General features: G+C 36.8%; 2 protein-coding genes across 2 annotated transcripts in view; one reads left to right on the top strand and one right to left on the bottom strand.

Moving 5' to 3' along the window:
- The window catches only part of LOC121417901 (outer dynein arm-docking complex subunit 2-like), a 15737-nt gene extending 9477 nt beyond the window's left edge, over positions 1 to 6260 (bottom strand). Inside the window, exons 1-7 of the mRNA XM_041611637.1 lie at positions 6126 to 6260; positions 3808 to 4058; positions 2739 to 2911; positions 2243 to 2447; positions 1676 to 1919; positions 611 to 868; positions 106 to 236 (exon numbers count right to left, since the gene is read on the bottom strand). Coding sequence (XP_041467571.1) covers positions 106 to 236; positions 611 to 868; positions 1676 to 1919; positions 2243 to 2447; positions 2739 to 2911; positions 3808 to 4034 — 1238 coding nt within the window. The 5' untranslated portion in view covers positions 4035 to 4058; positions 6126 to 6260. The remainder of the gene's footprint in view (positions 1 to 105; positions 237 to 610; positions 869 to 1675; positions 1920 to 2242; positions 2448 to 2738; positions 2912 to 3807; positions 4059 to 6125) is intronic.
- A 9181-nt stretch (positions 6261 to 15441) lies between these two features.
- LOC121417892 (nose resistant to fluoxetine protein 6-like) lies at positions 15442 to 70775 on the top strand. Its single transcript, XM_041611630.1, has 16 exons — positions 15442 to 16014; positions 39750 to 39968; positions 40503 to 40648; positions 41220 to 41301; positions 41848 to 41938; positions 47295 to 47467; positions 47924 to 48103; positions 59413 to 59509; positions 60721 to 60813; positions 62638 to 62809; positions 63507 to 63586; positions 64948 to 65058; positions 66551 to 66689; positions 68066 to 68267; positions 69255 to 69397; positions 70464 to 70775. Exons 1-16 carry the CDS (start codon positions 15963 to 15965, stop codon positions 70572 to 70574), a joined length of 2091 nt encoding a protein of 696 aa, XP_041467564.1. The 5' UTR covers positions 15442 to 15962; the 3' UTR covers positions 70575 to 70775.
- Positions 70776 to 72089: the final 1314 nt, after the last annotated feature.

The following is a 72089-nucleotide window of genomic DNA, read 5'->3' as shown; positions in this document are numbered from 1 at the left end:
TGCGATGGCTATCAGAAGGGGAGGGGATGGGGTGATCCCCAGCCCCCCTTGGTTTTCAATACTTCTAAAACAACCCAGTCATTTGGGGCTTAGATAGATAGTTACCTCGTCTGTCTTGAGATTTTCTCCTGTTTTTCCTTCTTTTCATCATCTTTCTCTTTGTTCAGATCGTTTTTCCAGTTTAGTGTGGCTTGTTTCGTGGTCTTGGCTGGTTTAGTTTTCTTTCTTGTTTTTCTCTGTCGGGAAATAAAAATGCATTGACATTAATATGTGAAATACCATTTTATAGTTGAATATGTGCACAAGCATTACATTTGTGTTTTTAACTACCACTAGTATTACATGGTAAATAAGAGAACGAATAATTGCCCATTATCATTATAATAAGTGCAATGTCAAACGATCATAAATAAAACATTAAGTAATCCAGAATATAGGCTTGATATATAACAAGGAAAGCTGAGAAACATTGATGGAGGTGATTACTGGCACTTAAACTCAAGTATCTTCAGGACATTGTTTTCTGACTCTGAGATAACCGATACAAAACCGATTGTAGTGAGGGGTGGGGAAGAAGGGGGCAGACAGGCATATAAAGAAAAACCTCTACCTCTTTCTTTTTCTTTTCCTCTTCCTTCTCTTCTTTCTTCTCTTCTCTTGCCGTTCTCTCCCCCGTACCATCCTCCTCGTCAAAGTCCTCTTCGTAGTTGCTGATTTGCTCGGGGTTATTATCGCCCTGCAGTTGAAATTCCTTACTGTCGATAACCTGCTTGAACTTGGCGCTCTTGGAAGAGAGCAGGGCGACCAGGCTGCGGTAGATATTACCAACTCTTTCGTAGTCCATCTCTTCACCTTCTTTTTGACAGCCCTTGAGATAGGAAAGAGCGCGGAAAATTTGTTTACTTTCTGTATCATTCTCCAGATTTTACAATTTAATACATCGAAAAGCATAGAATACATCAAAACCATGCAAAGAGACTATTCTTGCAAGTAGAAATGCGAATGACACAAAACCAATGTACAGGCCTTAATTCAATTTGAAGCTCTGGCCAAAATTTTAAGTATTTTAGCCTGTATTTTTTTAAGGTAAGACACAAAACCATCTTTGGTATCAAATTTCGTCATTTGTTAAGTATAGTGCTTAAATCTAAATCAGCCGCCTCTGTGACTTAAGTCTGGCTTGCAGGCAGTTTACAAATGTGCATATACATTCAACCATATTGCTCACAGGTGGATGTATTAATTTTGTTGCACAAGTATTTTGCAATGAAGTTGCTGAAACTCATGTAAGATAATGACTTCATGGACATAACAGGAGAGCTACATTAACATTTGTAATATGAAATGATGTCACGCTTGACAACTTTCCTGACGTTGTTGTTTGAGAAGCAGTGTCTGACTGTTACAATGTTAAAGCTAAGACAGGTGTATCAAGTCCAGAAAATAGCATACAGGGTGAATCTTTAAATAGTAGTGATCAAGCAACAAACATCGATCTTTTTAATATGAAAATATAATTTTGTGACAGATTTTTAACAAAATACATGTATCCAGAAAATAATTTCAAACTTCACCCTTTTCCTTTCAATGTTTATCTTTTCATCTTGTTGATTTTTTTTTCAAGAGCAAAGTTTAGATTTGATAGTGTTGAGTTTTTGGACAGGCCCACACGTACCTTGTTTTCATAAATTCCAGCAGTATTGGCGGTCACCGAGAGCTGGTCAGCATCATGAGGTTTTATGAGCAGATAGCCAATATCACCATGGACCTGTCTCCAGGGTGGGGCATGGCAACCATTGTCAAACTGGTAGTCAGAGGAGAAGCAGATTGACTCCAAGGCACAGTGACTGTCATCGCCACTGAACTTGTGAAGCAGTTCCACCTCATCGTTCACTTGCTGTGGAGTCAGACGAATATCCCTACAAAAAAACAGTAACACAGAAGGACCTTTAGAAATATACATAAGAAATAATCGCTCTGGGGACACAACACTTTATAATTATTTCACAAAAGTTTAAATGCTAATAATTAGAGTGAAAAGGAAGACCGTCATGGCATTATCCTTATCCTTCCTTTGAAATGGTTCATGTTGCTGATCTGATGCTAAATCATTGCCACACTGAAGGATGAAGGCAGATGATATTTCAACCTAAGAAAAGTAAAGCATAGTTTAAATTGCAGATTTGCCATCACAGGAATTCCCTCACTACTTGTAACAGTTTGTCCAAAAAATGGCACTTACTCTGAAACCTCTGAGAGATATTGGTTCATAAGCTGCATGTCAAAGTCTTTGATAAGAAGGAGAAGTTTGACCTTCAATCTCTTCTCTTGAGCCTCATCCGAGTCATCTTTCTGTGTTTCCTCTAACAGTCTAATTGCTGAGTTGTCCTCTCCTTCTACCGTAGCAAAGCCTTCGCCAAGGATCTTAGCTAGCGGATCTCTGTTGCCTGAAGGAAAACGAATGAATAAAAGAATATATATTAAAAAATCTTTATACAAAACGGTATCCAAATTATGAGAAGGTAAGGGATTTTCAGTTACTTTTCATTTTTGGCGAGCATATTTAAATCAGCCAAGCTATCAGGACATAAAATGAACAACTACTACTACTAAAAATCACTCTTTTTATATATATAGCTTCAAACAGGTAATATTCCACTGCATGTACATGTATGTAGTTGACAAGTTGGCATAAACTTTTTAATTTGTGAATTTGAAAAATATGACATGATTCTTACTTTCTAAGATTGCCCTCGTCTCTATCATCTTCTTCTCTCCAGCAACCCTGAGAACTGCTGCGAGCTGCTCCATAGATCGAACGGTAAGCTTGGAGTGTAGCTCACCAAGTTTCTGAAGTTGAAGTAGTGGCTGCTCGTCTTTATCAGTTGCATTGGAACATACACCATCATCACTGTCACAAGAATTACCAGAATGCACTTTTAAAATTCAATTTTAAAAAATTCTTTAAATAGTCAACATTTTCATGAAGAATTCTTTTACAGGTAGCCCTTGTTATAAACATACTCACCCAAATTAAAAAAGAGGGCTAAACTAAGAGGGTTAATTTGTAAATTGGTGTTGAGGGCAAATAGTTCCTGTGAAATGGTCACCAGTCATGTGATATAAGTCACCCGTAAGTTACGAAAAGATTTATGGAAAATCTACCAGGATAAGACCATATTTTCCCTTAAAGGTCAAGTCCACCCCAGAAAAATGTTGATTTGAATAAATAGAGAAAAATCAAAATAGCATAACACTGAAAGTTTCATCAAAATCGGATGTAAAGTAAGAAAGTTATGACATTTTAAAATTTTCGCTTAATTTTCACAAAACAGTGATATGGACATTTCAGTTGCATGCAAATCAGACAGTCGATGATGTCCCCCACTCACTATTGCCTTTTTATTATTGTTTGAAGTAGACAATATTTCATTTTTTTTAAAGATTTGACAATAAGGATCAACTTGACTGAACCATATAGTATCAAACAATTAATGCTAATTCCACATGCTCAGGGAGGAATTAACTGTTGTTTCACTCAACAATGAGGAGAAAATTAGAATATTTCATATAATAAAATACAAAAGAAATTGTGAGTGGATGATGTCATCAGGCACCTCATTCGCATACCGATCAGCATGTACATATAACTGTTTTATGAAATTAAGCAAAACTTTGAAATGTCATATCTTTCTTATTTTACATCCAATTTTGATAATGTTTTCAGTGTTAAATGTATGATTGTTGGATTTTTCTATTTTTATTCAAATTAGTTTTTGTTGGGTTGGTCTTGTCCTTTTAACTTACTTATGTTCATAGTCTCCAGAGAAAGCTGATGCTTCAAGATTGGTTTTCCATTGTAGAGGGTTTCTGAAGACAAGGCTGGCTTCGTTTGGATGCTTGGAGGGGAATGGCTCTACAAACTTGATGATGCTGTTAAGAAGACTCTCATTGACCGGTGTGAATTCTAGCTTTCCTTCACCACCCTCACTGGCTGATGTCCACTTCGCTGCTCTTGTCAGGGTCTGACCCATCTTGAATCAGCTAAATTCAGATTGCTACACAAAACACAAGTAGAACAAAATATCAAAGAGCTTGCTTGGAAAGATCAGGGACGTTAACTGCCACAGCTTACAAGGCTTCAAATCACCATTGAAAATCGTCGCACGCACCACGAACCTTCCTCTCTGCGCACTTCGATGCGAAAGTTATTTTGGCAGAAAACGCATTTAAAGAAAAGCTTTTTTAAAAACCAGCAATAAGTGCAACTACAAGGAACGTAAATTATTTACTGGTGTCTTTGTTGAAAAGTTCGGGTTCCAAAGTTTCATCCCGGATCTTTATATTTTCTTGTAGTGAATTATTTACGCTACAGTGGGCATCGTAACAGAGAGGGCGGTTCATGGTGAAATCGCAAGGCACAATAGCGCACTGTATCTATTCCACGAACCGTCCTCTCTGTTACGATGCCCACTGTGGCGTAAATATTTAACTTCAAGAAAATATAAAGATACAGGATGAAACTTTGGTACCTGAACATTTTAACGAAGACACCTGTAAATAATTTGCTTTCCTTGTAGTTGCACTTATTGCTGGTTTTAAAAAAGCTTTTCTTTTAATGCGTTTTCTGCCAAACTAATTTTTCGCATCGAAGTGCGCAGAGAAGATAGGTCTTGGTGCGACGAAATATACGATAGGGACGGGCGATTTCGCTCTCGTCTGCTCTGGGATCGCTCCTGTTCACGCCAAAACAGACCAATGGCCCGCACGTAGTCAACGCAGCTGCACTTTCCACTTCCATGCATCGTCGCTTTCTGATGTGTAACTTAGTGGACTTTTTAGAATCACAAGCGCGGCACTCCATAAAATTCTATATCGAGTTCTCTTAGGGTACTACATATATTTTACAAAACGATACTTGGCACCAGGTCTCGCCGTATATTGAAAGCATAAAAATTCTGGTTTATTTTTTTTATTTGTTATTTTAAAATAAAAGATATGATCCTGAATTTGCAAGACAAAAAAGTTTGCAAACAAAAACCACAGATTTTTTCATTTTCAATGCATTGTATATTTTATTTATAATCCATATTTTAGTTTAAATCATTACTATTACATGCAATGTAACAATAATAATGGTAATTATTTACAACTAAAATATAATTTTTTTATGAATAATTATTTGTTAAATAATAATTTTCTACAAATTGCTCTGCAATTGTACCTTATTACGTAGCTCATCTATGATACGTCATCACAAAGTCAAGGGTCAAGCCAACTGTACAGAGTACGGGAAGACTACAGTTAGTACTAGCAAGGCATCGGTCTGATTAAAAAGTAGAAGCCTCTTGTTTCATCTTTCTAAACTAATTTAAACTTCCATTCCTTTATACACATTAGGTGTATAGATGTAAAGGTATAAAAAACAGAATTCCCTGTTTTTTTCCAAAATAAATGTGGTAAACATGGTAAATATGGATTTTCGTACATGTAATTATTTACCATGTTTAGGCCTAGGCCTACTTCTATCTCATCAAACACCTCATTAAACTGTCTAATTTTTTCATCATCATCATCATCATCATCATGATACGAGGTGAGGTAATCCTGTTAACCTTGATCTCTTCGTCTGAAATTATCAGATCTTGATGAAAACAGTTCAAAATAGAAATCTACCGAATTTCATAGTAATCCATGAATCGGGTTTGAGTAATAATCAAATGAATGGCGACATTTTTGCTCTGAGACAAAGTGCAGCCACCCTCGCTCAGTCTGTGTGTTTATGGACATCCCATCATGATCATACGAGCCCCGTGGGGGCCCCTCTTCATATAAAGTGTTCCGCAACATTATAAAGAATAAATGCTGATAACAGTTAACATTGGCCAATACATATTTTTGTTTAATCAATAGACAAATGAGGAGGCCACCAAACACCGCACACGACCCGCGCATTCTCCAGCCACTCGGTCATGTTTTGCCCGAATCCACCCGCACAAATAAACCTCACACTCCGCTGTCTCCAGTCTATCACATACCGACAAGTTTTTCTCACATTACGATGCATGCCATTAATATTACTCTAAAGACGAGGGTGAAATAATTTTCCTGAATAATATTCTTACCAATAATTATTTTTGCAAACGACTCTTCTCTAAGTTTTCCTTGTTTTGGGGTTATGTTATGTAGAGTTTCCTTCGATTTCAGTCTGCAAGGAGGCTTATTTTGAGTCCCGTTGCTAAGCGCAAGCAATAAGCAGCAACGCATGCGCTGCGTATACGAGTACGGGAATGTCTGCCGCCATCTGCGACAAAAAGGAAAGGGTAAGATCCGGGCATTTCTCCCTGACAAAAAAATAACATATTAAAAAATAATAATATGCATAAGTATTGCAGAAGGTTTGAGAAAAATCCATCAAAGAATAAAAACGAATTATTGGAATTGTAATCATTTGCTTTTTACGTCATATGAGAGCAGCTTTCCTACATATCAAGTGGTAAAAAGTTAATGAAATGTCATTTTCTAAGAAAATTGAAAATGTTTTTTTTTTACTGTACAACATTTTACATTCAATATATCAATATATAGAGAAATCATGTCACATACGTTCTTGAAAATTAATTTGCAACGAACCATTAGAAAATTAAAATCTTTGCATTTTAAATGGGGCAGCTTCTCGTTTAATCAAAAAAGTTAATGATTCTATGTCATGAAACTTTACAATAAAATAGTTCATGGCCCCGAAGCTCCATAATGTTTGGACATGTAGTTCTGCATTGCGTCCCAGAAAAGGGAAACCGAAATTCAATACGGTAACAATTTTACGGCCATCATAATTATAAATAAGTTGAACAATACGTTTTCCCTTTTTTCATACGAGGCCCATCTCAACGTTCATGATGCACACATGGCTTAGAACAATAGAAAGTTGTGCTACCAATTTTTTTTAATAGTATTTTTGATGACTTTACTGCTATAATTATATTCTGAAAACAAGGTTCATTGCTTAAATATCAGTTCTTCTTTTATATTTATACTTTGTGAGGAAAATAATTAGGATTGACACATGGTCGAGAAAAGGTAACAAAACATTTATTTTCTAGGCCTACCTAGGCCTATCATTGAACCCCCCCCCCGGGGGGGGGGGAGCCACTTACATTGACGAGTGGATACCATGCGCGACCAAAAAACACGTAAAAAGAATGTCTTTTTCACGATAGGGCACGTTACGTACGTAACGTGATAAGGGTTTAAAAACACAAAAATAATGAAAAAAGGATATCTATTTCGCTAGGAAAATTACGTATTTAGAGTCAAATATGCGGGGTTGATAAAACAAAATTAAAATGTTGTTCTTTTAGCCCCAACACTTCGTGTTTAGAGTCCGATTTGCGCGAGGTGTAGAAGGTGGGGTCGTACTAAACCAAAATGAGGTAAAGCCGACGACCCGTATAACAGTAAAACATTCCTGTATTTGTTTAGGGGTTCATTTCAGGGAATATTTGCCATGAGTATCGTTTTGTTTCCAATACTTGTTAAGGGTGGGTTTCACACGCCAATACTTGTTAAGTGGTGCATTTTCAGAATATGGAAATTACGTGTTTAGGGTGCTTTTCGAGACCCCATGGTCGCTCATGGTATCCACTTGTCAATGGAAGTGCCCCCCCCCCCCGGGTGAAAAACAAGCATTTGGAATTCAGTCAGATATTATGGGCTAACGTGACGAATACGCGGTGAGTTACTGGCTCGATGTTTGATTCTTTTTAACTTGATTGTAAAAGAAAAAAAAATAAAAAATAAAAAACGCTCGAAATGACTAGACGAGGCAGGGCAGAGAATGTTTTGGATGCTGAGGGAATTTTGAATTGAATTGAATTTATTTCCGTTAAAAAAACAGATAACAATACACATAAAATTATACATATGGATTGGTAAATAGAAAACGGGAGGATGGCCCTACTCAGCAGCATCAATCATGGTGCTGCTGGTCTACCGAGGGGTCCTCATATAGCATAAAAGAAAATTACACAAATATAAATTATACACAATATATAAATAACATACCAAAACAACAAGAAATAAAACTAATCGGTCATAACATCTAGCCCCCCACCCCCCTACGCTAACACACCCTACATTTCAATGCATAGGAATTGAGCAACAGAGAATAATGTACAGTCAGACCCAATTTAAGATATGGTTATTAACTACGTTATTAAATGAGCTATAAGAAACAGAACATTTAGCATCACGTGGCAATTCATTAAAATATGTCGTACCCCTGTATGAAAACATTCTTCTACAGTATTCAGTCCGTGGTTTAGGGAGAGAAAGATTTTTATCAGAACGGAGAGAATATTTATGAGTAGAAAACTGAAATATATTATTCATGTAAGGCGCACTAAGACCAGTCAGACTCTTATACACCATTGAAAGAGTATGCTTTATACGCCTTGATTTTAATGACTCCCAATTTAAGAGTTGATGAACAGTATGGTTTGATATATATTTATACGGATTAATTTTTAGTATTATTCTGCAAGCTCTATTTTGTATTTTTTGCAATTGTTGGGTACATTTCAAATTTGATGAATCAAAGACTACATCAGCATAATCAAACAATGGCAAGATTACTGAACGGTAAATTAATTTCAGACTATCCTCAATTAAAAATGAACGAAGCCGACCAAGGAAATTTACTAATTTACTGTTTTTAGCACATAGTTTATCAATGTGGCAATTCCATTTTAACTCTGGATCAATAAAGACCCCCAAATATTTCACAAATTCTTTAGAATGAATATATTTTCCTGAAATTCTGACATTAAGAGACTTGTGCACAGACAACATGTGACGTGACCCAAATAACATACTTTCAGTTTTGTCGATATTAAGACTTAATTTACTTAAACACATCCATTCGTATATACGATTTAGGTCGGCATTTAAATTGCTTTCAATGAGATTTACGTCATTATCAGAAAAATACAAAACAGAATCATCAGCGTATAGATGGATTTGACAGTGCTTAACTTGTTTAACTATGTCATCTATATATATAGTAAATAAAATAGGGCCCAATATTGAGCCTTGTGGTACTCCATAACTTACAAGCAAAGGATCAGATAACGTAGAGCTAATGAATGTACTGATTTGACGATTACTCAGATAACTTTCGAACCATATGAGACTATCATTAGATATTCCAATTGATTTAAGTTTCTTCAACAAAGTATGATGTTCGACCGTGTCGAAAGCCTGTTTCATATCGATAAAAACGGCTCCAGTATATAAACCAGAGTCAGTGGCGCGTAGCCAATCATCCGTAACTCGAATAAGAGACGTTATGGTCGAATGTTTTTTCCTAAAACCAGACTGTTCCATTGAAAGTATATTATTAGTTCTTAGATATTTGGTTAACTGTTTTTGAACTACTTTCTCCATAATTTTGGAAACAGGAGAGAGTATAGCGATTGGACGATAATTTGAAGGGGATGATTTGTCACCCGATTTATGTAAGGGAATTAACTTAGCCTGTTTCCATCTTATTGGTACGACACCATCTGACAATGATTTGTTTATAAGGTAAGTAAGAGAACGGACAATGATGGGGGCAGACAATTTGAGCATTTTCATTGAGATACCATCGATTCCAACAGATTTCTTGTTTTTCAAGCCACATATGATATTGAATACCTCGTCTTCAGTTACAGTATGAAGCGAAAAAAAAGAATCGGTAGAATCACAATGAGAGGAATTATGGGGAACTGTTGGAGGTATATTAGCAGCAAGGTCAGCGCCAATGTTTGCAAAATAGCTATTAAATATATTAGCTCTGGGTTTATCTTTTTTGGTTGTATCAGTGGATTTCGATACGTCTTTGGGCATCACTGATTTAAGAATAGTCCACACATCATTTTTAGTATTTGTCGACGATATTTTATTCAAAAAGAAGGATCGTTTACGTTTTCTAATCTTACTTGTGACCAAGTTCCGCGATTTCTTATATCGGGTCCACAGTTCACCGTACTTCCTCTCCAAAAGTTTTCTTTGAGATTTCACTGTTTCCTTCAACAAATTATATTTAAGTTTCATAGCTTTTGCTTTACACCTGTCTCTCTCATTTATCAACTTTACAATATCAGGACACATCCAGGGAGAGGAATTGTTTTTAACACGTCTTTTACGGATTGGCATATGTTTGTTAATAACTTCAAAAACGAGATTCTCCCATACCTCCACAGCTTCGTCAATATCATCTTTATCAGAGACAAGTTGCCAGGGTTGTAATTTTAATTCCTCAATATATGCGTTAGGATCAAAGTTTTTCATTTTTCTATACGTTATGGTGAGAGGTGCATAATTAGTAATATGGTGCTTCCAAACCAGAAAACAAATAGAATGGTCAAAAATACCAGAGTGTATAATACCATGAGATGCAACCATATCAAAACAATTAGTCAACATATGATCAATAAGACTGCACGAGTCTTTTGATATCCTTGTATATTCTTCGGTGTTAATCTGGGATAAAGAATAAATATTATGAATTTGGTTTAAGTGTTTAGTCTCATTACTTAAATTCTGTTTCTTAATGTCACAATTTAGATCACCAACAATAACAATGTTTTTACCAAATGAATCAAGGAAAGAGAGTAATTCTTCATAATAATTAAAAATTCCGATGGAACTATTTGGAGGACGGTACCATGTTGTTAGAATAAAAGATCTCGAGTGGTTGGTACCCACCAACAATGGAATGGCTTCGATATGTTCCAAGCTACTGTGAGTCAACAGCTGAAATTGAAGGTTGTTTTTTACAAAAATTGTTACACCTCCACCATTTCTATTTCTATCTTTCCGTATTAATTGGTAGCCATCTACATGGACTTCATTATCTAAAACAGAGCCATCAAGCCAAGTTTCATTTAACGATAGAATATGCACATTATTTTCTATCAATAGAGTCTTGATTTCTGAAAAATTGCGGAGTAAACTGCGAACATTCAAATGTAGCACTATGAGACCTTTTTGGTGATTTAGTTCTTTAAATTTCAGATTTTTATCTCCCTGTTTATCAGGATGAGACTGAAAGAACGAAGATTGTGTGGATGCTACGTATGAGCAAGTCTTGTAATTATCTTCATCAGATACATAGTTAGGCAAGTATTGAAACAAACATTTGGGACATTTCCAGTCTAAAAATTCACATAATGGATCATCATAATCAACAATACCAATTCCAACACATGCGATGTGAACCCATTTATGACATATTGTACAGCGTATTCCCTTCTGGTTGTGTTTTACAGGTTTAGAACAACTAACACAAGAAAAAACCCTGACCATTGAAACGAGAAAAAAAATAAACAATTAAATAAATAAATCACTGAATGAAATTAAAATCAAAGTTCAAACAAGCAAGAGCTAAATTAGCAGGATACACCAAAGTTCCAAGAGTACAATGTTGCATACATAGCAAAGTACAACTGAGTTTATTTTCAAACTGATCAAATATTGTCCAAGTCTCTTTCATGCGTGATGAGACGTTTTATTGTTTTTCCGCCACTGGCTGGGAGCAACGCGAAAATCCTTCCGTCAACGGACCACGAAGCAAGAACCTTTTGACAGTTTTTCACTTTGTGTAGAAGCTGTGCGTTGGGCCTGGTTAGATCCTCCTCAATGCCCAACTTTGACCCCTTGAGGACACGCCTCTTCGAAAGGATCAGACTGCGCATGCGGTAAGAGAGGAACTTGACTATTATAGTTCGCGGTCGTTCCGATTGCTTGCTGTTTCGCGCCGCTTTTCCACCAGCAGTTGAATTGCTATCTTGTTTCTTTGATGAAAGACGATGAGACCTTTCAATGTCATCTTTTGACAAAGCAACTTTAAGCTTTTCATTTGCTAAACGGCAGATTAAGTCGTCAGTGTTCTCACCATCAGACTCGCCAATTCCGTAAAATCGCAAACAGTTTCGGCGCGAGTATTGTTCCTGGCCGTTTGCAGCTCGCTCAACTTTATCCATCGCTGTTTGTTGTTTCTTGATGGTTGTTTTTAATCCTTCGATCTCTTTATCCTGATTACAAAGTCGGCGCTCCAATTCGAAGATTTTTCCTTCATTCACTTCGATCCGACTTAAGATCTTATTAAGCTCATCCCGAACCACATCTCGTAACGCTTGGCGAACGGTTTCAAGAAATTGCTCTCCCTTTATGAAGCGCTTAATTGCCTCATCAGATATTTGCTCCACGGTATTCCGGGTAATAGATGGCGCCATGTTGAACAATATACAGACTCAAAATAATGTATTTGAAGAAGAGGGGCCAAGTACACACTCAGAAAACGTGAAGATACGAGCTTTTTCCAGTTAAGAGATGGTAAAATGAGAGATACTGATATAATCGCAGCTATGTGCGGCGGATGTAAAATTAATCAGCATCAGAATGTAGAGTTAATGATATGTTACGAGTAATCTGAACAAGTTATCAAAGTAAATTTAACAATATATGGATATGCGAACAATCTTTAGGGCCTCAGGACATACATATAGGAAAGTCAGCTGTAGACCAAAAATGTATGGTGCATCAAATTATACCAAAAACTTATTCAAAACATACTTCAAAAAGTTGAACTCGGCGCAAGTCATTATTCAATATGGCTTCTTCGTATGTTACGCGTGTTGCACTACAAGACGATGTAGTACATATTGTACGGTATTGGTATATCACGATCATATTATGTCAAACAGCTCTCGATCTTCAAAATACGGCTAAAATCAAGCAAAGTTAGCTCACCAAACAATCAGATGAACAAAATATGTAAACTTCGGAGTACATTCCAGTAGTTAGCCAGACAGATTTACGAAGATTTTAGTGAAAATAAAGTCAAATTCGGGAGAACGGACATAGCAGTTGTAGCGTCCATGCGAGCGCGAGGTTAATATTTCGAGAGGGGAGGGGGGTTGGGGTCCACTAAAAACATTTAAAAATAAAAGGAGCTTTCTCCTCTACACTTGTAAAAATGATCTAGATCTATTTTCCTTTTCTGCTTCGCACATTCCCCGGTGAATGTAGCGACGAATGAAACGACTGAGAGAAATTATGAAATAAAAATTATCATTTATTTTGCTATTGTAACATTAATTTCCAATAGTCATAGACTCAAACCGAGAAAATTCACGATATTAGTCTTTCATACTCGGCTCGAACAGCAATATGAATTTATGATTTCTAATAGGCTAAATAGAAAAAAAAGAAAAAAGTGGGAACTGTGGCATACCGTGGGTCACGGCATGAGGGGGGGGGATTTTTGCGCGCTCAATTGTCAGGTATATGACCTAATAGAAACATTTAAAGGATTGTGCCTTTGAACGGATATGTATCTCACTGATCAAATAATGCGAGTGCGAAGCGCGAGCTGAAAATGTGTTATATTCAGACCCCCCCAAAAAAAGCCCATTATAAGCAAATGTTTATAATCGTGAAAATGTACCTGTCTCACTAGACAAACTGTATATTTTAGCTCCAAACAGGGACATTTTAAGGACTATTTAAAAAAAAAGGTATTCATGAAAAGCATACATAATGCTAGCGCCACGTGCTTGCTAATTTTTTTAGAATTACATCTAGTGCTTCATGAGTTTATAAACACATGAAGCACTTTTTGTAGACATTATAGTCATGAACATGATAGTTTCTCACCAATCAAATATTGCGAGCGCGAAGCGCGAGCTGAAAAAATTTGAAATTAAGGCTGAAGAGGGGTAGGATGCACTTAAACCATACGTTTCTCACTAACCAAATGAGTGAGTGATTGAGTGATGGCACCAGCCCCATCATTTGCATACAGACAAGGATGTCCATACAACTATTATGTGAAATTACGCGAAACTTAAAGGGAAGTTCACCCTGAAGAAAACTTTGTTGTAAAAATAGCAAAAAAATAGTAAAAAATATTGGTGAAGGTTTGAGGAAAATCTGTTAAAGAGTAAGAAAGTTATTAGAGTTCAAAATTTGGGATTTGTGACGTCATAAACGAGCAGCTGCCCCATGTGTTATGTAATATAAAATGTATGAATTTCAAATTTTTTATGGTTCCTGATGACTTAATTTTGTTTTCTTTTCATGATCGGGTGTGAAATGATTTGTCTATTGATATACAAAAGTTGTAGTGAAAACCATTTACAATTTTCTGTGAAAATGACATTTCATTGATTTTTTACCATTCGCTATGTAGAAATGCTGCTCGCATATGACGTCACAAATCAAATAATTGAAATTCTAATAACTTTTTTATTATTTGATGAATTTTTCTCAAACCTTCGGCAATATTTTTTATTATTTTTTCTGCTATTTTTACAATAAACTTTTTGTCAGGGTGAACTTCCCCTTTAATGTCATAACTTTCTTATTCTACATCTGATTTTGATGACATTTTCAGTTTCACTTTCTCATTATTTGAGTTTTCTCAAACTTTCTTTGTTCTTCGATATTCTTTGATTTTTCTGTTCCATCACAAGCCTACGTGATCCAAAGGTTTCTTTCCCCTTTAAGTTTATGAAATCTGACAAGCCTATAACATTTTAGACAATATATTTCTTCCCGTTTTCTATTATTAATCCTGGCCTTGTTCTTTTTTTATTTTTTTTCTTCAATTTCCAATTCAGGACCACCGGCCATGCAAGTTTAGCTGAAAATTATGCTTTCATTTCCCGTTCTATTTGCCTCTTCATTTCCCTTTTCTGTCATACTCATTAATTCCTGTTCCATAAGTGCCACTTCGATCCTAATTTATTCCAATGTCTTTATAAATGAATTGAATAAACAAAGAATGAAAATCAAAAAATAATTCGGAATTTTCTTTCTCACATATTCTTCTTTCTTCCCTTTCCCCTCTTTCGTTCCGATACACCCTACAATTTCTTGTCTACTATACTTCATGTATTCTTTCCCTTCTTTTCCCCTTTTCGATATCCCTTTCCCTTTTCTTTTTTTTCATCATTTCCGTTTTTCTGCATTTTCTTCATTCCTTCCTTCTTTTTTCTTTTCTTCTTTATGTCTTACTTTCCCTCTGTCTCCCTTTTCCCACGCGGGGGGCAGACTGCATGCCCCCTCCCCCCCACCTAGTTGTTACGCCACTGTGCATAGTAAGTGTTTCACCACCGAGCTGTAGCTATCAATAGAGCTCTATTATTGTATGGTTTCACCGAAACAATGTAAGTGGTCTGAATTCGGACAAACACGCCCATTGAATTTAAAAAAACAGCTTCTTCTTCCATCCGGCTTCAAGGTGATGAGGAAATACCTTGGTCACTTTTGCTCTACGGCGGCCGTACGGCTAGTCTAAAACAGCCGTTTTAACATTATTTGTACCAACTACATATAGGTGGTTTGAATTAAAATTAATAAAACGGCTGTTTTCGACTCGCCGTACGGCCGCCGTGGAGCAAATGTGACCAAGGTGTAACCGCACTGGTCCAGTGTGCATTTGTGGAACTTTTCACATACTGTTATTTCATAATAAATTATATTTTCTACTCGTAGTAACTGTCATTGCCACAGATCCATATGCAGCTGCTTCAGATATCGCCTAGCCTACCACTGCACGAAGAAGCTGTAATATATAGGCCTATAAACAATTTCAGCTAAAAAAAGAGTGCATGGTTCCACTTCTTCCACTACGGGGCATCGAGGGGTGAGTCTGTTCGCCCATGTCCATCGGTTCGCCGTATTCAGCCAATGCACAGCCTTTGTTGTGGATCGGGAGAATCATGGCTCAAAAGGTCTCCACAAGAATAGTTCAATAGGATTGTTGTAAAAGTCTAACAACCGATATTGTCTGGTCACTATCAATGGCAGTACACACACTGGAACTGGAAGTGAAATAGGGCTGAGCGGCGGAATAGGCCTGTAATATCGTCCTGAGACGGAGAGCTATAGCACGACAAACAAATCACCACGACATGGCCATTTCTCCTACATGTTTATTTGTTCCTCAATCCAAGATATTTCTCGGTGAGTATGATCTGATTTTACTCAAAACAGAGAATCTAAAACGTCCTATATAGGCCTATAGCACACCTTGAGCTGCAACCCAGTGTGTACTGTGTAAATTGATATCGACATACATGTATATTATAATCGTCAGAGTATGAGTGGAAACATATTATATTACAGGCCTGCACGTAGTTGAGGTTTATATCCCGGGGTATATAGAATTGACGGGGGGGGGGGGGCATACCTGACGCCCATGGGGCTATGTTATGCTTTTATTTACATTGGCGTTACAACGGAGGGGGATTCACATGCAGAGAAACGTAGTGGGGAAGAAAAAGAAGAAATGATTTAGTATTGTATTATAATATGTTCAATCAGATCTATCATGTTAAATTGTAATATTATACTGTATGAAATATTTTTTTGAAACATGGTTTGCCTAGGACCTATGTGTTCATCAGTCCTGGACTCCTGGTGCTTGCACTGTCTGTTTATTGAGATAAATAATCATGTGCAAGGGGATCAAATGGTACTAACACATCTCGTTTTCAAGGCAATATTATTACACCAATTTGCTCGCACTTCGAGCTTTTATTAGTTTATGCATATGCATCTTTTATTTCATGACTACTTAAATTAAGTGATTACCCCCTTTTAAAGTCTGAATAAATAATATTTCAATCCGTGATTACATTCATGTTAGTGGATTGGTGAGATATGTATGCTCTCAATGAATTCCTATGAAAAAGTCCCTAAAATGTCGATCCCTTTTTTGGTCAATATTTATAAAAAAAATTCAACTCAGCTTCGCGCTCGCATTGTCCGTTCAGTAAGCTTCGTATCATGATTAGAAAAATTTGCTTATGTAATGTCCCTTAATTTTTAGATCTAAATTAAGAAAAAAATCAGCTTGTGCTTCGTGCTGTAATTTGGTCAGTGAGATAAATATATCCTTTTAATGAAAATGTCTAGTTCAGTATACTTGGCTATGCGCACAAAATAAGTAATTCGAAAGTTTTGCTGGTGCCCCCCATATGCCACGGTACGCAACTGTCTTATTATAATAATAATAATAATAATAGAGGATTTATTAAGCGCATAATAACTGGTCTAGTTCTCTATGCGCTTTACAAATTATGAATAAACAGAACATATATATATATATATATATATATATATATATATATATATTACGATATATATATATATATATATATATATATATATATATATATATATATATATATATACATATACAAGAATAAGTAAATGATTCACAATTACAATACATGTATATATATGTTTGCAATAATTCCGTCTAGCCGTGGGCTTACTTCGTGTCACCAAGGCTCTTCAGTCTTCAAACGAATGGCTTTCCTTATAGCCCAAGACATATGAATGAAATAGCGACCAGTAGACAAGAAGGAAGAAAAATGATGAAAATGAGGGGAGACATGGCAAATTTAAAAACGAGATATCTCCGAGTTAGTAAAAAAAAAATCAGCTCGCTCTTTGCGCTCGCATAAATTGTTCATTGATACACAACTTGATCTTTATTTCAAAACGTGTAGATATTTCAGATCGAAATATTGAAAATATTCAGCTCGCTAACACCTATTATTTAGGAAAATACCCATCATTTCATGATCGGAAAACTCTATTGAACGTCCTTCTTTTAGGTTTACACTATAACAAATATCAGCTGGCGCTTCACACTCAATCCCTTTTATTACTTATTGAGATACATGTCCGTTTGCTTATTGAAAATGTGCTCAATTGTCGAGTGTTCATGTCTGAAAATCAAACTTCTCGGATTGTGCTTTGCGCTCGCGTACTATCCTGTTCAATGTTTGCAAAAGTGCCTCGAAGGTCTGAATATAAAAAAAAAAATCAGCTCGTGCTATTAGTGAGATACTATCCTGTTTATGGTTACAAAGAGTGCACAAGTATTTCAAGTTTTTAGGTCGGAATATAAAACATGTTCAGCTCATGTTTAGGGGTCAATTTGGATTTGGATGTCAAAGAAACTTTAATGCCACCTCGGCTCCCGTCTTGGCGAATGACTTTAATGTATAACCGAAGTCATGCGTGTGAAGGCCAGTTGAACATGTGGCAATATGGTTCACCCAGCGGGTCATGCCATGGGCAGGGCCATGGTAGTCTGCTATGCAGACTCTGAATGGCTCGTGAGGTGGGATCTGCTACTGGTTTGCGAAGCAAACCAGCCTGAAAGGGTGAGCGAAGCGAGCCATTTCAGAGTCTGCTTCTTCTTTGGAAATCTTGTTCCCACGGTCAAAATAAGTCCCACCCACCCAAAATTTCAGAGAGCTTTCATTGGATAACTTCATCTGTCTATCAACCAAATTTTAGGACCCCTGAGGAGTATAGATAATCCCCTACTTTAACCACAGAGCCACGAGCAGGGTTATTATATAATACCCTGGCTCAGGCCATCAGAAAGTGTTTACATATGACATTCCACTGAGCAGCTGCATGTATGGCTCCATTGCCCAAATAGCTCTATTATGGTATTATCATTATCAAACACTTTTCATCATATCTAACTCATTCAATTCAATTCAATCTTTATTTCACAAATAGTATAAAAATACAAGGAAACATCAAATAATGCGATTAGATAATAAAAATAAATTCCGTGGCTTCCAATGAAGGTAATAAGAAACCTGTGAGGCTGGATCACCAAAACATAGTAAAAAACACAACATTAATACAAAACAAAATGTCATATCATTATAATAATTAGTGCAGGAAAAGGGAGGAAAAAACAACAACACATTACAAAGAACACGAGTTGAGGGGTCTATACAGTACAAGTATGCATCGATATCAACTGCGAGAATTAATAATCATTTCCTAGAAAATTTGTATACTGTTTTCTAAAGGGAGATAAAAATTGTGAATTAGTTATTATTTGGGGAATCTCATTCCATTGTTTGGGACCTACATAACCCAGCTTCGTGACTAGACCTGATAGACCATAAATGAAATTTATTGGAAGAACGGGCATTATGGTTATGAACTTGATTACTGTATTGAAAAAAAGATCTGAAAACTCTACATGGGTAGCAACCTCTGCTTGTACGTATACATAAATATTGTGAGTTCTATCTTATTAATATCATAAGGACAGTTTCTTATAAAGTTCAAGACCACCCAAGGAAAATGGGAAAATGCTGACTTGAATAAATACTGAAAAATCAAACTAGCATATAGTGCAAAAAATTTCATCAAAATCGAATGTAAAATAAGAAAGTTATGACATTTCAAAGTTTCGCTTATTTTTAACAAAATAGTTATATGAACGAGCCAGTTACATCCAAATGAGAGAGTCAATGATGTCACTCATTCGCTATTTCTTTTGTTTTTTATTGTTTGAATTATAGAATATTTCAATTTTTACGAATTTGACGATTATGACATCCTTGCCTGAAGCACAAAATGTTAAAATAATGGAATTCTACGTGTTCAGGGAGGAATGAAACTTCATTTCACATGAAAATGACAAGAAAATGAAAATATTTCGTATTTCATATAATAAAATACAAAAGAAATAGTGAGTGATGTCATCAGTTCCTCATTTTCATACCGACCGAAGAGATGTGCATATAACTGTTTTGTGAAATGAAGCGAAACTTTAAAATGCCATAACTTTCTTATTTTACATCCAAGTTTGATGAAATTTTCAGTGTTATGCTTGTTGAAATTTTCTCATTTTGTTCAAATCAAGTTTTTCTTGAGGTGGACTTGTCCTTTAAATAAATGCGCGGATGGTGCTAGGTAATGGAAATTGGTAATTATTCTTAAGTTTCTTTTGAATTTTGAATATTGAGTCCAAATTCATATGAGGTTACATTGGTATTGCAATATTTTAAATAAGAGCGAATCATGGAATGGTATAAAGTTATCAGATTTTTATGAAGCAAACTACGCTTAAGTTAGTAAATTAAACCAGTATTCCTTAAAACATGTATCATAATGGTACTTAAACTCGAAATATTATCCAACTCAAAAACACCATAGAGTTCAGAACTTGAATAATAGATAGTTTACAAAATGAAAATCTTAAATTTCAAGATTGTAAGTTTGTAAACTATCATACTTTAAATCAAACAGGATAGCTTTTATTATTTTGTTATTATTTATTTATTATTATTTTGTTCCTGTTTGGAATTAACTTCTAACCACAGTTTGTTGATTGGACCTGGGACCTTGTATGTATATTCACTTCTCCATGCATGCTACTGTATTCAACCTGTTTTACTGTTATGTTTACAGCTCGGTTTGATATTAATTAGCCTTAATCAGCATCATTTAAGTTGTCATGCCCAGCAACATTCGTTCACCTTTGTATTGAAAGTGCTTTTATGCCAGCCATAATACCAGTGGTAAAGACGTACAGTTATGTATGTGACAAATCTGGTACTTTCAATTCAAACCAATAAGTATGCTGAATGACAATGTTGGCATTTTTTTATATAAACTTAAATCGGATTTATTTGATTTAAATAAGATTTTTTAAATTTTAATATGATTTTTTCTAACAGATTTTTTTTAAAACAAAGCGCAAACACCCAAAATTTAACCCTTTACACTGACATCAATTTTAAGATCATACATTTCACCACTAAGAATATTCTTAACTATATTTCATAATCAAATCCAGTCAAAATATAATTTACAGAAAATATTAAAGCCATGAATAGGCTGACATTTTCTGCTGTGTCTAAAGTGAATGTCGAGAGCTTCTACTGATTGGTTCAAAGGAACTGTCTTGGTACAGCTAATGCTGCAAAGTTGGTGTTCATTTTAAAACTCTGAACATTTAATGAGAATCAGTTTATTTGGAAGAATTCCATGACTCAGAGATTCAAATTCTCCAAAGAGAAACATTTTTTAAATCTTATTATCAAGCCCATGATTGAAGATCATAATGTTAAAGAAAACTGCACTTATCTTTTGTTTGTTTCAACCCCAAGTTGTTCTTTGAGCCAAATTGGAACAACTGTTTCAAAGCATTGGCTTGCAAAACTTTGACCGACTGCATTCAAACTTAAAGAAATGGACCAGGCTGAAAATATTCACGTCTAGATAAATAGAGTAAAATGATGAAAATTTCACAAAAATTTGATGACAAATAACGAGGTTATTGTATTTTAAACTTTATCAGTATTTTGTGAAAAACAGTTATATTTACATCGTCATGAATATTCATTTGGTGGGTTAATGATGTCACATCCCATCTTTCCTTTTTCTTATAACACGAAATCATAATTATTTCATTTTTTCATACATGTGTAAATAATGTGTCTCCATTATGATGAAATAAGTTGCGGCAATAAATAACTAATGTACTTAATTAGTTCTCAAATCAATTTTTTTAGTTCTTGGTAAATTCTTTTCTTAATAAACCTAATATCATATAATTATGATAAAAAGAACAAGTGGAGATATGCCACCATCAGCCCAACTAATGGATATTCATGAAGACATGCCTAGTTTCACCGGAAAGATGGAAAAGAAATCTTTAAAGTTCAATAACTTTGTTCTTTGTTATGCGATTTTGATCACATTTTCAGCATTTTGAATTTTACTCTATCAATCAGTGAGATATAAATTTCTCCATCCTGGACAATTCCTTTAAGTTCTTCTTTGAGCCATAGTTGGAACTATTGGACTATTTCAAAGCATTTGCTTGCAAATTTTTGACAAACTTGCAAGTTGATTTAAATGATTTCTTTCACAATAAAACTTGAATACCTGCAGTATTTGGCAGTTGTTAGAAGTTTTGCAAAAAATAAGAAAACGGGTTCCCTTATACTACTGTGTCGGCCTATTTATTTGAATAAGACATATAAAAGAATAAAATGATAAACTATTTTTTTACATTCTTAAAAATTTAAATGTTGTATTATTCAAACAGTACAAATACAAAAGAAAAAGTGAGTGAGTGACATCATCGACTCTATGATTTCCATATCACTGAATTGTCCACGTACCTAAGGGCCTTTTCATAAAGCTGTTAATAAGTTAAGGGCGATTTTAAAGGACATATCCACCCCAACAAAAACTTGATTTGAATACAAAGAGAAAAATTCAACAATCATAACACTAAAAATTTCATCAAAATCGGATATAAAATAAGAAAATTCTGACATTTCAAAGTTTCGCTTATTTTTAACAAAACAGTTATATGAAAGAGCCAGTAACATCCAAATGAGAGATTCGATGATGTCACTCACTCCCTATTTCTTTTTATTGTTTGAAATATGAAATATTTTGATTTTCTCGTCATTGTCATGTGAAATGAAGTTTCATTCCTCCCTGAACACATGGAATTCCATTATTCTAACATTTTGTGCTTCAGGCAAGGAGGTCCTAATCATCAAATTCGTAAAAATTGAAATATTGTATAATTCAAACAATAAAAAACAAAAGAAATAGTGAGTGAGTGACATCATCGACTCTCTCATTTGGATGTAACACTGGCTCGTTCATGTAACTATTTTGTTAAAAATGCGCGAAACTTTGAAATGTAATAACTTTCTTATTTTACATCCGATTTTGATGAAATCTTTAGCATTGTGCTTGTCTGATTTTTCTCTGTTGATTCAAATCAACATTTTTCTGAGGTGGACTTGACCTTTAAGAACGACTAATGATCCTCTCTTACGCGATAAATCATCGCCAATATATATACTATTTACCACAAGAAAGGATCACCAATCGTTCTTAAAGTCGCTCTTATACGAACAGCTTTATTAAACACCCACCGGTTTGTGAAAAATAAGCGAAACTTTAAGATGTTTTATTACTATCCTATTTTACAGTCAATTTTGATGCAGTTTCCAGCGTTATTCTTTGATTTTCTCTATTTTTATTCAATTAAACTTTTTTTCTGGGGTGGATATGACCTTTAAAGCAATGATTTGAAAAAATAATCATCATAGTGATTTAAATCAGCCAATCCTGCTGAATGAACTGAATATGAAAACAATTAGCTTTGTCAACACATGCAATGTCGATGCCAAAGATGTGAAAGTTGCATATAGTTATGCCCGGGAGCTACATGTATATGCCTTGATGTTTTTTAATTACCTGTTTACTAGTGCAAATTGCTTACATGTATGTGCCCCATTGGTTTGAAGGATAATTATTTCGTTTCCAAATATTAATTTGTTGGATTTGAATTGTGGAAAGTAGGTCAGATTTTTGTTGTTTGTTAAATATGTGCTTACCGGTTATATTGGCTGTAGTGTATGCTATTTATATCATTTCATAGGCGGATCCAGGGTGGGCCCGAAGTGTCCGCCCCCCTTATATTGGCAGAACTAAAAGAAGGAAAAAGGCGGAAATAAAAAAGAAAAAGAAGGGAGAAGAGAGGAAGAAGATAAAAAAGAGAAGAAAGACAAGAGAATAAGATAAGGTCAGGGGAACTCCGGGAAAATAACAAAAATATGTAAAATTTTCGCTCCCGCTTCGCGCTGACATTGCCTGTTCGATGAGATACATATCTTATTTCAGTTCGGACATCGAGCTTTCATTATTTGTTTTACAAATGATATTTTTCTTCATAAGTGCTTTGTAAAATGTCCGTTTTATGGTGTGAATATCAACATTTTCAGCTTTCGCTGTGCGTTCGCATTATGTAATTTGTCAAGTACTGTACATATTGTCTTTGTGTATTACATTAAAGTTTCAAAATATCCCTTCTGAGGTGTTTGATTTTGAAAAAGTAGGCATATGAGCTAGCGCTCTGCGCTAGCATTTTTGATTGGTAGGTCCAGTATAGAAAACGGTTCTGTACATTAATCAATAATGTAGAAATGATAAAGATACATCATTTAAAAACAGGATATTTAAGGAAGGGAAGAAGAATGAGAGAGCAAGTGAAAGATAAAACGAAAATAAAAATAAGAAAGAAGGAAAGGAAAGAATGAAAGAGTAAAAGAGAGAGAAAGAGAAAAAAATTGAAAAATTTTAGAAAGAAAGAAAGAAAGAAAAAGAAAGTAAGGGGGTCACAGGAAAAGAAGAAGAGAAAAAAAGAAAGAAAACCGAAGAGAAGAAAGAAATAGGAAAAGAAAAAATCAAGAAGAATCAAAGGGAAAAAAAGGAAAACGAAAAAGAAAGGAAAAGAAAGAAAGGGCAATGTTTATTTTTATGTCGCTTATTAGGCCCAATTACATGACGGTGGTGATCTTCTACATATTCATATTCTGTATACACGTTCCTCTCTGCATGGAGTGTTATAGCAGATATTTCCAAGCAGATATCATCTCACTCCTTGATATTTCAAAGTATAACACATATGTATCTACCCATGTATGTTATGTATAACCATAGAGCTATTAACAGAAGGAGATCTGACTCTCTCAAACGCTTTGCCCCATGCGTGGCACCGCTAATCCCCTCTCAGCAGGGTCCCTCACGGCGCACTACAGAGGCCGCTCGTAAATCAGATAAGCACAGAGATACGATCTTACGTATACGTAAGCTCCCGAAGGGAGCTAGAGAGGCAACTCTTTTCGCGCGTTTTTGATTTTCCATAGGTTTTGTACATAACAAACATGGCTGCCATTTGTCCAATTTGAAGGTTGATTTTGGAAGGTCAATGTTTAATTCATGAGTAATGACGTCAAAATACGCACAATGCACTTGTATGATTGGATAAAACGCTAATGTTTTATTCATGTACTCATGCATTAAACATTTTTTTCCGTCCCACAATTCCCTACGATATCTGTGCGAAGTGTCGTTCTTTTTGATTCTGCGAAATTCAACTTTTTGAAATACAATAGCAAGTCTAATTATCTGTTTTTAGAATTGATGTTTGAAATCATGATTTCTGAGTGAACTTCAAAGGAGCAGAAAATCTTGGAGGAGACATTAATATCAATCTAATGACATTCCATAGGAATAAAAGTAAGTTAAGTTCAATTCCTTACTTTGATCTTAGTTGATATTGTAATGTGTTTGCTGGGGTTCGGCGTCGCATGCATGGCTTTATGTGCAGTTTACAACGCAAACCACAATTTCCATACTTCCATTTCTTTTTCCTGTCTGATCCTAAATAAGTCTGAAATCTGACTGACATATTTTCTCAGAAAATAACATAGTTTTTCGTAGAACTAAGTTGGTTAATTGGGATGCTTCATGTCCGCCCTTATTAAATCTGTATTTCAGTTCTTATTGTCAAATATCAGGGGTAGATGTGGACTTGTTTACGGCAAAGCTGCATCCAAATTAAGCCAAATACCGTATATAGCCAGAGCGGGATGCGGACTTTGATATCGCCGGTGCCAGCCGGCTGCGAAATTGCCGATGTAGGCTAGGTCATTAGGTGTTGTAAATTAATTGTCAAACAAGCTTGAGTTGAAATTTGAAGTTATAGGCCATGGGCCTAGTACTGATTTTTCGACACCGCTATTTCAATATAATTATCTGCATTTAAAATGAAATGAAATGAAATCTAAATGAACTGAATCTGTTTGGAATGATATTGGTAGATTTTGCCATGGCATGGAATGATTTGAGACAGATGTTAACGTTTTTCTTTTTTAAAATAAAAGTAAGGCCCTAGGATAGGTCTAACTTAGATATAGATTTCTAAAAATAAAATTCTAGACCTGTCTGGTTCCACTTTTTCTACAAAGATTTAAGTTAACTTTATTTTAATTCCTGGCTGGACCATTGGACTAAAATATAATTAGCCTAGCAACGTAGTTTAATGATTTTTTTTTCGGGGGGGGGGGGGGGGGGTAACATTTCTTTGTCAGGGTTCAAACTGCTCAATTGTTTTTTGGAAGGGTTGAGAAAATTTATAGTGCCCTATTTTGAATTGTTTAAGTATAAGGCTAAGCAAAGAGAGCAGCTGATCCAATTGATTTATCTTTATTGTCCTCACTTGGTGTTATTTGTGGTGAAAGGCAAAGGGTCATTTAAACCTGCCAGCAAGTGAGCTAACCCTATTTTTAAATAAAAATCAAACTTAAGAGGAACTCACTTAACGTAGAGATTCAAATCAGACATGTTTATAGACTAGTGCAAAAAATTTAATGATTGTATCGCACTGATGAATGAGCGAGAGCCATATCACAAAAATGATAATTATCCTACATCTGTCAAAGCTGGCTTGGTGTATATATATATTGAAGATTGACAAAAGACCTCACTATAGTAGGCCATGTATGCTTGAACCATTTAGTTTTTGGTCAAGACCTGCTTTTTTCTAGTTGGGAATTGTGAAAGCTGGAAACTCTGAAAAAATTGTTTTAAGAGAGGAATTTTGTTTTTCACTTTTGAAATTTTTAACTGTAAAGTATTGTATGTATATTGAATTGCAGATCCAATGGGATCCAGTTCTTAGCAGTCCCAGCCTAGTCAGAAGTACAAAGTCAAATACCATTTGCACATCACCAAGAGGTACAATCTGATGAGTAACAGGATATCTGATCTAAAAGCTTGCCAGGTATGCTTGTTTTCATAAAAATATAAAAAACCTATTTTTTCTGAATCATGTTATCCCATAAAGTAAAGCTCCATGATGAGATAATATTCTTTTGGATTCAAATTCACCAGTATTTCCATCATTATCAATGCATACTTATTGTCCATTTCTTTTAGCTATATTAATCATACATAAAATCACTTTAAAACTCAGTTTCTCTGAAGACAGAATTAAAAAAGGACAAAATATTGAGATTAATCTTTCGATATATATTTGAATGGGTTTTCACACTTAATAAAAAAAGTTATATGAATAATGATCTATAATAGTGATCTATGATTTTTATCTGGCAACATAAGTTACTACATGTGCATTTTCTAAATAATATTGCATGGAAGAGTAGGGGCTCATAAAAAGTTTAAAACTTCTAAATAAACTGGACTAGATGAGTAAGAATAATTTATATCAGCAGTTCATTTGGTTCCTTTCTCTTTTTGTTTACTATGCAGGTTTCACAAGCTGTTTGAGTATCACCAGGGCAGATCAAGACGAAATATGAAGGCCAGGTTCATAAAAAGCAGTTTCTTCATTGCAATTACAGATTTAAAAACTTGAATGAATTTAAATAAATGTGTCAATACATATTGAATGCTGCTTAAACTACACATCTGTTGAAAAAAAGATTAATTGGAGTATAGATATTTAGGTCCATAGGTTTCACACAAGATTAAAATATTTTTCCAAAGGGCACACTTACCCCCCCCCCCCTTATTAATGTTCTAATCATCTACATGTAGTACTTATAGTAGTGAAAGCACTTTGAATAATATTAGTAGTTTGAAAGGGATAGGTTGTATTCTGGTTATCTAAACAATGCAGAATGGACCTTTACTGAGGTCTGGGCTATGTAACATACATGCCTACAGACATATAAAGGTGATAAGAAATATTGGATTTTCATTGAAAAAATGTGCATAATAAAAACAATGTGACAGAACAAAGGGCGAAGAAATCACTCTCAGTCCAGGACCCCAATTCATTAAAGGGGAAGTTCACCCTAAACAAAACTTTGTTGTAAAAATAGCAGAAAAATTAGTAAAAAAACATTGGTGAAGGTTTCAGGAAAATCCGTTAAAAAGTAAGAAAGTTATTAGAGTTCAAAGTTTTGGATTTGTGACGTCATAGTAGACGAGCAGCTGCCCCATGTGTTATGTAATATAAAATGCATGAATTTCAAATTTTGTATGGTTCCTGATGACCTAATTTTGTTTTCTATTCAAGAATCAGTTTCAATTTTCTGAGAAAATGACATTTATTTGATTTTTTACCATTCGCTATGTATGAATGCTGCTCGCATATGACGTCACAAATCAAATAATTGAAATTCTAATATCTTTTAATTATTTGATAAATTTTTCTCAAACCTTTGGCAATATTTTTTATTATTTTTTCTACTATTTTTACAATAAACTTTTGTCAGGGTAAACCTCCCCTTTAAGACTAACTACTATTCTAACTTTGAAATTCTGGTAATTACTATGGAAACATTAAAGCAACAGATCAAAATTGGGGTTCCCATGCTAGTTGCTAGTTACATTTGGGGCCAATTTACCATAATTGAAGTCTTTATGAAACAAGAACCTCTATGTATTGCTGGACATTAAGCTGTTGAATTCATTTTCTGGGGGAAGTGAAAAGTTGTACTATTTTTTTTTTTCGTTTTTAATCTCTTTGTTTTTGTAACACTGTATTGTCGATGTCCCATATAATGAACTAGATTAGCTCTGAAAATAAAAGAATTTGTTGGAAATAGAACACAGCTCTAGCAGCACTTCACAACAATAGACAATAAGCAACTTTGTTACTGATTTTCTAATGTGCAGATTTGGGAAGGCACTCTTTAGAGAAATGTGGCAATGTGCTCCTTTTTTTATGAAGTGTCCCCGATTAGATTAGCAGGCTATTTCTTGTCAGCAAATGCTAAAATAATGATTTGATATTTGAGTAACTGACTTTGAGAGGTATATCGATAATCTTTTTATTAATGGCATCCTTGATGCCCCCCTTATATTGACTATGTAAGGCTTATCAATAACTATGTAAGTGAATATACATACTTATTTTTTTTCTATTTTTTTTCTCTAGATTTTACCAAAAAAATACATCCCGTCTCTTGTAATATCTTTGCAATTTCTTTTGCACTCATTATAGGCATTTTGCTGATGTAATTTGATGCTTTGGTGAGAAAAAAGAGAAAAAATATTTTTATCATGTATTCAAAAATTTATTAATTAATAAACATTTTAATTTGAAATATTACTTTCTAATCTTGATATTCGTGATTTAATTAATCCACCAATTTATATTCCGTGAAAGATATGTGATGATGATGTTATTGCTACCAAACTGTGTTGTGATGAAATAGCACTGAAGATTACTTCTATATGACTGGAATATGATGGTGCTACTGATTGATTGATTCTGTATGTCGGGTATCCATGGGTATAATACTAGTACAACAGGTATTTAGTATCAAAATAACATGCGTGGCAAGATAGCCCATGAAAGCCATTGCAACATGGCATACTGTGACATTCAGGTGCAGCCGAATTAAAGACATGAGGGCCGTCACCAGCTTTTTTCTAGGGGGGGTGCTTTTTATGAAAAAAAACACAAAAACACAAAAAACAACGTATTAACTCAATTTCATGCAGTTATATAGCCCGCCGGCCAGATCTTTTTCAAAAGAGCCCTCAAGTATCCCTACCCCCCCCCTCCGGTATTTTTTTTTTTTTTTTTTTTTGTTCTGAAGGGGGGTGCGTTCGCACCCTCCGCACCCCCCCTGGCGACGGCCCTGGACATGAATGAGTTTGATTTAAAAGTGGGATAGGAATTAAAATGAAATGAGAATAATTGTTTGCTCACATGATTATGTGGAATGTGTGTGTGTGGAAGAGAGAGAGAGAGAGGGGGGGGGGGTGGAATCGATAGAGAAATATAGGGGGTGGGCAGGTACAAAATTTTTATTTTATTTGGAAGTGACCTTTAAGATAGCCTTGATGAGAGCAAATACATGGGGGGGGGGTACTGGGCTCTCTTTTGCTCCCATCCCAAACTCAGACTTTAAAAAAAAAAATCTTCATAAGATTTGCACCAGATTGTTCATTTCAATTTCAAAATAAAGACAAAATGACCTGATTGCTCTCTTGCTCAGATTTTTCTCATCATTTTAAGTATTTACCCCACCCCCCAAAAAAATAATAATAATAACCAAATATTTGTGGCTATTCATGATGTGTAATGAAAATAATGGGCAGTGATGAACACCAATAGAGCAAGCAGATCCCTAAGTTCAATCCTACTAATGAATCTCTTGTAAGCTTCCAAAATGTCTTCCAGGGAAATATCTAGCAAATAAATAAGGGAATTAATTGATGTAGTAATAATCGCGAAAAAATAAAAAATATGTAAACAAGAAAAGATGAATAAACAACTGAATACCTTGAGGGGGTGAACGGGGGATCGATCAATGACATGAATTTACCAAAGACGCAGCTCTATGAATACATTTCATATTCAATCACGTCGCGTATTATGCTAATTTGTGACAATTTGCTTATTTGCATATTTTTACGCTGTGCGCGCAGGCCAATTTATGACCACGCCTCTGTTTCGCTGGTGTGCCATGAAGTTGCGGTGTCCATAGCCTTGTACGCGAAAAATGGGAGCAGTGTGCACTTTTGACCTTCCAAAATTTCCCCATGTCTGACCGGATGCAGAAGCGGAGTTTCCACCCCCTGCAGATAAGGAAAGTTGATCGACGCGATCAACAGCTCGGGTTTGCGCTTGCGCAGTAGTGTTTTCACCCATAATGCATTTCACATCGGCTTCACGAATTTTATGCAAACATGGCGGCTCACGATTTCGAACGTCGTGATTTCGAAGACGAAAATCTGATTTTGGAACCAGCTGAAAGCAGGACTGACCAGATTTCACAAAAAGAAATACGGGACAATCGACAAAGTACGCTGCATGAGCGGTCGACCGAGCCAGGTCTTAAAAAAGATCAACAAAGGAGGCTACACGGTGTTCGACTTGGGGAAAAATGTACAGAATTGGAAGGTGGGGGGGGGGGGGGGGGGTGAACGAAAGAATGAAGGAGGGAATGAAAAGGTGTAAGAAAAGAGTTGAATTGAGAACGGATAAAAAGAAAAAAATGAAGGGGAAAATGAAGGAAAAAATAAAGAAAAAAAGGAATGTTAGAATAAAATGATGAAAGATAGAATAAAAGAAAAAAATGTTTCCGTCATTATTTGAAATGAATTTAGAAGGAAAGAAAAAGAAAAGAAGGGAAGATGTGTGAAAGAAAACATAAGGGAGAGAAATAAAAGAAGCAAGAAAAAAGGATGAGGAAAGAAAGAACGAATAAAAGAAAAAATGCTTCCTTTATTCTTTGAAAGAAAGACGGGACAATCAACAAAAAAGATCAAAAAGATACACAATGTTAGACATGTGAAAAATATAAAGAATTGAAAGGGAGGGTAAATGAAGGAGAGAAAGAAAAGACAAAAGAAAAGGAAAGGAAAAATGAACTGAAGGGGAAAATGAAAAGAAAAACATTAAAGAAAATTAGAATAAAAGAAGGATGAAAGAAAGAATAAAAGAGAGAAAAAAGGTTTCCGTCATTCTTTGAATATAGAAAGACAAAAAAAGAAAGGAAGGGAAGATGAATAGATGTGTGAAAGACAAAATAAAGAAGAGAAAGGAAAAAAGAAAGTGAGAAAAAGGGGAGGAAAGAAAGAATGAAGGAAAGAAATATTTTCCTTCATTCTTTGGAAGAAAGAAACAAAGAAGAAAATAGGAAGGGAGGAAGGAAGGGAAAGAAATAATAAGGGAAAAGAATTGGAGGGAAAAATAAAATAAAGAATGAAAGAAAGGAGAAAAGAGAGGGAGGAAAGAATGAAGAGATGAGAGAATGACAAAAAGAGAAAATAATGGAAGGAGAGAACGAAAAAGGGGAGAGGAAGTGAGAAGGAAGCAAAGAAAAGTTTAAGGAAAGAAAGAATGAATGAATTCAGGAAATAAGGAATGGAAATTTGATAAAGAAAAGTAACAGAAAGAAGGAAAGAAAGACAAATGAACAGAGAGAGAAAGGTTCAGGAAAAAAAGATCGGAAATAAAGATAGATGGAACAAAAAAGGGCAAGCAGGAAGGATATAAGGATGAACAAAGAATGATACAAAAGAAAAAGGAAAAAAGTTCAAACTTCAAGCAAACAAAAAAATCAAGTCATCTAACAAAAATCATAATGAAGTTTGGTGTTTTTTAATATATTTTCAGAATTTTGAAAAACTAACATTATTTAGAAATGAGTAAAATTTTAAAGTGAAACATTGTCAAACTTAAAAATTAGATGAAACAGCGGCATCATACACAACAAGACTCAAAACGAAAGCTGAAACAACAAGATCTAGTTATGAAAACTAAATAATTGTTCCACCGATTATATCTCCAAATTAGTTTCATTGTTATCTCTGCTTCGTCATCTGTTGGTTATTTGATGAAAAAAATCACTACATTCTGTTCAATATTCTTAAATACGGGACAAAAAGGCGTCCCGGGAAGGGTTTGTCGGGACGCCGGGACAAAGGAGCAAAATACGGGACAATCCCGGGAAATACGGGACGTCTGGTCACCCTGGAAGGGAGGGAGGGAAATAAAGAAAAAAGGACACAAATTAGAAGGAAAAATAGAATAAAGAATGAAAGAAAGGATGAAAGAGAGGGAGGAAAAATTAAGGAGAGAATTTAAAAAAGAGAAGGATCGAGAAAGAATGAAAAGAAAAGGGAGAGGAAGCAAAGAAAAGTGGAAAGAAAAAATGAAGGAAAAAAGGAAATTTAAAATAGGACGGAGAGTAAGACAAACAAGGAAAGAAAGAAAAATGAACAGAGAGAGAAGATCAGGAAAGAAAGATAGGATGGAATAAAAAAAGGGGCAAAGAGGAAGGATAGAATGATGCCAGGAAAAGGATATGAAAGAAAGAAAGAAAAAAAGTACAATCTTAAACAAACAAAAAATCTCCTAATCTAACAAAAATCATGATATTCAATGTTTCTTAATATATCTAGAACAGAAAGAGAATGTTTTAGAAATGAGGGGGGGGGGGGTCAGGCGTCCGGACACTTTATATTTTGGAAGCCTTTTTTTTTAGATAAATTCTAGATAAATTTATTTAGCTTTATTTGACATCCGACAACTACCCCCCTTCCCTTTCCATTCTCTTCATCGCAATTCATCCTTTTATATTCAGCAAACGCTTTGTCAAAGCGACCGCCCCATCCGCCCCCCTCCCCTCTCTCTCTCTCTCTCTGACTTTCTCTTCAGTCTCATCCCGCCCCTTCCTCCTCTCCTTAAAAAACCCCAAGCAAATAGACCATAAACGTGGACAGTGAAATCCCACTGCACATTTTAAAAGGCTGTTATGAGCAAAACACTGCAAATAATAAGATTTCCATGAAAAGGAGATTATCATAGGAAAGATATCTTGGAATTTACACAACACTGTGAGGGCCAAAAAGCTTTGTGATTTCCTAAATACCTATACTTATTACGGAGAAAATTCAATGAGTACCCCTTGTGAAGTCCTTGAGAAAGAATCGACGAACACATCCCACTTCATCACAGAAGACAGTTTTAGCCCTACATAAGCGCCGGAGGCGCGGGAGGGGGGGGGGGAGTGGGGGCACTTGTCCCACCCCCTCATGAATTATAATCGGGGAAAACGAGTTTGCCTGACAAAGTTCTAACAAAGAATGGGCGCATTTTGACTTTTGTTCTAATATGGATTATGGTAACATATACATCTTTTTTCATATATCGACTTGGCGAAATAACGTGTCTCGGTCGCCATGTTAACATGATCATAAACGTTACCATGTTTATGGGGTTATCATGCCTACTTAAAAATTATCTTGCCATCTCTACAAGTCGATGGCAAGACTTCTTTAGGCCTATACATGTTTGGGATAGTTGAAATACCATCAAAACTTTGAAAGAATATGGATATACACTCGGCAAAAAAAGTTCTTGGACACTTATAAAAGTTAAAATATTCCATAGAGATATAATGAAAGGCAAATTATTGTATGTCAACATGACCAGACAATATTCCTCTTCCAGTATGACATGACATTTTCATGTGAACAGCAATGCATGGGTGGTTAAATGCATTAAAAAGTAGCAATGTCAGTAAAAGAAGATTGCAAGAAATGGCTAATGATCATGGCCATCCTTTAGGCATACATTCAACAATTTCAACAGGTGGTTATCATTTGAATTGAATGCTTAGGGATGCATCATGAGATGCATGATGAGATGGATCATTTGGACACCCACTTTCAAGATGAAGCTTTCCAACCAAGAGCGTGCAAGTGCAATAGGAATGTTGCAGTCTGAGCAGTCATTTAGACAAGTGGCTCGATATTTCCAAGTTTCACCAACAACAATTTCAAATTTGAACCATTGGTATTGGGTCGCATTTCATAAGTTGGGTATGCAAAAAGGGTGGCGTATGAACAATTTTCCACACGGTGCCATGGATAAATTGTTGCTACATCACAGCATCTTGACCAAATTTATTGAGTAAGATCTCATTTTAAAGCTAGAACTATAGGCTAAATATATTACTATGAATTAGATCAATACAATATCAGGAACAAAAACTATAGCACATTAAGTTTGAAGTAACAGGGGTGCAGCAATGAAATACATGTGTATGTCAGCTCTGATCTGCAACCTAATCAATTAGTAAACTGGAGAAATTTGGTTAATTATCTAATTTGTAATCCTAATTTTTAGTGTAAATGTTGTGTATCATTGCAACAAACATTTCTACCCATGATGTTGTCATTTTGCCAAGCATATAAACACAGTGACACGTATTTTTGGGGCAAAAATGTGAAATTAAATACGGTTAATTAATTAGTATAATTAATATGCTTACAATAATAGATAATTATTCAATATTTGGTACAGGTTTAATTATTGATGTTTCAAGATTATAACTGCAAAATACTATAGGGTGATCCAATGTTGCATTAACTTTTGACACCATTTTATGTGCAGCAGGTCCAATTTGAGAAAAACGCATTTCAAAATTCACATTTACATTGACGTCTATGTAATAATTAGCTGTTAATTAGTCATTTTAAGGAAAAATAAAGGTATTTGAGACTTAAAAGTTTTTCATTATTTCGAGAATGGTAATAGCTTTAACATATCAAAAAATAAAAATGTTGACAATTTTTACCCTGTTCGCGAAATTGGACCACCTTATGACATGCGACCATTTGGCTACTGATGAAGACCGCCCTAGCAGTGGTCGACCTAGGGCCACCACCCCTGCAGAAGATAAGAGGATAAGGATAATTTTCTTTTGCTTATGCCAAGATACTGAAATTTGACATTTTTTTCATCGACTAACTTTGACTTAAAATTCCATTGGAATAGTGATGCATCCAAGGTGGATAAATTTCTCTTCACTTTTAGAGTGGTATTTGACTTCAAGTTTGATTTTATCGTTTAAGTGATATTTATGCCACACAAACTTTCACAACTGAAAGAATGACCGTTCTCTTGCAATTTTCTTTTTACTGACATTGCTATTGTTTGCCTGTACGTAACCAGCCGTGCACTGACTGATTCATTTCTTGCAATTTTCTTTTACTGACATTGCTATTGTTTAAAGCATTTAACCATCTATGCATGACTGTTCTCATGAAAATGTCATGTCGTAATAGAAGAGGAATATTGTCTGGTCATGTTGACATACAATGATATGGAATATTTTATCTTTTATAAGTGTCCAAGAACTTATTTTGCTGATTGTATATATATATATATATTTTAGTAATGAATGTGGACATGGGGTAATCAAGTATCACTGATCGTCTTTCACGAATCTTACATGTAGATCACATGATCAAGGTCAAAGGTCATTTTGGGTCAATGATTCTAGCATTTTATTATCATATGAATTGCTTTGTTTTCTTGTCTTTATGAAATTCATCTTTGTCGTTTTCAAAGTCGGACTCTGTCGCTACATAATTATATTCATGATATTGAATCGCGTAACGTAGGCGAGACTGCAAGAAGCATTGTACTTGTTTTTAGAACGAACTTCTATTGTTTCTTCTATAATGATTATTTATTCTTTCATTTGTTTATCTATTCAACATTTATGCTGGATAAAAAATATAAAAAATCGAATGAGCAAAGCTGTTTTCATTGATTTCCTGTTAACATACAGATACAAAATACAATTCCCATTGTATTGTGCTAGATATATCCAAAATGATGGACCCAATACTCTGTTAGAAGAGTAGGGCACGATTGGCTTTGTGTTTAGGAATGGTGGCAAAAGACTGTCACGCTCAGTGATTTGCAAGAAAGAAAAACATCCTCCGTTTTATCTAGATACTGAATGGCATTGCCTTTTGTGAGCGAATGAGCAAGTTTTAGTTGTTGTTGTTTTTTAGATACGTCAATGATAACATTTGCAATATCTTTCTGGTTTACAAATTCAATGTTTCCGCATTGAATGCAATTTATCACGTTTGACTGATTCGACTCTGCTATCAGAGTTCGTAAGAGTTTCCAAATTTATGAAGGTCTACCTTTATTTTTCAATAGAGTTTCAGTAACATAGTCTCATATTTGCGAATAACAGTTGTTACATGGTTTCGAGATGCTTTATACGTATTTTAACCACTATGAAGTCTAGTTACTCCAGCTTTTGCTTTAAGTTTGTCCCTTTCTCCCATGATCATTTCCTATTCCACTATTTATCGAAGGACTATAAGAGCACCTCTCTTCCTAACGCGCCTATATATACCCTTTACTTAGGGAGCGTGGTTATCGAGAATTTTCCTAAAAGCAGTGTACCATTTACTGAAAGAATTAGAAACATCATTCGTACTTGGTGTTTGACACCAAGATTCAGCATATAAATCATTAAATAAACTGTTGAGATTGAGATTAATGCTTTCCGGGTTTCAAGATTCTATGTACCTATATATGGTTTGAGTTTGGTGGTTTACAATTACCAACTGCAGCTACAAGCATGTAGTGGTCGCTAAGTCTGATTGGTGCTATTTGATGACAAATCAATGATAGTACTAGTTTCAGATGTTGCTCTCGTTGGTTTAGAAATGAATTGCCGTAGTTTCTTAATATGACTTGCTGCATGGCCCTCTTTTCTAAAGGCATGGTCACACCGCCCGAGCGTTGTTGGAGCGGTCGTGGAGTGGAGAGAAAAAAATCATCACCGCTTGCTACCTTTCACCATTTCACCCATGCCTTTACATCACAATTTTGGTCACCATGAATTAATAATCGTTTGATTTCGATTCTAGATACTCTTACTGAACAACTCGTTGAGGTATATCGGGTGGTCGATACCAAATCACAATATAATTTACTTTTGCAGAGTAACCAAGGTTATCATTCAGTTCATTGATAAAGGAGCATGGTTTTTTGCCATTTTAAAAGATTCTACAAAGTTACTAAGTTCTGTCAGCACTTAGTAACTTTGTAAAATCTTTTAAAATGGCACTGCACATACTCCACAACAGACCATCCAAATGTAGTACGACAATACACCAGTCGATGGACTGTACTTTATCAGAAGAAGAAGGAGAAGAAAAAAGAAGAAGAAAAAGTAGAAAAAGAAGGATAGTTGAAAATTCGATTTGATTCCATGTGTGTAATATGATACCACCTCCTTGTCTATATCTACATGGAGCGTGTAATTGTCATCCAGACTGGTTTCACATTAAGTGAATGCATCGACACTCTTAAAGGGAGCAAACATTTAGACAGATCTGTAAGCCACGATGCATACTTAGGTGTTTAAATATTAATTCACAACCGTCACGATGAAATTTATTGTAAGCAGGTTCCTTTCTATCGTCATTCACATTCTGTTCAAGTAAATTATGAAACGGTAACATAACAAGTGGTACAAAAAGGACAGTATTATGGTTGTTTTTGCAGGCTTAGAACAATCAAGACATGGGTATACCTTATTGGCACGTAAAAACGTCAGATATTGCTGAGTCATATTGCGAAATGTTCCTTATAAGTTTTATAGGTCGCGTCCAGCCAAGATTTTTACTCTCCTGTTATCCATTGTCAGAGCAGAGATATTGCCGTCGTTTTACGAGGCTTTTCGCACATTCACGTGGTCGCGAACCTGGTTATTATTATTATTATTTATTTGACCAATATAAAAAAGTACATACACATTACATTAGAAAATTTACAGTACATTAACATGCAAAGAATGCGGGAACGGCATGTGGGTCAGGGGGCACAAAAGCGAAATTCATCACTGTTGCCCGAAGGCATGAGCCCCCACACATGCCGCTCCCAAGACATAAATAAAAATATATAAATACTATTACACAAAATATTGCACGTTTAAAAAGGGAATACTGAAAAGGGTGCCAAAATAATTAATTAGATAGTATTGAGATGCATAAAAAAAATACCACTGCAAAATTGGAAAAAATATAACATAGTAAAAAATAACACCTCGGTGCTGAACAGTAATGAAAGGGGTATTTTTAAATAAACTTGCAATTGGAACCTCACGTGGTCGCAATTGAAGAGAGCTTGACGATTTCTGGTGAGATGCTCATTGATGAAAATATTGCTTCCTTGCAGCTTCATGCGAGCGCGATACACATCATTCCTTGCATTGTACCTGGCATTCTGCTGGCAAACTTGACAAGTAGAGGCTTGATTCCATGTGACCTTCATGATATCTTGGATATAGAGCCCATGTTACCTGTTACCTATCCTCCAGATGCCTAGTGGCACATAGGGCCTCCAGCGAACGTTTCCATCTTTGCCTATCTGACATGTCAGAGGCCACAGATCTGGCTTCTGCCCACGTCCTCCATCCAGCCAGGGTCATTTCTTTTTCTACTATTCGCCGCCAAGTTCTTTTGGGCCTGCCCCTTTTCATTTTACCTTCTGTTGCCCAGATCAATGCTGTGTTACAATAAATTTCCATCTTCTCCTCATTATTTTCGTTCTCAGTTTCTCCACTTTGGTCTTGTCTTAGAGCTCTGCATTACTTATAGAGCCTATGAGACCTATCGATATCTCTCGGTATAGCAGTTGGATCCCAAGCTTGTCACCGATTAGCTTCAAGGTCACATCATAGGTCTTCTCATTTGCAGATTCTGGCAAGTCATAGATTCGCAGGCAACTTTGGGGAATTCTTCAATTCATACAGCTCTTCAATTTCGGAAGTTGATTTCTTCATCTTTTGATGCAAATCTTGAATTTCTTCTAACTTTTGAATCATTGACATCTTTGATTGATTGTCATGGTCGATCGATTGATTGATACGCTGTGTTACAGTGTCCATAATTGATTCCGAGGTCGCCTTCGAGATCGCTTCAAAAACTTTCGGCCAAAAAAGCGTTCCCAGGTTCTTATTGAACTCGTCCAGGTTAACAGTTCCCGTGGCCGGTAAAATGCTTGATTAACCAGCTAAGTGAGACGAGTGGTCATCTCCAACAGGCTGCAGGCCGGCTGTAGCCCCGGCATAATCGGTAATGGCTTCGTTACGTTGGCGTTCACCGACGTCTATTTCCAGCGTCTAGTTCCACTCCTGGTAAACACTTTCGTGGTGTCAAAGTTACCAGAGCTGGTTTAATAACGATTCGAGTTAAAATCTCGAAAAAGGTCACAAAATTCTTCAAAAAGAGCTCACAATAATAAAAAGACATTGTTATTGCCCCTGAACAAAATGTTTCAGTAAAAACTTTATTAACACGGATTATAATTTTGGTCCCCTTAATATTCATTCTGGCCCACTGTGAGGCGGCGCTTGGCGCCAGCTTTTCGCGTTACAAATTTGTCGGGGGAAAGGGGGGGGGGGCTATATCATCCCACCCAGTCTTGTTATGGTTATATCTTGTTACGTTTAAACTCCAGGGACTTTTGAGTAATAATGGTAATAATATCTTTACGTTTTCTATAGGATACAACAATGACAACAGTACAAAACACATATATTATTTCCCGGCTTAACCACGAGTTGAGTGCATCATAATGTGGCTAAATATCTTGCTGAAGGAAAATGCGCCATGGCTGTGATTCGCACCCATGCCCCATGTTGTGAAAGATGAGAGACAGGCCCTCTGGACCTTGAAGAATGATGCTAGATAGGTATCCCGCATTATTATTTTTTTGTGTATGTTTGTTATCTACCTAGGTATATTATTCTTCCTATCGGGTGTATGTTGTTTCTCTCCTGTCCGAGCTGGGCTTGAGAGGAATGACTTACCAGGCGAGAAGATGATGACATTTTGGAATGACTGGATTGAAGAGAACATTCTTTCATCTCTCAGGGTTGGTGAGGATTCTTATAAATCAAAATGTTTCACTGAGATTGAGCAGATCTTCGCAGAAGGAGGAGAGAAGCGGAATACAAGTAAGTTGAATCCTTGTCCGTGTCTCTAATACCATCATCGGAAATTTAAATTCATGTTTGACAGTCCATGTCAATACCAGTATAGCACCATAGGAATTAGTTTTATTCTCGAATAGCATATCTACATAAGTATTACATATTGTGGTTAAGCATGATAGTGTTGAAACCCGATGAATTCGAAACACTTCTTTTCGTTTTAATTATTTGATTCAGTGATTTTGATATTTCAATTGGAGTATATATTAAGGGTAAAAATAAACAGTTCCTGAAAATGTGTGAATCCTTGGACACATTTTAGTTATTATAGTTGTGTACAGGTTTAAAAGAGAAAGAATGGGCCTACACTTTTAAAGAAAATCAAGTCAAGCCGTTGAAAACAGGGAATGCTTAACCACGGGAGGGGGATAAGAATGGTGTACTTGTGCATGGTCAGCCCCCCATCAACTTTTAAACCCCTTGGTAATATTTAATGAATGGTTGCAAAATAAGCTACAAAGTTCTTTAATATCAAGTTAATTTGCTTTTTCGTTTCAGTCATAGATGCAACGGGCAAGCCATCCTCGGGGATCTTACAGGGTAATCTCGCCTGGTTAGGAGATTTCAGGCAGTGTATGGACGCTACAGATCTTCATTACTGTCTCCTCAAGTTACCAATACACGTAGAGGCATTCAGCACGAGGGTAATACAGTAGTTGAATCAAGGGATGATTGGGGGGGGGGGGGTTATCTGCCACGCCCTTACTCTCTGGTAAAACTTTATAATATATTGTTATTATGTATAGGGGGGGGGGGTGATCTGCCATGCCTTTACTCTCTGGTAAAACTTTACAATGTATTTTATTATTATGTATAAGGGGGGGGGGGAATCAAGGGATAATCGGGGGGGGGGGGGTGATCTGCCACGCCCTTAATCTCTTGTAAAACTTTATAATGTATTTTGTTATTATGTGTAAGCTAGAGGAGAGTATATCAGCCACGCCCACCAAGGGGCGGAGAATGCACCTGACATAATTTAGAGGAATCTTTTTCTTTAATGTCAGAAATATTTTATCGGGAAAGTCCTTCTAGAAATGTCAGGCTGACCAACGATCTCTTCTTCTTCCATTTTTTTGTTCTAAGAAAATATCTGCTCACCTGACAAGGTTTCAAAGCATGCACGCCATTGACCACGCCCATATAACTTGGGCTCTGAGTTATTAGACTTTTCTCCCAATTGCTAATATGATAAGTACACCTCTGTGCATTTTTTAGGTGAGTGGTTCATTGTCACTTGGCCTCTGCGTTCCTGAAGTATGTTCAGGAAAGGATATCAATGATGCCATTAAATTAATTGGTGAGTATGAATTATATATATATTGTTCATGAACAGGCCTATGTATGATTAGAAATATTTATTTTTACACAGATTTGTTTGTATTTATCGTTAAAGCTCGTAGTTTACGGTAGAGTCGTAGTGGTGGTAGTTGGAATACGACTAATAGCAACAGCAGTAGTTTTTATAGTTGCCATGGCTAAACCTCTTGAATATTGGGATTTTTACCTCCGTACAGAGGTTTGGTTAATTTTTGGTTTGATTTTGATTTGATTTGAATTTAGTTCCGTTAAAATCAAGTAACAATGCAAATTAAAAAAATACTAAAATATAATAAATTATAATAATCTTCATAATCATCATCATCATCGCCACCACTACCACCATCATCATCATTACCATCAACCACCACCACCACTACCATTACCACCATCATTATTACCATTACCAGCACCATCATCATCACCACCACCACCCTCCCCAGATAAATCGATAACATTGCTGTATCGCTTTCAAGTACGAACATTTCTAAATTGACCTCTTTATGCCACTCTTTTCTCATTGCAGAGATTTTATTATTTAACGGTACTAAGGATCAGATGATCAACTGCAGTGATAGACTAAATCCATCAAGCGATTCTGGGTTCATATGCACCATGTATGTATTGATAGTTTGCAATTATTATGTTTTTAATCCTTTTATACTACTTCTACCTTCATTAATGATAAATTTCATGCAAACTTATGTTAAGAACCAAATTTCAAATGGTTTACATAGTCCCGCATTCTGAATTCAGGTTTAACTTAGACCATGGTCTAACTCTGTGCTAAAATTATTGTTTTTTTTGTTTGTTTGCATTTATTTCTGCGTTCAAAAACACAATACAAAATTATTTATAATTACAATATACAAAATAATTCACAATATAAACAATGTGGTCATATTACATAATAAATACAAATAAGGATGTGAGTATAAATTAATCTTTTATAAATGTAAACATATATATATATATATATATAATGTAATAAATGAACGCAGGAGACCGCCATCGTGAGCGGGTAGGCTTGAATTGATGGCGGCCTCATAAAAGAAGACGAAATTATGGGAAGCCAAACATGTCAAAATTTTTCATTAAGTTGAATGTTTCTTATGTTTATTGTGCTCTTTTTGATTCATCAATGGTGAAGACAATCATTTATTTATACTTCTTAAAACAATCATGATTTGATAGCCAAATGAGCTGACATAATGATATCTCTACCGTTAGTGATTTATGTAACAATTGACTATCCATACTTTAAACCTGAGTTTAAGTTAAACCCGACTTCAGAATACGGGCCATAGGGTCTATGCCCGTTGTTAAGAAAATCAATGGCTGTCGGATTGCATAGTTTTTAACCCCCTTGCTACTTTAAAAGCGTGTCAATTTTCTCGGTAATTACCTTTTTTTATATGCATACTCGTCCATTCAATAATGATAATATAGTCTTAACCTCTTATAGAAACAAAATGATTGTTATAGGCTGGAAAGGATGTGCAATACTCATCAAAATGATTTCAACACGGATTCAAATTCATCAAAATTTGCAATTTGCCATTAACTTTTTTTTTGTGAAACGGACTCCAGAGTTCTGGTACTAGTTAAAATAACCCATGCACGCAGCCGATAACTTGAACTATTTCAGTAGCTTTTAAATGTTACAAAAACTGTTTTATAAACCATTGACATTATTAGTGTAATACCTTGGTCACATTTACTCTACGGCGGCCGTACGGCGAGTCGAAATCAGCCGTTTTAACATTTGTTTGTACCAGCTACATATTGGTGGTTTTAGTAAAATGAATAAAACGGCTGTTTTCGACTCGCCGTACGGCCGCCGTAGAGCAAATGTGACCATGGTATTACCAAGGAGCTTCAAACTGTTTGAAGCTCCTTGGTGTTACAGAATGTGCAACGAAAAAATCAAATGAGAGGAATTATGGTCAAAGGTGGATCATAATGATAATAATACTTCTGCACCTTGAGGGGATAATGAAAAGGAACGAGAACGTTGGAGCAATTATAAACAAATGCCATGGTTACAGGGCTCACAAGGGCGGATCCAGGATTTTGAAATAGGGGGGGCGCCAGCGGCGAGGGAGCGAAGCGACCGAGCGGGGGGAGGACTTTTTCAAAAAATCATGTCCAAAAGTCGTATTTTGAGAGCACCTTTAGAAGAAAAATGCACACTTAAATCACTGTAACTTCATGAATTAAAAGACACATACTGACTCAGTGGCGTACCGTGAGTCATGGCATTGGGGGGGCACCAGCAAAAATCTTGAGTCACTAAGTGAGCGCGCGAAGCGCGCCCAGTTGCTGGGTATACTGACCTATTAGAGCCATTTTAAGGACAGTGCCATCAAACGGAAATGTCTCTCACTGGTCAAATAACGCAAGCGCGTAGCGCGAGCTTAAAGTTTTTTATATTCAGACCTAAAAAAGGACATTGTAATCAATCTTTTGTAATCATGAATAATCAAGAAATCCGTACTTGTCTCGCTAAATAATGCGAGCGCGAAGCGCGAGCTGATTTTTTGTAAATATTGACCCCCAAATAGGAAGATTTTAAGGACTATATTTCAGAAATCCATTAAGATTATACACATCTCACAGTAGTAATCTAATGCGAGTGCCAATAAGCGCTTGCTTATTTTGTTAGGATTGCATCTAAACATGCACATAAAGCACTTGTCATCATGATTAACATACCCATCTCACTAATCAACTCTTGCGAGCGCGAAGCGCGAGCTGAAAATGTAGGAAATTCAGAACTGAAGAGGGACATTTCAAGGCTTGTTTTTAGGAATCCACGAAGACCATACATAGTCTATACTAACCAAATGATGCGAGCGCAAAGCGCGAGCTGAAAATTTTTGATATTCAGATTAGAAAAAGGGACATTTTAAGGACTGATTCTAGGAACTCATATTTCACCAATCCACTACTGCGAACGTGAGCACGGACAGGAAATGTTTTATATTAAGACCTTAAAATGGGGCAATCACTATAAGTAGTCATGAAAAAGAAGCATACTATTGTACATAAAACAATAATATTAAACTCGAAGTGCGAGGAAATATATTTGGCAGTTTGGTGTATGTTGACTTGCAAACGGGAGGTTTTAGTATAGCATGATTATATTTCTCGGTAACAGACAATGCGAGCACCAGGAGCAATGAAGACATAGGCCCTGAGCAAATTATGTCTCATAAAGTTATGAAAAAATGTTTCTTATGTAATATAACATAACATAATTATGATATAATATAACATCATAATGAACAATAATGTCTTCTTTCCCACTACGTTTCTCTTCCTTTCTCCCTCTTTTTCTCCTTTTCCCCGTTTTTTTTTTTGGTCAGCCGATTGGGGGGGGGGGGGGACACGTGCCCCCCCATGCCCCCCCCCCCGTAGTTACGCCACTGCTGTACTGACTCATTTAGGAGCTGGTTTCCAGTCACACACCGTATAAGCGGTCATTCAAAACATACATTTGGCAAAGGCTCTTCACTTGCTTGCATCGTGTGATTGAAACGTCACATTTAAATGATACGAAACTGAGACTTGTAAGTTCCGAATAATCCATTCTGTTTATTGTCATTTGTGTATATACATTGTGTGTTTCAAACGAGAATTGTTTAGTCGTATGGCAACATGCATAAAATTTGGTTCTTTTTTCCCAAAATGCACAGTAAATTGTTACAAACTACAGAAAAAACGACATCATCTTCTAGTAATCAACCTTTTCCCTCGTATTATTTTCAAATCATCTTCAATAATCCAGTCATTCTGCACAACCTCAAAGTAATATAATGCTTCATAAGGGGATTCTCATCGTTTTTATTGTTTACGTTTTCGATTTTGCTGGCAATTTTTTTTTTTAAGATATATTGTAATCAGCAAACCTATAGATTATCAAACATTAAAATGGGGTAAGGGGGGGGGGGGGGGTTAATGTCACAATTTCTTCTTTTTAACAATACACAATGTGTCCTCGGGACGTTTTTCCCCAGCACGAAAGTATTTTTATTCTCCCCAACCCACCCCCCCCCCCCCCGTCACATAAAATCTTCGCTCCTTACACTGACATATTATAATAGCTGCCTATACACAGCAAACGCGGAGTGGGGTCGACTGGTGATTGAGAATATACAATTTTGCTCCTTAATTGATAATTCGTTGGAATGATTGCTTCGGCGAAACTTAGTTGGGGCGCCCTGGATAATATGCCTCTGAATCTACCAGAAAGTGTAAAAGTTAGTTTACATTAAATACAAATATGTCTGACCTATACATTTCAGTGAAAACGTACATGACCAAGGCAGAATGATAATGCTGCGCACGTGGCGCCCGATATAGGGCTTCATCTTTGAGTGAAGAATAATCTCGGGGATAGACATTATCATTCGCATCGTTGACACTTTCTCTCGCGATCTGTTACTTACAATTTACATGTATTTGCCATAAAAACGGACAAACGCATGTTACAAAAAACACAAAATTTCGGGAAAAAATGATATCCAATCCAACATCTTCACACTGGTCACTGCACTGCAACTCCCGATTACAAGTGGTGCAACTTTCCAACCAATCGACTTGCGCGCCCTGGAATTCCGGAATTTACATATTGCAATACAGTATGACAGAGGTGCATTTGTGCGAACACAAAGGCCATGAGTGTAAGTTAAAATATAGTTTTGACTAGATCTAGCCCTTGAAATTGACTACATTGTACCAATCCAGTAAATATAACCATCCAAAAAAAAAAAAAAAAAATCCGGCGAAAATAGGGGGGGGGGGGCGCGCGCCCGGGGCGCCCCCCTCTGGATCCGCCACTGGCTCAAGCATCCAATCACAATCAAGATTTGAATGGAGGCCCTAATAATGACAAAGTTACAATAGTTGTAAGTCTTTATACAGTGCGTATCAAAAAAAAAAGTTTACACTTTGAAAAAGCCCTGGGAATTTAAAAATATACAACATGTGGGTAATTTTTTCACATATAATCTTGGGTTTGGGTCTCATCTATCCAATGAAAGTAAAAGTTTTGACAGAATGTTACACTTGAGTGAGCACTGTCAATTTTTGTAAAGGTCGCAGAAATCTGTTTGCGCAGAAATGCTCGTTTTCACTCTGTGTCAAGGGGACAGGGCAAATTCAAACTTACCCTGTGAAACATTTCTCATACATTCCCTTGCACTTTTAGTCAATGGAAATAAAATGGATACATTCAAGCATTTTAGAACAATTTTGCCACCCAAATTGAAATGTCAACACTTAGTAAGCACAACCTTTACCCTTTTTCTGCCAGCTGGATCTGAGGACATAACTGAATCTGAACAAAAGTTCATGTCAGACATCTCCAGCATTTTTCACTAAGTTTTTATCATTTAAAGAAGGTTTACATTTCATTTTTCATTTAATACTTGTTTCTCAACAATGATTAACAAAATGAAAATCAAGCCTAAGCCGTTTCATGTAAATCACAGCTCAGTGTAATGCAAATATTGTTACGATGGCATCGGTGTGTGGGGGAGTGGGGTGGGGCGCAATGCACTCTTAAAAGTGTTTTGGGCAAGGAAACAAATTAAAAAAGGTAAAAGATATCTTCAAATCAATTTTTCCTAGCCCAATTCCATGTGTTCTTCATGATTAAGGTCTACTTTTATTCCCACAACTATTTCAGTTCTGCGCAAATCATTTTTCACTAACTATTCAAAAGTAAGATGGTGCTCACTCAAGCGGAAACATTTTTCGACAGTTATATCGTCATTTGCTTAAATGGATCTGTACCAATGTTAAAATGTGGAAAAATCTTCAGGATATTACAAATGTATAATTTTACAGGATTTTTTTATACGCACTGTATAACGGACTTCTGGTCTTTTTGATCTTCTGTTGTACATGTTATTTATTAACGATATAAACCAATACTGATATGAAATCCGTTTTCTCCTTTGCTGGTAGAGTTTTTATTTCACTGCTGTTTGCACTCTGTCTGGGCGCAACAGCTTATGAGAGTTATCGCCATCACTATACCAGCATCTCGGATGAAGAAAGTATACCCATACTTCAACAGCAGTCTTCTTGCAATAGCAATGAACATAGTCACAGAAAGACTGAAAGAGATTATTCTAAAGGTAATTGATTCTGACTCTCGTTTTACTCCTAAAAATATATAAATCATTGACAATTAGGTGGCTGTGTTCGTGTCTAATATGAAATTATATTGTTAATATTTTGGTAGACCTATCTAATCATGTCATTTATTGATTTATTTAATTTCACTAAACATTCAGATTAATTATAAAGACAATAACAAAACACAAAATGTGAAAGGAAAAACATATTCGTCTCAAATTCATTTGTGATTTACGTTCATATTCTGTTACAACACAGCAAAAGTGCTGCTAAGAAACTAAATATTTAATGGTTTCTTGACAGGTATTTCAGAATAAATTTGCATATGTTTTATCAAGATATTTGTTTCCTTGTTTCAAAGTTATTGCTGGGTTTTCATTACCTGATCAGTTCATTACATTAATACTAAGCTTTTAAAGAAGAAATAAATAATATCAATTTTTCTTGTACTGCAGATCTGTCGACGTGGCGGCGGTGTTTTCTCTGTTTCTCTCTGACTCGTTCTGTAAATCAAATCACTAGTACGATATCAGCGAAAGATGACATTGTGTGTCTTCACGGAATGAGAGTTATTAGTATGTTCTGGATAATACTGGGACATTCATTCAGTTTCCAACAAAAATCGCAAGCACTTGGTAAGAACATAGAGCATAGAACATGAATTAAAGTATCAGCATGAGATAGAACGAACTATGCACATGCAACAAAATAAGTTTATTGTATATCTTGATGAATCGAGGCACATCGAGCTTATTTAAATTATGTATTGTGTATATGTATGATATTGAATTCGATGTATCACATACATTTTGCATTTGTTTATATGCGTTGTGGAGAAATATTAAATAAAGACTTTCTTTGAAAAAAAAGAACATAGAGCTATAACAGCTCCATGGTAAGAATATTACCTTGACGGGAAATCGCCCCCCACGTCACAAGGAGGTCATCACTGACAGAACTCTGATGACTTTTTGTTGCATGGTATTTTTAACGGCTACTTCTTGGTATATCAAGTATCTTTTGACCTTTAAAAATTTTGTTTAGATGTAAAAAAGGGTGTTTTTCCCTCCAGACGACGGTTTTCAAGTAGCAGCCATACTGCTTTTAAAGTCCATGTTTCTTCTTCGTATGTTTGGTTTTATCAAGCCAACGCATTTACATACCGCTGTTTCATTGAACTTTTTTTTCATAGGAAGATTTTATTCAAAATCAAACACGAGAGCAATTCAATTTCCAGAAAAATCATGAAGCGAACATGTTTACAACAACTGAACATGCGTACTATTATCTGAATGATGAAACAAAATTTATGATGTGTTTGACTGAGAACCCTTTCAATTTCACAATAGCGTTTTAATACATTCTTAAAAGAGCCAAAACACAACCGATCACCCTTATAAAGTGTCGAAAAAAACTCAAAATATCTAGTGTGAAGAATATATCGGTTAACGGTGGAAGCGTCGTGGTGTAGCGGTTCTGACTCTCGCCTTGTAATCAGAGGGTCGTGTGTTCGAATCCCACCATGGCCTAGCGTCCTTTGGCAAGGCGTTAATCCACACTTTGCCACTCTCCACCCAGGTGTGAAATGGGTACCCGGTAGGATGTGAAAGCCTATATGTAGTATACCTAGCAATTGAGTCTTGGAATTCTTGTTGGAATGCTCGCCAGGGAGTGGAGAAGGTACATACATTGTATGCGGGCATGCAAGGATCCGATGACCGGGGTAATAATATGTCTGTAAAGCGCTTAGAGACGTCGTTCCGATGTATTAAGCGCTATATAAATGTAGACAATTATTATTTACAGTTGAGTATTGAGTGTCAGGGCAACCAAACAAAATTAATTCGTATTCAAATAAAGGTCATTGTTCAAAAAAGAGGTTTGGAAGTTCTGAATAATTTGTTGAGTACAGGGCAGTTCCAAAACAGATTCGAAATACTTTAAATAGAATAAGAAAATGTACATGAATTAGATTCAGACAAGCCCATATCGTAAAGATGTTTGTTCACCCCAATTATTCGATTGAAAAATTTGCGTTGAAAGTAAAGTAGTTATGTTGAAAGACAACATTTAAAGGGAATCATATACAGTCTATTCCAAGTATTAAAAGGTTCATGTAGAATGTGGGATGCCCATTTTGTTTGCGAAGTCGGGGACTGTTTCATTGAACACGCCCAAAGCCCTTTGTAACATAACATATAATATCACGGCAAATTCTACTCTCCAAGTGCTTGAAATATATATTAAGGGAATATTTAGGAGAAAATAATCAAATTTCGTTTTGGGCTAAAATGTAAATCAAATTACCATTTTGTCTTATTTCCAGTCAAGATATTCCCATTCTGTCAAATGCACTTTTTTTGTTCTATTTATTTATTGATATTGTCACGAAATGGGTTTTATTTCGTGTTAGGAAATTATTTTTGGTTGATTTATAATGATTTTGTCGTAGCTGGCGATATTACATGCATGTTTCTACAGTAATAACGACGTAGATAAGACATTGAAAGTTATGCATGTTTTGAACCGTTTTTGTGGAATAACAATTTCCTGGAGATGTTTAACTGATTATTATGGTTATCACTAGCTTGATCTAAATAAATGCTTTAATTTGATATGTCATTCATGCATATCCGGTTTCGGAGACCAAAGTTATAGCTGTTTTAAGATTGTAACAGAGGTTAACTATAACAGATATTGTATAATTAATGCATAAGTACAGTAAGTTGGTGTACTCGTGAGGCTTTGCCGATGATCTGTTGAAATACGGCGCCCACGGGGTGCATTGCACGTAAAGTATGCAGATCGATTTGGATTCGCTATCCAATAAATAAAGTTGGTGGATGCGATCGAAATGATGTATATGATCGTTCGCATGTCTTTCCACGGGGAAACCTAGAATCCTAGGCGACGACTGTGGTTAGATTTCCTTGTATGTTGGGTCTTTTGCACGCCAGCAAGAGACTATACCAGGGCTTGCTCTTTTGGTAGTCTGGTTGGTCTGGAGGCGGACGGTTCGGAGTCTGGAGCAGACGGCTGGTGGTCCGGAGCAGACGGGTTGGTCTGAAGCGGATGGTTGCTGGTCTGGAAGCAGACGGTCGGAGGTCCGGAGCAGACAACGGGAAAACTACAAGTAGAGCAGAGCCAATGGGTGTGGTCGTGGGAACCTGACTGCAGAAGGACCCATACATATGGTCGAAGAACCAGACGTAGTTTCCGGTACTGAACAGAGGTTCCTGGTTGCAGTACGGTAACAGACGTGGTTGCGGTACTGAACAGACGTGGTTGCAGTACGGAATCAGACGTGCTTGGTTGCAGTACTGAACAGATGTCAGTGGTTGCAGTACGGACTCAGACGTGGTCGTGGTACTGAACAGACGTGGTTGCAGTACTGAACAGATGTCAGTGGTTGCAGTACGGACTCAGACGTGGTCGTGGTACTGAACAGACGTGGTTGCAGTACTGAACAGATGTCGGTGGTTGCAGTACGGACTCAGACGTGGTCGTGGTACTGAACAGACGTGGTTGCAGTGCTGAACAGACGTTGTTGCAGTACGGTATCAGACGTGGTCGTGTACTGAACAGACGTGGTTGCAGTACGGAAATTCAGACGTGGTTGCAGTACGGAGCAGACGTGGTTGCTGTACTGAACAGACGTAGTAGCTGGTCGTAAGCAGACGACAGAGGAAATTACCATAGTCTATACCTATGGTCGAGAGAGCTTAATTACAGGAATCAGATGCATATGGTCGTAGGAGCTTAACTACAGGAATCAGATGCATATGGTCGTAGGAAATTAACTACAGGAATCAGATGCATATGGTCGGGTGAGCTGTTGGAGCTGACAACAAAGAGTGTAGCCGTCTGGAGGTTGCCTGGTTGTGGTACTGACAGGATCGAGGCGTGTGCAAGTGTCAACTGCGGCAGTATATCTCTGCCAAACGGATCCACGACTAAAAGTTTGGAAATCGACGCGGCGACGCACCCGCCGGCGGCAGGCATCCTGACAAGAGCGAGCTGCCGGCGGACCGAACCCACGCCGCCGCCCAGCGGTTCCGTCACAAGTGGTGTCAGAAGTGGGATCCAGTGACAATGGCACAACAAGGAAATATGCAGTATCGACCGACGCCAGGAGAGATGATGGCGCACTTAGAGAGGAGCATGACAGAGATTGACCAAATGATGGAACAGTTAAGATTGTCCATAAGACAAGCACCCGGTGCAGAATCAAGTGGACAGGATATTCCCCCAACTGTGAGTGGACAAGCGGACAGAGGACCAAGGTATGACTCACAGATGGAAGGGGCACAGCAGGCTGGATTCAGCTCAACGCCCAGAGAGCAGATGAGACGATCATCTACTGCAAGACCCGGTGTTCAATTTACACCCCCACAGTTTTCCCCACATATTCAGGATGCGGGGATGGCAAATTTTGATGCTATGATTGGCAGACGACCACATCTGGTACCGGACAGATTTGATGGACGTACACCTGTCGAAGATTATTTGCATCACTTTGAGGCCTGTGCTGGAGTAAACGGATGGACAAAAAGGGAAGCAGTTCAGTTTCTTGCTGCAAGTCTGAGGGGCCCTGCTGTGAAGTTGTTGACCCAACAACCTGGAGTGGTGTTGACATACGACGAGTTGGTATACAGGCTCAGAAACAGGTTTGGCCTAGGAGGCAAAGCTGAGGTATACCTGGCGGAGTTGAGGCAACGTCGTCGCCAACCAAAGGAAAGTCTCCAGGAGTTAGGACAGAAAATACGGGAGCTGTGTGGATTGGCATATCCCGAATTTGACGAAAAGGGGCAAGATCGGCTTGCCCGAGGGCATTTCCTAGATGCCATAGTAACACCAGAAATAAGAGAGGGATTGTTCCGTGCTCAACCTCGCACATTGGATGATGCTGTGGAAGCTGCTTTAAACACAGAGGCCTTTCTGAGAATGGAGGGTCAGAGGAATGAAGTGAAGCGGGCCATAAGGTACAGCCGAGCTCTGGAAGAGCAGGAGTGTGAGGTTGCAGCAGTGGAGGAAAAGCAACCAAGAAATCCAACTATCGACAAGATAGTAAAGGCTGTCATAGACGCCTTGGATGAAAGAGACAAGAAAAAGGAAACAAAAATCAGGACCAAATATCAGGAATCAAGAAAAGATGGCTTTGAGCCACAAAGAAAAAGAGAGGAACCAAATAAATCAAGGATTGATGAACAAGAGGAACAAAGATGTTTCAACTGCAATGGATTAGGGCATTGGAGGAACAACTGCCCATATCCAAAGAAAATAAAAGGAAGAACAGCAGCTTTTCAAGTACCCGAAAGGGAAATGATGAACGAAATAAAAGGAAAAGAGGAACTAATCAGAGTCGAAACGACTCTAGATGGACAAGACAAGAAAGGAATAAGAGAACAAGAAACAGATGAACAAATCAGAGTCGAAGCCACTCTATATGGACAAGAGAAAAGAGGAACAAAGGAACAAGAAAAAGAGGAGCAAACAAGAGTCGAAGTGACTCTAGATGAACAAAATAAAAGAGGACAAACGAAAGAGGAACAAACCAGAGTCGGAGCGACTCTAGATACCAAGAGAAAAGGGCTTTACCTTCAAGGCAAAGTAAATGGACAAGAATTGAAATTACTGGTCGACACTGGAGCTACCAACACTCTCATTGGAGAGAAAGTGTTTGACCAGATAGAGGAAATCAGAAGACCAGAATTACTACCAGTGACAAGTGTTGTACTACAAGCAGATGGATCTCAATTGAGAATCAGAGGAAAGTCAATGTTGGAAGTGCAGATTGGAGATATAGTCGTCACTACAATGGCTACAGTGGCTAGTCTAAAGAATGAGGGCATTCTAGGGCTAGATTTCCTAGTCAAAATCAATGCTGTGTTAGACTGCCAAAAGATGGAACTGAGGACCAACTATGGCATAATTCCATACCTAGATAGTAACGGAGAATCATTCTGCAGGAGGATAGTAGCGGGAGAAGATTATTCAATTCCTCCAGGACACGAGATGGTATTAGCAGGTAGAGTTACAGGCAGAAAAGTGTCACTAGGTGATGGATTAGTAGAACCACCTGCAAATCCAACAGAACTAATCAAGAAAGGACTCATCGTCGCCAGATCTGTTGTGAAGGCAGACGAAGATGTACTACCTGTTCGGGTTTTCAACCCAACCAAGGAACAAAGGATCATAAAGGCAGGCACTGCCATTGCTTCATTGTCAGGGCTGGAAGAAGTGAGCATGGAAATGTGCAACCTTGCCGAGCCAACTGAGACAAATACCAACAAAGAAATACCAGAACATTTGAAGGACCTCTTTGTTCGCAGTACTGACGAAGTGCCAGCCCAATGCCATGATTTGATAAAAGAACTGCTGGTTGAGAATGCAGATGTTTTCTCTACAGGACCTTCGGATCTTGGACAGACCAGTTTTGTCCAACATGGCATAGATACTGTTACTGCGAAACCAATACGTCAAGCCGACAGGAGACATCCCTGGACGCAGAGGAAAGGAATAGACGAGCAAGTAAAGAATCTACTAGCTCAGGGACTGATTGAGCCAGTGACCAGCCCATGGGCATCTAACATCGTACTGGTCAAAAAGAAAGATGGCAGCCAAAGATTGTGTGTTGACTACCGTCAACTCAATGCAGAGACGATTAAAGATGCCTACCCGCTGCCTAGAATTGACGACATTCAGGAGCAGATACAACTGGTTGAAACCATCACTGACCGGAGCTCACAGGAGAAAGCTGACTGGCAAGAAGAAGACAAGGACATACGTCCTATCTACACGGCCAAGAAACTTGGCAACAGGCCAGATCAAGATGAAGTATGCACGTGTTCCATGGCTTCTAGACATCTACTGGAACATTGGGATGCTTTAGAACTGACGGAAGATTCTACATGCCGTCTTGTTCGAATAGACCCTGTTCCGCCGGACCGGGAAGATAGGGAACTGCGACTGAGTCGATCTCTTAATAGGTCACTATGTCGCACTGACTCTCGCTCACCACGTCAGTCAGAACGTGGAAGCTTGGCTCGACGCTCCTGTTCCCGATCACCAAGACGGAGGTCCAGGACACCACAAAAGGACATACCTAAATCATCCATTCCAGATTGTCCAAAGTCTCCTCAACCTGACCGACCAGAAGTATCTCCATGGCATGGTCGGAATTCTACCCCTGAACCAGAGGACCTGGACTATGATGAGACGTCGCCTTCACTGCTTGATTTGAGATACGCTTCTAGGAAAGTGGTTTTGGAGATGCCGTCTACCAGTGACTGGATAGAATGCACTGGAAGGAATGCTGAGACGCAGACTGACAACCCCCGCCAGAGAATTCAGGCATTCTTACAAGAGATGAGAACCGGCGGATCAGAAGAGAAGGTGACCCTGAACAAGTCAACCGACGCATTCCAGATTCCGCCAGATGTCACCTAGCTTTGTTCGTACCACGGAGCACGGAGCTTAACATCACTAAGGAAGGAGAACTGTTAGAATGACGGAGAAACTCAAGAAAAAAAGAGTCGTCTTGAACAGTATCCCTATCGTGTTCTTTATTATGTTGTTTTGTTAATACAAGGACACTATAAGAAAGCATGTCACCGTGTACTTTGGACATTATTTTTAATGCCTCGTTGTTTAAGAGTTATCTTTTCGTGCTACAGTGTCTGATGTTGTTAAATGACGCTCGGGGGCCGAGCTTTGAAAAATAAGGGAGTTGTGTCACGAAATGGGTTTTATTTCGTGTTAGGAAATTATTTTTGGTTGATTTATAATGATTTTGTCGTAGCTGGCGATATTACATGCATGTTTCTACAGTAATAACGACGTAGATAAGACATTGAAAGTTATGCATGTTTTGAACCGTTTTTGTGGAATAACAATTTCCTGGAGATGTTTAACTGATTATTATGGTTATCACTAGCTTGATCTAAATAAATGCTTTAATTTGATATGTCATTCATGCATATCCGGTTTCGGAGACCAAAGTTATAGCTGTTTTAAGATTGTAACAGAGGTTAACTATAACAGATATTGTATAATTAATGCATAAGTACAGTAAGTTGGTGTACTCGTGAGGCTTTGCCGATGATCTGTTGAAATACGGCGCCCACGGGGTGCATTGCACGTAAAGTATGCAGATCGATTTGGATTCGCTATCCAATAAATAAAGTTGGTGGATGCGATCGAAATGATTTATATGATCGTTCGCATGTCTTTCCACGGGGAAACCTAGAATCCTAGGCGACGACTGTGGTTAGATTTCCTTGTATGTTGGGTCTTTTGCACGCCAGCAAGAGACTATACCAGGGCTTGCTCTTTTGGTAGTCTGGTTGGTCTGGAGGCGGACGGTTCGGAGTCTGGAGCAGACGGCTGGTGGTCCGGAGCAGACGGGTTGGTCTGAAGCGGATGGTTGCTGGTCTGGAAGCAGACGGTCGGAGGTCCGGAGCAGACAACGGGAAAACTACAAGTAGAGCAGAGCCAATGGGTGTGGTCGTGGGAACCTGACTGCAGAAGGACCCATACATATGGTCGAAGAACCAGACGTAGTTTCCGGTACTGAACAGAGGTTCCTGGTTGCAGTACGGTAACAGACGTGGTTGCGGTACTGAACAGACGTGGTTGCAGTACGGAATCAGACGTGCTTGGTTGCAGTACTGAACAGATGTCAGTGGTTGCAGTACGGACTCAGACGTGGTCGTGGTACTGAACAGACGTGGTTGCAGTACTGAACAGATGTCAGTGGTTGCAGTACGGACTCAGACGTGGTCGTGGTACTGAACAGACGTGGTTGCAGTACTGAACAGATGTCGGTGGTTGCAGTACGGACTCAGACGTGGTCGTGGTACTGAACAGACGTGGTTGCAGTGCTGAACAGACGTTGTTGCAGTACGGTATCAGACGTGGTCGTGTACTGAACAGACGTGGTTGCAGTACGGAAATTCAGACGTGGTTGCAGTACGGAGCAGACGTGGTTGCTGTACTGAACAGACGTAGTAGCTGGTCGTAAGCAGACGACAGAGGAAATTACCATAGTCTATACCTATGGTCGAGAGAGCTTAATTACAGGAATCAGATGCATATGGTCGTAGGAGCTTAACTACAGGAATCAGATGCATATGGTCGTAGGAAATTAACTACAGGAATCAGATGCATATGGTCGGGTGAGCTGTTGGAGCTGACAACAAAGAGTGTAGCCGTCTGGAGGTTGCCTGGTTGTGGTACTGACAGGATCGAGGCGTGTGCAAGTGTCAACTGCGGCAGTATATCTCTGCCAAACGGATCCACGACTAAAAGTTTGGAAATCGACGCGGCGACGCACCCGCCGGCGGCAGGCATCCTGACAAGAGCGAGCTGCCGGCGGACCGAACCCACGCCGCCGCCCAGCGGTTCCGTCACAATATATTCATATTCCGCAAATCCTCAAAGTAGATTTCGTAATAAATTATTTTTACAATGAAAAGATGCATCAACTGAAAACATGCAGGATTGAAACATACCAATGAAATAAAAAAAAGTGGAGGAGCCTACTGAAAAGCAAAGCTTGTAAGATGTAGACCCCCTTAAGAAAATTTTATACTAGGGTATAAGTAGAGTAAAAACAATCAGCAAAACTATATAAATTTATATAGATATAAACACTAACACAAATGTATATACACTATATACGAAATTAGATATTAACTTTAAAATGATCAACACTACCGTGGATGAGTATGAAGTTCACAAAATATTTGATTGAATCAATAAGAATTCAGAAGAATCTTTTTGGTGCGTAATTTAAATCGGTTCAGATTAGCTGCCTCTTTTATTACTCTGTCCAGAGAATTCCAGAGTGTTGGTCCTGTGAAAAATACAGTTTTTTCTAGAAAATATTGTTCTACTTTTAGGTAAGTGATAGTCATTTGACTGTCTCGTATTATATGAATGCAGAGTATTTATCTCATAAATTTATTTTGTAGGACATTAGGTACACTATTTCTATCTAGCAGATACATGAATTGGAATAGTTGTACGCAGTACAGGTCACTGACTGTAGGGATATGTTTCTGACAAAACAATCCAAATTGTTAAAAGGGGAAGGGAGCAAAATGGCCTTTTGAATAGTTGGGGGTAATACAGAGTCGTACGACCTCCACTTGTTCCTTTTTAGACTATATATTCTTTATGCGTTTCTCCTCATTTTTTCTTTTGTTCACTATTAAATATCAGGGGAGAGAATGGAGTCACCCTGTGGGACTCTAAGCTCATCAGATGCAACTAAATGTATGACCATGGTAACTGTACGAAATATAATAGCCAATTTTTATAAAGCGCTTTTCCCAGGATGGCTCAAAGCGCGTTACAGCATATTATTACCCCGGTAAATGGATTCATTTCAATCCCGCACGAAAAATGCACAATTTCCACTCCCTGGGGAGCATTCCTTGCATTCATCGTAGCCTCATCATGGCGCTGGCAAATTCAAACATACAATATCTTTCGCATCCTACAGGGTACCTGGGTCGAGAGTGGCAAAGTGTGGATTAACGCCTTGCCAAACGACGCTATACAGTGCGTATCAAAAAAAAGTTTACACTTTGAAAAAGCCTTGGGAATTAAAGAATATACAATATGTGGGTAATTTTTTCACATATAATCTTGGGTTTGGGTCTCATTTATCTAATGAAAGTAAAAGTTTTGACGGAATGTTACACTTGAGTGAGCACTGTCCATTTTTGTAAAGCTCGCAGAAATCTGTTTGCGCAGAAATGCTTGTTTTCACGCTGTGTCAAGGGGAAAGGGTGAAATCAAACTTTCCCTGCTAAACATTTCTCATACATTTCCCTTGCACTTTAAGTCAATTGAAATAAAAGGGATACATTCAAGCATTTTGCAACAATTTTGCCACCCAAATTGAAATTTCAGCACTTGGTAAGCACAACCTTTACACTTTTTGTGCCAGCTGGATCTGAGGACATAACTGAATCTGAACAAAAGTTTATATCAGACATCTCCAGCATTTTTTCACTAAGTTTTTATCATTTAAAGTGGGTTTACATTTCATTTTTCACTTAATACTTGTTTCTCCACACTTTTCCCAAGCTTGACAATGATTAACAAAATGAAAATCAAGCCTAAGCCATTTCATGTAAATCACAGCTCAGTGTAAAGCAAATATCGTCACGATGGCCTCAGTGTATGGGGGAGTGGGTCGGGGTGAAATGCACTTTTAGAAGTGTATTGGGCAAAGAAACAAGTCAAGAAAGGTAAAACGGATATCTTCAAATCAGTTCAACTAGCTAAATTACATGTGTTCTTCATGATTAAGGTCTACTTTTATTCGCATATCTATTTCAAAGTTCTGCGCAAATCATTTTTCACTAACTTTTCAAAATTAAGTGGTGCTCACTCAAGCAGAAATATTTTTTGACAGTTATATCGTCATTTGCTTAAATGGGTCTGTACCAATGTTAAAATGTGGAAAAATCTTCAGGATATTACAAATGTATAATTTTACATAATTTTTTCAAAGTGTAAACTTTTTTTTGATACGCACTATATAGACCGCGGTGGAATTCGAACCCACGACACTGTTTAAAAGGCGAGAGACAGAACCACTACACCACGGCTATTCCACTTTTGAAATGAGAAGGAAAAAAAAACTAATTATATGAATAGGCAATTAAAGCATGAGTCGGTTAGCATTTTACTCTGCCACAATGGCCGTTTTGTTGTTGATTTTAATGTATTCAATGGGATTGTATTTTTCAAGTCTTTTGCACGCATTCGCCGACCTTGCTAGAATTATCTTTGTTACGTTTTACAACATTCACATTGAACAGGTTTTGGAGAGAGCATCTGAATCCAATGAATCTATTGATAAAAATAACTTATATTTTCTAAATAACGACATAATTTGACCTGAAATAATATCATGTTATCATTTCAGCTGATATATTGTGGGTGTACACTGGTCCCGCTAAATGGTTAACAAGTCAAGTTATATACAGTGGTTACGTCGCCTTAGATACATTCTTTTTCCTTGGGTAAGTTGAATCGATTAGGGAAATCAAGTATGTTTGCAATTAAAACACATGAATAAAAAGGAAGCATAAATAGTTCTCGAATTGCTACAAAGACTACAACAGTTGCTGTTCTTGATACTTAGCTACTGCTACTTAATCAACTACTACTATTTCTGATATACTACTACTACTACTACTACTACTTCTACTACTACTTCTACTTCTACTACTACTACTACTACTACTACTACTACTACTACTACTACTACTACTACTACTACTACTACTATTACTACTACTACTACTACTATACTACTACTACTACTACTACTGCTACTACTGCTACTACTACTACTACTACAACTACTACTACTACAACTGCTACTGCTACTACTACTACTTCTACTACTACTCATGGCAATAATTCTCATAGAGGTAGACCTCCCCTGTGTCCCCCTTTTTCCTCTTTGTTTATTTATTTGTTTGCTTGTCTTTTTTGGAGAGGGGGGGGGGCAATTTTTCTATGGCCGTGACGGGTGTACTTTTTTCGTTTTATCTTTACAGATTTTTTTTTTTTTTTTGGGGGGGGGTTACACCATTACCCCTCACCATAATTGGAAAGTTAAATATTTCTTTCTCATTCATTGAAACTGCAATTGTAAGTCATTTTTGTCCACCGAATAATGCAAGAAAATGTGGATTCATGAATGACTTACAATTTGGTAGTGTTATAATATATTAACAAATAATAATTGCAATGTAAAGCACTTAGAAATGAAGTGTAATAAGCGCTATATAAATGTATAACTAGTATTATTATAAGAGTTAGGCTTAGCCTTTTTACAATGGAACGTAGTTGATAAAGGTCTGGAGGATGGAATCAACAAATATTTATACTCTTACTTATTTATGAGTGATACATTATTGCCTGTTATATCAATACATATATGGAAGTATTAATGAAGTTTTCGGCAGTTGTTTTGTGATTTTTTTCATTTTATTTATCTATTTAATTACTTATTTATGTATATATTTATTCATTTATTTTATTGATTGATTGATTTATTCATTGATTTATTGTTTGTGTATTAATTTTCCCTTTTTTTAAATGATTAATTGATTTATTCATTTATCTATTCATTTATTTGTATTTTGCCTCTGAATTAAAATGGAGTCGTATGCGTGTATCACTAAATTCTACTCACTGTCTTTTATTACTTTGTATTATACAGCGGTCTCCTCGTTGCCTATACAGGGTTCAAATACATGGCAAAGTCTGTTGGGAGAGTGAACTGGTTAATTGCAATAGTTCATCGTTATCTCAGGTAATAATCTACTTTGGCCTCTCTCCACCCAGGCGAAGTCCATGTTGTACTTGATTAGGACGACAGAGGGGGTTTTCACTCCGCCGCGTACGAAGAATGAATCCAAGAATAGAACAATGAAATGTTTGTCTTATTCCCTTCATGACAAAGAACAACCAAGAAGGCTTTGTCGAAAATTTGTGAATGAATTAACAGCCTTAACATCTGTTCCCCAAGTGTATTTGAAGCGCCTACAAAGTTTACAAAACTGGGCAGCCCTTATTATCTTTAGGGTGGACCGACGTCATGATCCTGCATGGCCCTTTACTTAAATCTCTTCATTGGCTCCCAGTAAAGAAGAGAATTGTCTTTAAATTACTTCTTTTTGTCTTCAAAGCCTTTAATAACCAGATGCCAAAATATATCAAAGATAGCCTTGCTTCCCATAGACCAACTCTCCCTAATCTCCGTTCATCTAAAGACCCATATTTGCTTGCCATATACCCAAAACTCGTACAAAACAGGTGATCGCACATTTAGTGTTACTGCTTCTAAAGAATGGAACAACATACCCACTTTCATGAAATCATCAAACTCTTCAGATCAATTCAAGAAACTTCTAAAAACATACCTCTTTTCCGATTAATTTCTTTTGAATGTATTTTGATTGTAATTATTATGTACTCTTGTTTTAAACTCGTTTGTAAACGCTGTGATATAGTTAACTATGGAGAGCGTACTAAATGCTAATTATTATTATTATTATTATTATTAATGGAAGCGGCAATTTCATCCTGGACTCTGATGGGCAAACGACATATTGCAATTATTCGTCAGCTCCGAAACACAGGACGAAACTCCACTTCCGGTTCATCAATTACAATCGTAGATTTTTCGACAAAGTCTTCCAAGCTATTCTTTTTTATTTGATGGGCATTCTCAATACATTTGCTGTGTTTTTGTTAACCCTGTGTACGTCTCCTGACATAAAAAACACTTCCTGTGTTTGAACGATTACATTACCACAATAGCAGGGTAAATTCTGATATTGATGGCTTGTTTGGTTTATTTTTCACGCAAAGTCACATTGATAAACTTGTGGAAGTCATAGTAGCCCGTATCATGAATTAAAGGACAAGTTCACCCCAACAAAAAGTTGATTTGAATAAAAAGAGCACTGAAAATTTCATCAAAATTGAATGTAAAATAAGAAAGTTAAGACATTTCAAACTTTCGCTGAATTTCACAAAACAGTTATATGCACGCCCCGGTCGGTATGCAAATGAGAAAACTGATGACACTTCTCACTCACTATTTCTTTTGTATTTTATTATATAAAAATATGAAATATACTAATGTTCTCTTCATTGTCATGTGAAATTATGTTTTATTTCTCTCTGAACATGTAGAACTACCATTGTTTAAAATTGTATGGTTCAGTCAAGTTGGTCCATATTTTCCAATCTGTAAAAATTGTAATATTGTGTAATTCAAACAATAAAAAACAAAAGAAAAAGTGAATGAGGGACATCATTGATTCTCTAATTTGCATGTGACTAAGATTGTGCATATAATTTTTGTGAAACTTTAATGTGGACTTGACCTTTAACACTAGACTAGATAAGGCTATATAGATACTACTTGTGTGTACTAGATCGACAATGCGAGCACGAAGTGCGATCAGAGATCTTTTGAACGAAAGAGCACCCATGCTAGTGGGTGTTTGACTTACGCCATGAATTCATCTCTGGTTTAAAAATGCTTGACACGGTCTTATCAACACCGACTGGTTTAGTTTGAAAACCATTGATTTAGCAGTGATCATCTTGTCTTTACCATCCACAGAATAACACCGGCAATGGCCGTCATGATTCTCTTATACACGTTTGTGTACCCGTATCTTGGTGAGGGACCTTTCTGGCATTTACGAGTCCAAGATACCCAAGAATGTTACGATTGGTGGTGGACCAACTTTCTCTATATCAACAATTTCGTGCCATCGAATACATCCTCAGGGGTACAGTCTCCTTTTCTTTTTTATTTGAGATATCAAAATAATGGGTCCATTATTAGTACGGCCATGGAGTTTCTACCTCCATGGTAGGGCGGGGGGAGGGGGGGGGGCGATTCAGCCTACCTCTTGGATCTCGGCCGTTGACTGCGGTCATGCCAAAGACCGGCAGCACACCACCTATGATGTCATCTGCTCATGCTTTCGGTGGGTAAGTGCAACTGTTGAGTCACACTTAAAATCTTTGTGAAAACCCCCCCTGTTCTGTTTAATTGCAGAAAACATCCTTATGTGACAATTTGAAGGGTGATTATGTTACATTTTCTGTACAGTCTTCTGTTTCGTAGAATAAATTTCTGCAATTTTTTTTTTTTAACAGGGTTGATATTGATTAGCTGCTTACCCTGTTACCATGGTAGTTATCATAATGGTAAATATACAATAATTGTCGATTTATATGAAACGGGTCCCTTGTGGTGTTGAAGTTCAGGGGAGCATTTCACGAAAGGATTTGTCAGACGTTTTATCCGAAAAGTCCTATTTTGTCCGACAGTTACCATAGTAACAGTGCCTCACAGTCAATCAGAATCAAGGAAAGGTGTCTGACATCTTGTCGGACAAAAATGTTTACTGTCCAAAAAGCTAGCCTATTCATTTGTCCAAAGAAGAACATTTTATGTGTCTTTTCTCTCTCGTGATACAGTGCTTATCCTGGTCATGGTATCTTGCCACGGACATGCAGTTGTTTCTGCTTGCGATCATCATCATCGTTCTCATCTGGTGGTAAGATATCTTCTTAAATGATTAATAGTTAGCCCGTGCTATCTTAGCCCACTGGGCTAACTATTCCCCGTGGGCTAAGCTAGCCATTCTTCGAGAATTCGGGCCAATGAAACCTTGGATCCGCCCCGGTGTCAACGGATTATCATGGTTATGGCTAATGAGGGGTGAAAACGAATCTATTATGATTGGCAAACATTTGGGAAACAAAAGAGGGGGACTCTGATTGCCCCCCCCCCAAAAAAAAAAGGGACATGATTGTTATTTAGAAATGATGGGAAAGTGAAAAGGAATGAATTAACAAGTAAAGATGAAAATGCTTTTTTAAAGGAGTGGGGGCTGTGTTCCACTTCTGCACAGTGTACAAATATTGTTTGCATATTCAAATAATGCCCCCTGCTCCCCTCCCCCCCGCCCTCGCTGGATCGTCGCCTACATTGAGAGTCAAACACACAAGCAGTAATCTTTGTTTTCATCCCTTGAACTTGAAACTAGGAACTTGAAGCTCAAGTTGTCCCTTTGCACAATGGTAGAGCCAGGAATGTGTGTGTGTGTGTGTGGGGTGTGTGGGGGGGGGGTGTCATCCGTCTCAGTGCCTTTACACTAGGGAGTAAAATTTTTGATAAGGTTCCGAATTTTGACGGAGCAGGGAGCGGAAAGGGGAGGGGAGGCAGTGGAGTCTCCTGCCTACATGATAGAAATCACTACTATTATAATACGCGCATTGCGCGGTTTCTAGTGGGATCCTACTTGCTTTTGTGCAATTTGGGACCAAAGCTTGTATGGAAGAAGGCTTAAAGTTATACAAAACTTGTATGCCCATCCAGAGCCATCAATATGGCCAATTGACGTTTTGTTGATGTGCATGAACATTCAATAAAATCAAAATCAATACAATGCATCCACTTAATACGCAATGAATCCAGGGATCCGCTTCATAAAGCTGTTCGTAAGTAAAGAGTGACTTTAAGAACGACTGGTGATACTTTTTACGCTCTAAACCATCTCCACTGAATCTACTATTTACCACAAGAAATGATCACTAGTCGTTCTTAAAGTCGTTCTTAACTTACGAACAGCTTTATGAAACACCCACCTGCTATATTATGAGAGACCGACCATGAAATGAATGGGTAGGACCATTAATTAAAAATATTCTTAAACGGTCTATGTTCACAGCTCAATATTTTCTTGAAACATTTGTTTAACTTTAAATGAAACATTCAGGAATCAGTTCAGATAGTAAACCAGTCTGTCAGAGTGCAGGTTGTGGTACTGTTTCATTTCATTTTGACCATATATTAATATTCTTAGCAATATCTATTTTTTGATAACTCAAATCTATTTGAATGTTTTCTTTACAGGTTTCCAGTTATTGGCATCTTTGTATTATGTCTTCTGACAACCATCAGTATTATCATACGTGCTGTTCTGTTCTCTGTGAGGGACTATCAAGCTACTCAATTTGTCAATGCGTAAATTCACATTTTATTCAATATCATAGTATAACAGAATAAATAAGAGTTATATAAACATAGTCGGGTCCGCAGGGGGCGGAGAAATGTGCAGATCGATATATCTAATATAGGCCTATAAAAAGTTGAGAGCAAAAAACTAAAAGAAAAGAAATACCCTGGCACAACTCTTGGCATATATTTGGCTTTAACGGCCAAGTTTAACTCTATTTCTATTCGAGCAACAATCGTCGTGAAAGAGCAACTCTTAGTGACGTTTCAAGAATTGTAACCTTTATCATGTCTTGCACTTATTTTGTGGGGCGTTTGTGGTCTAGCCAGGGTCTAGCTACAGTGACATACAGATGGGGTGGGGGCTTGGGACGATTGTCTCCTTTTTGCGACCGGGAAAAAGGAAAGAGAGAAGTGTAAAATATATTATTTTCTCTGAATGTTGTCAAAATCTATCACAAAATTGGATCTTCGTGATAAAAATGTCGAAATTTTTGCTCCCTCGCAGTAGAGTATATAGGTTTACATAACTGCGCTATGTAAACTGACCACATGATATTCCACTATTATTATTATTATTATTGAATTACAAATTTGCAATTTGTTGTTGATCTCCTTGCAACAAGAAGTGCAAACTAATTTAGTTATAAAGTTACAACGTAAATTTTGCAATTGATATCAAACATTTCTTAAAACAACCCCCATGAAGTCCCTTGCCACCTACCACATATCTCTTAAATGTAATTTGTAGAAAATATAAACGTTGCTGATACGAAAACTAAACATCAATAACAAAAAGGGGGCTAGAATCTAATACAAAAATATATTTATATTGCTGTTGCAGTGGCAAAGGAAAGAGGAATTTTGCAACTAACCAAGGTTTACAGGAATTAAATATATACGAAGGAAGGTCATGAGTAGAAAGACACAAAGATGGCTATCTTAACACGATTGCCACTATGGAAAAGGGATAAAAACAATGTCAAAACCTCAAATATGGTTGTAGAGAAAGAGGATACAATGCAAGATACTAGTAATCACTATCATAGAAAGGATGTAGAGCATGGCCAAGGGCGGAAATCTCTCGCCAAAGGGGACCAGTGGCTAGAAAAAAAAGGTTATCATCCCAATGTCAGGTCATTTCGACAAGCGGAAAATAAAAGGTTATCAAAAAGTAAGCTTATCTCGTCCAAAATACATGTTTTATTTCGATTTTTGATGGTGTATTTCTTTCCATCATATAAGACCAAAAATAGTAGGGGGACATTTGATATTGTGTCCCTCCTACTATTTTGGGTAGGGGAACATGTCCCCCCCCCCCTAGGATTTCCGCCCACCAGTATGGCTAGCTTTGTCATGTACAATACTTCATTGTGGTATTTATGGCTTGGCTTGGCTCTTATAATTATTCCTGCAATAGTATTGAATCATAATGTTGTTATTAGATCTAATCTTGACTGATGACCATGTCGCCCCTAAAGGTTTTTTTTTTCTTTCATAGACTGGTCGGTCGGGGTGACAATCCTATGTTCATCTTCTCTGTAAAGCCTTACGCTAATGCCACGCCATACTTGATCGGTATTGCCATGGGATATATTCTACATAGACTAAAGAACAAAAGAGTTCCAAGATTGCATGTGGTAAGTAATATATATTCTCTCTCCTGTGTCTTTTTTTTTATTATTATTGAATTTGAAGAGTAATAATGGTCGAGATACGAAATGTTTGTTGCATTTGTGACCTGAAAAGTCGTTCAGAACAGTTTTCTAACTATTTTTACCTGTGGAAGATTCTGTGTCGATTGTTCAAAAATCGTTCGGTACCTTAAAACTTTACTTTGTTGAATGAGGTCAACAAGGATGAAATGAAATAAAATTATTATTATTATTAGTTGTTGTAGTAGTAGTAGTAGTAGTAGTAATAGTAGCAGCAACAGCAGCAGTAGTAGTAGTAGTAGTAGTAGTAGTACACTGTAAAAACTGCGGTGTTAAAACTGACACCAATTGGTGTTAATAGAGGACCACACCCTGAGGTGTTGAAATTACACCCTAGAGATTAAACATAACACCAAAGAATGTAAATGTAATAACAAAAGGTATTGTAATAACACCTATAGGTGTAAAACTAACACCACCAATTTAACACCGGTGTAAAATAACTGGTGTGGTCCGCTATGTACACCGGTTAACACCACAGTTTTTGCTGTGTAGTAGTAGTAGTAGTAGTATAGTTGTAGTATAGTAGTAGTAGTAGCAGCAGCAGCAGCAGTAGTAGTAGTAGTAGTAGTAGTAGTAGTAGTGGTTTAGTTGTAGCATAGTTGCATATTGGGGAAATAATAATCTAATTGGATATGGAGGTTTTAAATCAAGTGTCGAAGAAGTCATCTATATGGAAATATCTTGCTCTTAGAATAGCTGGAAAAGCTGTACTGTGAATTTCCAACTTACTGAACTTGGCTCATGTACTGGTTTGATTTGCGGGAAGGGAGCATGAGGTCAAAGCTCACAGATGGGCACAGATGTCAGTACTACATTGACATATCTCTTCATCTCTGATAACTTTAGAACCTTTTTAGGATTATACTTCAAACTTGGTTCATGTATGCATGATAATGTGAGTGATTTTAATCTGTTTCAATATTGAGGTCATTATCAAGAAATATCACGAGTTTAGTACAATGTATGAAACGTAATCTTGATTTTGCAAATTATGCAAAATCATTACATTCGATTGTGCTGTTGGGAGTCCCTCTGGCAGCAATGAAGTCAAGGTGGGCCATGTTCTCGACCTCGGACCGCTCCATATGTACAGAGACTATCAATGGGAAAAGATGTTCTCTAGTGGCCTCGTGACCGGCAGAAGTATCGGCCTCGTCTACAACCCTTCACATCAGTAATTCATTATCAGTCAGTCTGACATCATAGCGAGAAGCAGTTCTATAGACCATTTTGGATTGTAAGAGGTATAGAAAAAGTTGCAAAATGTGTTTTTATATTTGTTTTTTTTTTAAATTCAGATCATAGTTATACTTGGTTGGTTGACATCCTTTGCCATTGGGATGTCCCTGGTTTATGGTCTGTATAGTATTTATGATCACCCAGGGATGGAGTTCGTACCTCTGGACAAGTCTCTTAATATTCTGTATGGCAGCATTGGCAAACTTGCCTGGACTTTGGCTATGTCCTGGGTAGTCTTCTCCTGTCATCATGGCTACGGAGGTAATCAACTCTTTCTCCTTAATGATCACTCCTTAATCAGCGAATATGCAGTGAGTTAGGAATGGAAAAGATTTCCATCCACCCACTTACTAGTAAATTGTGTGTGGAACAAGGTTTAGTTTCAATCCTTTACGAGTGGTTTCATAGTGAATTTGGAGTGAAAGAAAAGGTTTGATTTCACTCCAAAAAGATTAGCCATGCTCCATATTGACTGAATTTATAGCGAATAAAGAGCGTAAAGGAGTTTAGTTTAACTTCTTAATGAGTGAAATTACAGTAATTAGTGTATGTAAAAAGTTTAGTGTCACAGCTTAAGGAGTTTATAGTGAATTAAACTTATATTTTCACCACTTAATGAGTGAATGAAAATCCACCTTTTATTATTTGAAATCATCAAAATATTTGTCTGCTCATTTGATCCTGGGCTTGGCAGCCACTGTGCAGCGCCAGATCAACAAGGTTTTAAATCGTAGAATGCTAAACGGGTAGCAGCTATAGTGAATTAGAAATGGAAAGGTATATTTCACACCTTAATGAGTGACAACTTGTGAATTGGGAGGGAACTAGTTTAACTCCTTTGTGATTGTACTTCTTTGTGATTTTACTTATAGGCCCTAGTAAATTGCTAGTGAAAGAAGTTAGTTTCACTCCGTAAACCCGAAGTTAACTGGGGGGGGTCGACGAATTTTGTGACTACGCCACCCTGCTATTTTTGTTACCAAGCCACTTGCTGACTTCTTTTGAGACCTAATTTTCAACGCCTGGGTACGGGTTCCCGAAATTATGCAATATTATGTAAGTGCATGGCGGACCCAAATTTGCTCAAAAACATCATTTTAAATACAAAGTCAACGCAAATTGTTTTTTTTTTCAATAAAAGATTGTGTTTGTATTGATGTTTTTTGCTAGTCTAAACAGATTTTTTGATTGATATTTATGATCGCAAAAGGGCCCCCAACATCTCATCTGTATCGTTCATTATTACAGGTGTGATAAATCGATTTCTTTCCTGGAGATTGTGGATCCCTTTGTCTCGATTGACGTTCTGTGCGTATCTACTACATCCTGCTATTATTTATCTCTTTACTGGAACCGTTGCAATGAGCTACAATGTAACCGTCATTCATCAGGTAGGCCAATGTACAGCATGGGTTACCAAGTAACTTACTGATTGAAAAGAAAATAAAGAATTGCAATGAATGTAACAACCTATTTTCATCTAACCATTGGTGTCGATAACTGGCATATATTTTGTTCTCTGTGAGGGATTTTTAAAGTTTAGGTTATTTCTTTTTTTTTTTTTTTTTTTTTTTTTTGGGGGGGGGGGGAGGCGGGGCCAGTGGCGCAATGAGTCTAAGATTTTTAAGGAGCCAGACATGGTATAAAGGGCAAAATCTTTATTAAATAGAGACAGCGGACCAGACGAGTAAAACAATTATCTTTATACAAAAAATGCTGATTTGAAAAAAATACGTCATCCCTACCTGCATTATTTATTGAATGAGAAAAAATATATTTCACCCTTTTTGTTTTCTTTTTCTTTCTTTCCTCCTCTGTTATGGGGAGGGCTTGTCGCTTTTCATGGTTATTTCCATTTAATATACTCCTGTATTTTACAAACGACAATCCATCCTAGAAATGATAATTTATTTATTGTTATGACTAGAATATTCAAATTTAAGTTTGAAAATATTATTTACATATTTAACACCCAATTTTACGAGGATTTTTTTCTTTCATGTATAGAATTTTTTCAATCTTATATTTGGTTTTCACAATGAAACATTGCGAAAGCCATATTTTCTTTCCCTCTGTATTATTTCCTTTGTTTTTCATTTTTTTAATGAAAATTATTGCACCATTAAACAACTAGATTTAACCCTAGATTGATTAAGCAGACTAATTATAATGGAAAATGATAAATAAATAAATGATAATAATAATAATAAATGAAAATCTCCCATTGTCTTTGCATACGAAGTACAAAAACGAGACAGTTACATGGGATGAGATGCATAAAATATAGCCATTGCTTTCGCTAGGCATTCTTAACAGTTGCACTTCACTTCAAAGAAGAAAGATAAGGATGAAATTGCTATTATTGCAAGGCACCGGTTCTAAAGTTGAAATACTGTCATTACAATAATTTTAAAAACGGTTTAAATAGTATTTATATCTGTTTTTCCTCTTCTCCAGAGTTTTCTTTTCGCTGGTTTCGTCACGATCAGCTACTCCGCAGCTTCCATCCTTTCTTCGTTGATAGAAATGCCAATAGGAAGTCTTCAAAAAATGTTCCTAAAGAGATAATTCATACTTTTAATTTTGAGTGCCTCACTATAACCTCATATCATGATTAACATCATTATATTCAATTTATTTAAAGAATATTAAACAATCTTAAAAGAGAATGGAAGAGCTAACTGAAATTTATGAGAGCAATTTATAAAAAAAACAACCAATTAAAGGGGAATCCAACCCAAATGAAAACTTGTTTTTATAAGGAAAAGAAGAATCAGACAAGTTGATAGGTGAAAGTTTGAACAATATTGGACAAACCACAAGAAAGTTATGAATATTTAAAAGTTGTAAATATCGGTAATCACTATACCCATGGAGACTTCAAATTGGCTGCACATGGGATGTCATAGTGATGTAAGGCAAGGACTACTCTTCCATGTACTCCAATACATATTATGGCTAAAATGTCATTTTTCGCAATTTTTTTTTCAAATTTTATTTTTCTTTCATCAAGACTTAAAACAACATACTACCTGGGTTATATTTAGATTACTGCCCCAGGGGAATGGGTACTAGGAGAAAACCACAAATCCCTGATAATAAAGTACATGGCCTATGGGAAAGTTGTCCTTGCCCCTTGTCATAATTTACTTACCAAGTTGCCAATTTGAAATCTACATAGTATTAGTGATCTCAATTTTAAAGTAGCTACAACTTTCTTGTTGCTTGTCTGATTTCTTTCAAATTTTCACCATTCTTTTTAATTTATTTTTCTCCTTCCCAACAACATTTTATGGTCAAGGCTGGATTCCCCTTTAAGTGATAAGTGGATGGAGATTAATAACATGTTAATGATAATAATAATGATAATAATAATGGTGGCTAGTTATACAGTGCGTCCCAGAAAAAAACGAAACATGACTAAAAAGTTCAATATCTGCTTTTTTATTTGATATCTTAATCACAAAAAATGGTCAAGAAATAAAAAAGTTATAATCCCTCGAAACAATGCTTGTATTTCCATAATTTCATTAAATAAACGTGTTTTCACCGGTTTCCCACAGAAGCTATCGCATTAACAAAAGACTTATTACATGGCTGATCGTCAACAAAACGGAGTGTCAAGTGAGTTTGAACGCTTGCCTGTAGAACCTCTTAATTTTATGAAATTATTGAAATTCAAGCCTTACTTCAAATAACCATAACTTTGTTATTTCTTGACCATTTTCTGTAATTGAGGTATCAAATTATAGAGCAGATATTGAACTTTTTAAAAGGGAGTTTTCTTTTTGAAACCCAGATACAGCCCGCAAAATGACTTTTCGGTAGCCCCTCTTCAAATTGTTTTTGCTCACTCATGAGTGAATGAGAAATAATCTAAGTAATTTCAGATGAAAGAGGGGATTTCTAAGCTTTACATTTGTTGGTCTTTTGTCTATTTTATTTGTGATAAAGTTATGATAAATCATTGATAAATATCGATTTCGTTTTTTGTGGGACGCACTGTATAGCGCACAGGTCTACCTTTCGGTGTTCATGGCGCTTTAAAAAAGGCCCTATTTTATTGCTATATTTTGGATGATT

The sequence above is a fragment of the Lytechinus variegatus genome, chromosome 1 (assembly GCF_018143015.1).
Source record: "Lytechinus variegatus isolate NC3 chromosome 1, Lvar_3.0, whole genome shotgun sequence".
In the NCBI taxonomy this organism is placed as follows: Eukaryota; Metazoa; Echinodermata; class Echinoidea; order Temnopleuroida; family Toxopneustidae; genus Lytechinus; species Lytechinus variegatus.
This window is presented reverse-complemented; position numbering and strand designations above follow the sequence as displayed.

What these genes read in the sequence shown, in the direction of transcription:
- LOC121417892 (XM_041611630.1), top strand. Translation starts at nt 15,963, where the DNA reads ATGGCCATTTCTCCTACATGTTTATTTGTTCCTCAATCCAAGATATTT. An exon ending in GATACATTCTTTTTCCTTGG is followed by an intron (nt 59,510 to 60,720) that starts GTAAGTTGAATC and finishes TGTATTATACAG; the next exon opens with CGGTCTCCTCGTTGCCTATA. An exon ending in ATGTAACCGTCATTCATCAG is followed by an intron (nt 69,398 to 70,463) that starts GTAGGCCAATGT and finishes CCTCTTCTCCAG; the next exon opens with AGTTTTCTTTTCGCTGGTTT.